Here is a 61,855-nt window from a genome sequence, read left to right as displayed (position 1 = left end):
AGTTATTTATAATAAATAAATATTCTTTTTTTTTTAAATATCCTTATTAATTATGTGCATTTGAATTGCTTATTGATAGTAACTCTTTAAGTTTGCAATCACCATAAATATTACTTGAAGGCAAAATAGACAAATATTGAAGACAAAGTAGATTGGGCTTCAAATTTATAACCAAATGAATCTTAATTGCTTTGTATTAAGACCTGGAGACTGGATGTAGTATTTAATATCTACAAATTAGTTATGTAACTCTTCTATTTAAAATTGAATGAAGTATATTGTGTATATTATGTAGTACTAATTCTTCCGGTTATTAATATAAGAGTTAATTTGACTTTCAATTAAGGCTTAAATATATGACCCAGTTTATTTTATCTCTTATATTTATTCATTTTTCCCAAATAGTCTTTTAATAGTTGTACATGTCAAAAGTTCTATCAAATGATAGTTCTAACTAATACACATGATTAGTAAGGATATTCTAGAGAAGACAACACCTATTTGTTGCAAATAAGTAATTTAACAAACTTACTTAATTTATTAAAATTAGTTAACTAACTTTTATATTTATGATCTAAGGTAGTATCATTTTTCATCTTTCAAGAAATACAATCGGGGAATCTATAAGACAAACATTATGATGAAATTGAGGAAGCTGAACTCAATTAGAATATTACTTCCGATTCTTAATATAATAGTTAGATAACTAATTTGGAGAGATTAAATAAGTTAGTTAAATTTTTATTTGTAACAAATATGTATTGAATTTCTTAAATTACCTTTATCAAATCATGTACTATGAAACTAGATTTGGGTGAAATTATCTTACACTCAATATTCAATAGGGATGTCTTTTAGAACACATAAATTTGAAAAACAAAGTTGATTGGAGCCTTTTATTTAGATTGTCAACTAATTTTTATATTAAAACAAAAAAATAATAAGAAAATAGATGAGTTGAGGGAAAAAATATCACATGGCAACCTGGCAGGGGCCAAGTGCACACGTTTAGTATGTGTTTTTTTTTCAATGTTTTTTTGCTGATAGTTTTTTTTTTTTGGTGAAATGCTGATAGTTTTTTATTTTGTTGTTTGTTGCTTTTTTTTTTTTCATGTTTTAGACGTTTTGGGTCCTCCTTATTTTTTAGTTTATTTAGACTTTACTCAAATTGATCTAATATAAATTACTGGCCTTTTTATATATATTTTTTACTTACGTTAACTAAAATTGTCTTTTTATTAAAAAAATGTATAAGTTTAGCCGTTATTTAAACTAGTAAAATTATTTATCTGACATCAAACTGAAAATAAATAAGAAATTAAAGATCAACACAAATTTACTTCACATTAGCTCCAAACATTGGTGTGGTTAATAAGATATGAAAATCAATATGATGATTCCATTACATATATAAAGAAATAAATTTATCAAATATTAAAGATTGAAAATATCAAAAAATTAAGAATGATCGAAAGAAAACATAGCACACCTCAACCATTTGCTACAGTTAACTTAACTGTGGCGAAGCACGGCAGTTAATTAACATAAATAGGTTCTTTTAAAGGCAGTGATGAAGGATATGAAGAAAGAGTTGGGGTCAGGGAAGAGGCGCATTTTTTATGTGGATTTCATGGTGAGGTTATTTAATTCTGAATTCAAATACCAATGATAGCAATGGAATTAGAAATAACTTGTTCTCTGTTAATGGATTAACAATTTCATGTCATGCAGAACATGATGGCACATGATCCAACCTGAAAAGCCCAAAACTATAAGAAGCTCTTTCTTCCTGAGTTTGTTAGCTACAACTTAAGTGAATATGATTTCATAATTGGTCTTGCTCTTATTAGCCAACACTAGTTTTGTGTTGTCATTTAGCCCAACACATTAGATTTCCACATATTAGACTCCATGAGTGACCATTTTGGAGGTAAGGACAGAATGAAGAAGAAGAAGGTTATCATCAAGGACCCAGTGGAAATTGCTGTGGATGAATGTGTAAGAAAAAAGTCATTGTGTTTACCCTAATTTTTGAACTCGTCAAATCATTCAACTTTCTATGTTGGTCCTGAAACATGGTGAACCACACTTGAATCTTTTTGTAGAGGAAGAGGTTCAATATTATATTCGACTTGGTCAAGCCAGGACTGGTTGGGAAAAAGCTAATGTCTCCAATGATATTTGCAGAAGTTCCTAATAGAATAACCTGTCAGTCTTGTCAATTTCGAATTCTGTGTGATAAATGAACATGTTAGAGGTGTTAACTAACTGTGTTGATATTGTTGTGTCCACAGGAGGGATTGTGGGGTGCACTATATGATGTAGCTGAGAAGATGGGAACCTAGTGTGACCCTTACTTACATAGAGGAAGAAGTTGCTAGCTTTCATCGTGACCTGACATGGTGGTTGGTGAATCATGAAATGAATGAAAAACGTGACGAGGCATTGGATCTTATTCGAAACCACAACCAACCAAGAACAGAAAGTCAAAGAAAAGGCGTCTGTCCTAGATGCTCAATGTTAGGCTCATAATTCACTTGTTCTCTGTTAGATTACTATATGTAATGTGTATTATAGGCTGACCAGATGTGTACTCTGCCATATGAATGAACATGTTCTTATGCTTCACAGAGATTGGTGTCCATAAATTTATGAATGTTGAGATGTAGGAACTTGTAATTTATTCCCCAGTAACATTAATGAGTCTCAGTTAACTATACGAGAACAGATGATGACAACAGTCACATTGGATATGTGCTATTGGTTTCCATTTCTTGTTCAAGTCATTGAATTTTACTTGAATATGTTCAGTTGGTATCCAACTGAAAATGACAACAGGTGATCCAAATATAACAATGATCATGATAAGCATAACCTAATATTCATATATAACATCAGTTTAACATAAACTGTCAATTTAGGCTGATTACATCACTGTCAATTACCAGAACAAATTTAAAAATGACAACAGGTGATCCGAATATAACAACGATAATGATAAGCATAATCTGATACTCATATATAACCTCAGTTTAACATACACTGTTAGCTTAGGCTGATTACATTACTGCCAATGACTAGAACAATTTGAAAATGATAACAGATGATCTGAATATAACAATGATAACCCTAAACATAACCTAATTTTCATATATAACATCAGTTTAACATAAACTGTTAGCTTAGGCTAATTATATCACTGCCAATAACCAGAACAAATTTAAAAATGACAACAAGTGATCCAACTATAACAATGATAACCCTAAACATAACTTGATAAACCTGATATTCATATATAACATCAGTTTAACATAAACTGTCAGCTTATGCTAATTACATCACTGCCAATGACCAGAATAAATTTGAAAATGACAAAAACTAACTTGCCATTAACAAAAGATAATATCTCCATAACAGTAACTTCCTTTCATGTATTTAATGACAAGTGCACATTAAGATACTGGCCACACTTAATGTTCCCTTGTCACTGACATTTTATCACCTTCCTTACAAAAAAATGTCTCCACTTAGCTCTTAACTACAACCCCGATCCTAAACAAGTTGGCAAGGGTGGAGCATACAACTATGTACACCAAAAAATGACATATCCCCATTGTACTCGAAACTTCATGATGGGTTAGAATTTCTGTAATTCCTTCTTATGTGTCCAAGTTGGTGGCATCTTCCACATTGGTATATCCGTTTGTTCTGGAACTGTGATTCATCTCTGTTTACTTTTGGCCTTTCGGGTGGTCGAGATGTAATGAGAGGTAGCAAGAATATTTGCTCACTAACATTTCCTATCCTATAGTAATCATTTTGGGTAAGCATGTCTGTTGTTACCATAGGAATTATACTGCAAGCATAAATCTTTTCTTGTGATAACTTTTTATAACAATTATCAACATAATCATAAACATTGCCATGGACAACCTTAATGGCTGCACAAGCATGGCAACAAGGGATTCCTGTCATTTGCAAGATCTACAACTGCATTGGTGTAGTCTAAGATCAACCCGATGGTCTCCACATGATATTGTGACCTTTACTCTTTCCCCACCATAATTTTCAACATACATATGCTCAAACCCAGCCACCGTATCCATCATCTTACTGTCTATATTTGGATCAATACAATTCTTCCATTTGGTCATAGCCACATAGGAGGCATGCAGCTTTCTTGCTACTTTCTCTCAGTGCTTATGGATCAATTAGGTTATAATATGCTTTCTCTCATTCACCATCCATGCATTAAATGATTCTGCTATATTACTTATAATATTGTCCCATCTTTTACATGGGAACATGCTTTTAGTCCACCTATCTACATCCCTATGACTAATAAGCCAATCAAATAGCCTTGGAGAAAAGGCTCTCATGTCATCCATTGCCGCCTCAAATTTCTCATCCATCCTTACATATGCAATTTTATCTAATAAATATAGTGTATCTTCCTTTGATCTGTCATTTGTCCTTGTTTGCCCCTTATTTATTTTCATGACTTCTAAACTAAAATTGTCCTTGATGTATCTATAACAAAAGGCATGCATTTGACCACTAAAGATTGATGCCACTCCTCCGATGATAGCATTGTGTAGATCTGATACAATCGTAACTTTCACAGAACCCAGGAATTTTTTTATTGTATAGAAAAACCACGTCAAGTCATCTAGTGTTTCTCCCTTGACAATTGCAATTGCAAACAGCAGTAGCTCGTTATCTGCATTATAAGCTGAAGCTGACAATATTGTCCCATTGTATGGTCCGCTTAAGTGAGTTCCATCAACATACAAAATATACCTCGCGCCACCCAAGAAACCCTCAATGCATGACCCATAGGCTATGAAAACATGCTCAAACAGGTTCCTAATATCAGTCCATCCAGTCACAGTTTTTTCATATGTTTCCTTTAGCCTTTCGCATACCCATAGTATGAGCATGTATGATTGTTTAGACCTACCATATATGTCTTCCAATGACTTCTCTTTTGCTCTATAATTCTGTTTATATGTTAGATCAATCCCATACTTTCGTTTCAACTTCTTCCTTATCTCAGAAGTGTGTTTGTCTACATGACCCCGCATCTCATCAATTATTATTGATGAATTCAAACTAGCTCTTCCGCTATGCATCACTTCCAAACTATTTTGGGAAGAAAGAACATGCCAATTCATAAATATTGTTACTTGCAACACATCACAATTCTTCCCCACATTAGGGGGCCTATTTCCTCCATTATTGTCACATTCACCAGCATTTTCTTCACTGAGCCAGCCATAATCATAACACAAACTAATAGGAGACGTATCCAATTCCAGTTCCATTTGCTGTGACATACCCATGAATCTTTCTATTCTGCATTCACAATGACAAGACTCGTTAACAAGAATGACAAGATGAAATTCATAAATGACAACAAATAGTTAGGACAAACTTCCACTTACATTTCTGCATTGTCCCTAGATTGGGGATCCCCCTGTCCTTTTTCAGCCACATACACATGACTACTGTTCCCAGTTATACATTTCAGTATTGTCATGAAGGTCAATTAATATCTTCTCATCGAAAGCCACTGTGTACTTAATATCATAATTTCTTTCATCACCACCAATCTACTCACATATCATTAGTCTCAATTCTTCAAGTGTCAGCTCATTATTAATGCTTCTTAACTTCACACTACCTCCATTATATCTCACTTCACTTTCGCCATTTGTCACAAATTTTCCTCCCACATGAAAATAACAGAACAGCTCATTCTCACAAGATGACCCAGCTTCAAAATTCATTTTGCTTCATTACCTGCACTAATAATAGAAGTCGAATGATTATATGAGTTAATACCATCACCATCAACTTACATGACCAGATTAGGATTTGATACATTCATGCTTACAATTTGCAACAAAACACTTATTTCTTTCCTGTCCACACTAATGCTTCATTTTCTCAAAACCCATCCACTCCATTATTTGAATCCTCCTTTAATATTGTGCCTTTATCTGACACTAATCACTCTGACTATTTGTGACCCCATCAAACCCTTCTCCCTCAGTGTTTTTACTTCCCCATGCATTCACCCTTTGATCATCGTCCTTCCCCACAGGTTCTATATACCCATACCATCTCCCTGCTTCGCTACCCTTTCCACCTCAAAACCAGCCCCACATCGACGACATTGCCATCCAACAGGAACAGGAACATGAACCAGAGCATAAAGGAGACAGAGAAAAGAGAGAGAAGAACAATATAGTCACTGAATACTAACCTCACTTGCTTACTTCGTTCAGCTATTGCTTCACACATTCATGCTGTAACACCATTCTTTCATAATGATCATAATGACTTAAAGTTATGTAATTGCAAGGAAGACACATTCAAATGACATCTACCATGGTAAAAATTTGAAACCTGATTGATAAAAGTTAACTATGGTAAAAAAGATAAAACTAGAGTGATAAAAATCTACCATGGTTAAAGAAAAATGTATACTTAACAAGCAAAAATAAAATTATTTTAAGACTAAGGTTAAAGTATAAATAGAATTTTAAATAGTAAATTAGTAGAGTTACTATGTAAATTGAGTATAACCTTTTTTTTTATAAGAAAAAATGAACACAAAAGAAATATCCTAGGGCCATGGCAAAATTAAATATAAATAGAGGAAACATATGTACCACACATGAGGAATACAACAGAGCCTTTAAGCTCACTCCTCAAGTGCCTTCCCTCATTTTGAACCTTTTCCTAAAAATGTTAAATTAAAGGGGTGAGCACTAACATCTCAGTAACCCAAAGTTTAATTATACACATACAAACCCTTACACAAGTAATTAATATCAGTTATATAAACAACTAATAAAGAACCTTTAATAATCATTTGCAAATGATATAATTAATTTATGACAATCACAAGTATATCCTGTTCATATGCAATGGATGCTTCCTCCCTTATTGCTCCGTCTAACCTTATTCCGCTGGCTAGAGCCATAGGCTTATTCATGGTTTGGCCCACATACTAGACTAGCCAAAGTTACTCCAGTGCTTGGGATATACCCGGCCAAAAGTACAGACCCCAATCCTAGACAATGGCTCCCCTCCTTAAACAACAAACCAGGAGGTGTCACTATCCCACGTTTCTCTTCTACAAACCTGCCCAAGTAAGTATTAAGGAACGGGGCCCTAAAAAGGCCAACCACTTTACGCTAAGTGGAGGCAAACCACATGGTCACAGTATATCTTATATACTAATGTCATAAACTCCTAGTCCAACCGTCAATGCATGTCATGAATATGCAACAAATCCAATACATGCAAGCATGCTTGAAAGAAAAGAAATCATTATAAATTTCCACAACACTAATCACGCATAAAAGAGAATTCAAATAATAGAAAATAATACAATCCTATCCTTTTCCCTTTTCAATCTTATCAATTTATTTGTGTCATTTAAGCATACATGTGTATGTATATATATGTATATATATAATACCATCATTATACATTTAATCACAACAGATAAAGCTTACACATACATGAAATAAACCCCAAGTTACCTGATTTCTTCTACCTCTCCAGCAATCACACAATAAAGTTCTCAAAGAAAGTCTACAAAATCAACATGATAAAATATTAATTTAACTTGAGACAATATATATATATATATATCCTAAACTTATTTTAAAGATATATGAAAGTTACTCTGAGACTTCACAGTTATCCTAGAGGACTCATAATAAATATTAGGGCTGCACAGAAAAGTCTGGAACCCGGTCAACCCGGTCCGACTCGAGGAAACCCGGTCTGACCCGGTCCGAAAAAAGCTGTCCGATCAGGAGACAGGACCAATCGGGTCAGACCAAAATACCGGGTAAGACCGGGTTAAGGACTGATATATCAGACCATGTGGTCTAGCCTGGTCCAAGTAACCCTTTTTTTTTTTAAACATCTATATGGGATATATTAAATTTAAGCCGAGCCCAACCCAACAAGCATCGACTGCCTGACCTTCTGCAGTTCTGCCCTTGCATCCTTTTCCCTTTCACGGCTAATTCAATATGTGCCCTAACCATTCTCTACTTTTCCCTTTCACGGCCTGGGTTCTCAATCATCTCCTCATTTCCTCAATTTGCCGCCCTATCCGTTCTCTGCTTTTCAGTTTTCCCTTTCACGGCTTTTTGTTCGTGATTATTGACTCCTCGCTTCCTGAGTTCGCTGCGCTTCTGCTTCAACTTCAACTCCTCAGCTAGCTTCTTCTCCAAATATTGATTAGCTTGTTGTTCATGGAAGGCTCATTCAAGACTCTGAGTAGCTTCTTATTCTTGACCTCTTCTTTTTTTGCTTGCTTTTAATCTCCTCTCTGTATGTAGTTGTAAAAGAGTGATTCTACGGTTTATTCTGTGCACATCAACCATTCCATTTTGCTTCTATTTGATCAGAAATTGAAGAATGTTTGATCGCTGATGTTGTTTCCATCTTCGCGGGTTTTGATTTGCATATTAAACTATTGATCTTTTTAAGGCTTGATTTGAATCTTATTGGGTTCCATCGTGTCTTTGTTTCGGCGCAAGCATGTGCTCTGCTCACCTAGCTCATGCCAACTCCACATTTGCCGTTATATTAAAGTCATGCCCAAATGCTGTTGGCTTTTATGATCGAGAGCGTCCTAACTTCACCTCTAGTTTTTATTACGCATGGTCCCTCCTTCCCCTTCTCCACTACGTTGCTTCACTTTTAGTGTTGTTGTGTGGCGTTTCTATCAGAGTTTGCTTGCACGATTTTACAATTGCTTGTGTTTGCTTGTTCTGAGAATTGAGTAAATGGCTTACAGTCGCTTGTGTTTGCTTGCACGATTTTACAGTTGCTTTCCTTTTTTTTTTTTGGGTGTTGGGGAATTGGGGAGATGGCTTACAAATAATGAAAATTGAACAAGCAGGAAAATTATGCTGTAAAGATATTTTATAAAATAAAAAAAAGAAAACCAACCTGGACCAGTCCGGTTACCTAGTCGGACCAGTCCAACCCGATCCTGGTCCTGGGCCTAACCGGACTGGACCAGACAGCGGACCAAAATGTCCAACCCGTTGATTTTTCAGACCAGACTTCAGACTGATGGTTAACCCGGTCCAGTCCAGTCTTTGTGCACCCCTAATAAATATTATTAACTTCTTATAATTAATGTTTTGTAAGTATTATTAAAATTTAACATTTTATAATAACTTCTATGAAATCCTTACTTTACATAAAATCCAAAAATTCTCAAGTTTATATTCATAACAAATGTTGAATTTCTTTTATACATACATATAATATTTCTAGAAGAGAGGAGCACGAAAACAAATTGAAGAGCTGCGTTTTTTCCCCCTATCAATAAATGTATGTGCGGACAAAAACATGTTAGGAGGAAGAAGGCAAGGAAAGAGAGGAATCAATGGAACAAAGAAAAATTAAAATAATGAGAAGAAGACATGAGAGAGGTAAGTACACACCTATATATATAACTCTATATATATATATCTATGTATGTTTTGGGGTTGGTGATAATAATAAGACCTACGGGTGAACAGGGAAAAAGAACAAAGAGGAAGAAGAACAAGGGGAATTATGAGGGAAAAAAATGAATTAAAAGGGAAAAGAAAACAAGAGTTGTAGATTTTACCTTGAATGTATGTAGATTTATGAGGATGGGATGCCTAGATAGCAGAAGAAGGAGCAACTACTTTTGAAAGGCCATAACAATGAAGGCTAAATGAGAAATTGAGTAGTAGCTAGGTAACAAATGTGTGAGGGAAAAAAGAATTAGAGTAGGCTAATATATTGTTAAAATTAATAAATTTACCTTTACTTAATTTAATTATATATATATATATATCTTATCTTAATGTTATTATTGATATATCTAACTATATGAAAATCTCCAAGATCATGGGAAGAGAGAGAGATATATATATTTTAAAATTTAAACCAGTTTTTTTTTAATTTAACTTCCCATTAAATTTAATTTCACATACAAGATTTCAAATGTTTTGGATTTCAATGCGTTTCACCTTCTTTTTTTTTTTTTAAATTGTTTTCTATTATTTCTTTATTTTCAATACACATATATAAATTTTTTTTATATTTTTCAATGCACTTATTTATGTGTATATACACCCATACAAGGTAACTGTTTATGATTAATTCCTTCAATTTGATTCACTTCTAAATCTCTTATTTCTTTAATCTTTTATGATAAACTTGAAAAATTGATAATTTAATTCTCTTAGTTCTTCTTTAAATAATCATTATTACTATAAAGTCCAAATAAAATTTGGGATGTTACACATGCTCTCACGTTTATGGTCCCCCTAAACTTTTACCTCCAACTCCCGCCACAACTTTTACAGCTCCACCGAACATGTTGCTTTTATGGGTCATCAAGGGCTTTTTAGTAATTGATCAACATTTGCATAATCTCCTATTAGGCAACGCTTCCCAATTTGTTAATATATTTGCTAAGCTTCTTATTTTAACATTTCACATTTTCAGACTTCTTTATTTGTCATTTTTCCTAGATTTAAGTTTGATGTATAAAGATCTTATTTCAAGTGAAGCCTTCTTAATCATTCATTTTTAGCGTTTGTATTAGGAACCTCAATCTCATAACATAGCTAAATTTCTAGATCAGACACTAGTTTGGAAAAACACCTTGTCAATGTCGCATCACGGTTAGATTCTCTGTCGTATGATAGACAGAACCCTCTAACAGATAGGAAAGATATTACTGGCTCAAGCTTTCACAAGAGAAGAGAAATTTATTAGAATGAACTGATGAGGAAAACTTCAGCTCAAAAAAGAACTGATGAGGAAAAGGCGCAAGTATTTCATAGATAGAATTTTGATCCAAGGTGAGTTTTGAGATCCCCATACTTGCAGGGTTATCTTTATATAGACTCTCGACTAACGTTAGAATTTCTCATGAAATAAAGTTGGCATAAGATTATGACATAACTAAAGCTTGAATCCTTCATCGCATAAAGTTGACATGGACATGACAAAAGCTAAAATCTCTTTATTTTAAACAACTTTACTGAAGTAGTTACGACATAAAAAATAAAGCATGTCATAACAGCATATTGGACTTGAATGGTACAATATCGCCATTTGGACTTAGGTTTTGTTTGGTTGGAGGGGAGGGGAGGGGAGGGGAGGGGAGGGGAGATTTCTTGTTTGGTTCACAAGGGGAAGGGAGGGGAGAGGATTATAAATTGACAAATATGCCCTTATTTTTATATTTAGACTTATTTATTCTTTTATTATAATATTTATATCAAAATTATTATTTCCTAATTTATCAATTTCAAAAAAACCAATTACCTCACTTATATGTGATAAAAAAAATTATAAAATAAAAGTATAATATATATGAGAAAAGTGAATGGGAGAAAAAAAGACAAGACGTTAACTATATAATAATACCCTCCACATATTAGGAAATAAAAAATATATATGATATTAACAGTGTCATTTTATAATTATAATATATATTAATATATATATAATTAATTAATATATTAACATATATGCATATTATATTTTTGTGTGTGTGTATATAACTGAGCGATTGCGAAAGGAAATGCGAAGGTAATCATGCGAAACCAAAAAAATAATAAGAGGGCACCACTGGAATATTCAAAAAATGGCATGGACATATTTGTTCAAATTCTCATAATATTTCTCTCCCCTCCAAAAACCTCCAATTTGGGAGGGGAGGAGGGGGAGGAGAGGGGAGCACAAAAAAACAAATTTTTTTAGCTCCCTCCCCTCCCCTCCTCCCAACCAAACACATCCTCCCATCCCCCTCCCCTCCCCTCCCCTCCCCTCCCCTCAAAAACACCCCAACCAAACAAAGCCTTAAAGATAAGCTCCTGATCATTACAAGAGAGATCTGAATATATCTTTTCGTCTTGTATTTCAGCACACCCAAGCTTGTACTCGCGCTCTTATGCTTCAGTCTCATCTAGTTGAATCTGATGATCTAATGTTTCAAGCTCATATGGTCTTAAGAATCCAAAGGGAAAAGTGATGATACTTCGAAATCTGTCTTGTGCTGTGTATTTGATCATTGTGCCTCATTGAATCCAAGAGTGAGTTGAGCGAGCTCAGCTCAATTATCGGGGATGTCTACTTTTCACATTTTGGGTGTTTCTAAAATGAAATAATAATACTAGAGGTGTTCATAAGTCAAGACGGGCCTAAAACAACCCTGTTCTAATAATTGGGATGAAGTGGCCTTTTCGTCTAGTGTCTTGTTTAATCCCAATGACATCTTGTCCAATTTAAGACAAGACATAACCAAGATGGGATAAAGAAGTCTTGAATAAATTTTAAAAAAAAAAAAAATTTCCAAAACCAAATGTACATCTAGTATAAAAATTCATGATAAAATTTACATTAAAAAATAGATAAAAAATGATCAAAAATCAGAAACAATAGAGAATTAGTGAAGAAAAATATTTCATTTTAAAAGACGAAAAAACATATAAACTCAAAATATCCATAAAAAACATTATATAATCTATACGAGAAAAACTTGTAAACAACATAACTAAAAAAATTATAATATTATAATAATGATAAGTAAAATAAATTTATAAAACTTTAAAAAAAGAGAGGGATAATATACCAGAATAGGATACTCCTATCTTGCATTCTGTCCCGTTCTGAAAGTTTTTGGGACTAAACTATCCCATCTCAAAATGATTGGATTAGGACGGGATATAATTGAACATTCTTATAAAATACTATTCTTAATTTTAATTATAAAATTTAGTTTGCAGTTTAAATTATATTATAAATTACATATATTATTAAAAAGAATAGTAACTAAAGAGGTGTATCTAAGACCTGGAACATCATCATGTGAATAATAGTTGTTAAGATCACATAAAAATAGTTGGAGACCAGGCTTGACATGACATTTTTTATTTTTCTCGTATTTGAGCCAATCTGTTGCGGAGTGCCACACGCAAGATTGATTAGCCGTAGAAAGATGGCCTTGTGGGTTAATGTTGTGGGGCCCATAAAGAAGCAATAAGTAAATCCAACCAATGAAAAGTCCAGTAACTTCATGAAGCAATAACAGCGAAAAAGTAGGAGAAAGTGTTTACGCAGAGAAGGAGGAGTCCAAGTCAAGATCGTCTTCTTATCCATTCTGGTGTTGGATCTCTCCTTTCTGTGCGCTGCGTGCGTCGTCATGCTTCGTCTGTTTCGCTTTCATCACTCCGTGTTTCTCGGTCGCTGCGGAATCTCCAAGAAGGTGCATGACTTTGAAAATTCGGACCATTTCTAAGGGTATTTTTGGTAATTCGAGACCTTGTTGTTCTGTTAATTAAGGGTGTTTATTACCATTGATTCGGTCAACCGTGTTGGTTGTTTCAGCAAGGCTTCAGGATGGCTGCTTCTCTCCCGGGTACGCCGAGCTTTCGTTTTCCTCTTTTGTTCCGTTTATAAAGGGTTAATCGTCTTCATACCTCATTCTAATTTTACCTCTAAAAATTGATTTTATTTTAAATTTGATTTAACTTTGGTCTTTAAAATTTTATCTTATTTTGATTTTAGCCCTTATTTTAGAGGAAAATACATTGTCTTAAGGACTAGAACTATTCATATAATCTAAAACGAAATCAAATTTCAAGAACAAAAATTAATATAATATTAAATTTTAGAGGTCAAAATTAAAATGACATTGGATTTCAAATTATAAATTATGTATGCTCTATTCATGTCTTTATAGTTTTTTTTCCCTCTTTTTTGTGAATAATTACAATTTTTTCAATTATAAATATTAATCTATATACTCATAATTTATTAATTAGGATTTACGTAGACACTAACGAAAGAATAAGTTACCACAAAATATAAAATGAAAATATTTTTTTAAATAAAATCATGGAATGAAACTTATTTATATTAACATTAAAATAAATTATTATACTCATAAGCATCTCTTTGTTTTTTTTTTTATCTAAATCATATGACATATAAATTCGGAAAAAATATAATATGTATGACCTTATAATTTCACTTCATTTTTAAAGGAGTCCTTTTTATTTATTATTTCTTTTGTTAGATTCTTATAATTTTTCTAATTATAATTATTGGTTACTATATTCATAATTTGTTAATTGGAAAGAGAAAAGCATTAATAGTTGATGTAGCTTTTGTTTAACACACGTTTTAATTAATTTTGGCACATGATCAAGCTATTATATTATTCACAAATTAGTTATTTTAATTCTTATATTAAAAATTAAAGCGAGTATATTTTTTCTTTCCAGACATATCAAGGACTTAAAAAGTATTCTTCCGGTTCTAAATATAAGACTTTTTTTATAGTGTAAATTATACTATAAAAGAGGTCTTGTATCGGAGGAATGAGTTATAGCATGAGCACCTGGTGAATAATATGATTTTAAATAATATCTTTTGGAAGTTCGCACTTTTTAAATTCTATACCTTTTGCGGCTTTTTTGGGTGGGAAAGAGCCTATCCTTGTTCCATGAAATTTTATAGTAGTTTCCCTCTTATTTAGAATTCCAACTCCTTTAAGTTATAAAACTCTCCAATTCTTCATTCCCTCTTCAGTCTAAACCTCTCATACATTCACTCTCTTTTATGTTTTTTTTATTTTTGTAGATTCTATGGGAATTGATTCAAAAATGTGTTCCGTGTTCGCCTGATTTCTACCAAAATGTTATCGTAATGAGACATGGTCAACGGATGGATAACTTCGAACCTTTATGGGCCTCCAGGCCCTCCACTGCAACCGACCATGGGACCCACCCTTGTTTCGAGACGGCTGGGTTCGAGCGCTAGAAACGGGTCGGACCCTCAGGAAAACTCTCGGGTTTCCTATCAATCGGGTCTTTGTCTCCCCCTTCCTTCGCTGCGTTCAGACTGCTTCCGAAGTTGTTACTGCTCTCTGTGCTGTCCGTGACGACACCAGTACCCTCTCTAGCCATGCCATGCCCATTGATCCATCCAAAGTCAAGGTTCGATTTTTCCACCTTAAAGGACTGTATTTCATAAATATCATAAATTTGTTTGGAGTAATATTTGATCGAATTTGGGTTTTAATTGCTTTGGGGGGGGGGGAAGGAATTTTGGTTTCAACTCTCGTAATTTCAAATAGCTGGTTTTGACCCATGTGTTTAAAAATGGAGTCAAAGTCAAGACTCATTACAAGTATAGAATTAAACATAAGACTCGAAAATTATGAAACTATAGCAGCAAAACCAAGCTTTAAAATGATAGAGACTGAAACCAAAATTCAATAAACTATAAGTACTAGCAATGATGCCAAGTCAATTTGTTTCATATCAACATTATATTTGGGTCAAACGAAATCTCGAAGGTATAATCGCCCCCCCCCCCAAAAAAAAAAAAAAGGTTTGGTTTCCTAACTTTGAATTACCAAGAAAGATGTCTGTATATTATGGAGACTTGGAGAGTTTTAGCTTAGATTTATGTAGGTAAAAATTGTGATTGATTGTGATGGATCTCACATGCACCAAATTGTGCAGGTATCGGTTGAATATGGACTGTGTGAGATGATGAACAGTACAGGAATCAGACCTGGGGTGGCTCCAAAAGATGGAAATTTTAGTATGGATATATCGAAGTGTGAAGCCTTGCTCCCTGCAGGAACAGTGGATGATAAAGCAGAAAGATTGTATCAAGAGGTACAGAGCAATAGTTATCTCTTTTTTCTGTCGACAATATCAAAGGCAACTATAGCCATAACCGAGATATTCTTAACCTGGCCAGATAACCCGGCATTACATGAGGTTGGTTGGCATTTATTTATTTGATTATTTGAATGCGTAACAAATGTCAGTGTTTTAACTAGCTTGTCTTCTCATGGCCCAACAAAAAAAAAACCTTCTTTTCTGAGTTCTGAGTCTATCTCTGTGTTTTTAATATTTCCAATGTCTACTTGTTATTGAATAACAAATTATGTTTATCACACAGCACACCAATGCTGAAGACTTGTCCAAGTCAAGCATTATCGGCAACTTGTGTTTGGAAGAAGTGTCAGGATCTACGAAGGTGCAATGAAATTGAAGTTGTGGACAAATAATTAAAAGACAATGTTAAAGAAACAACTATTGATATTCTACAGTCAACTTGAACATATATAGTAACGGCGGCTTGTCTTCAATATGTGCCAGCCCTATGGAACCTTTTTCCTTCTTGTCCAATAAATTATACTTTAGAGAAGGAGATTGGGGGGAAGGACCTAGTAAGCAAATTAATTGGAAAATTTTGACTTAGATTTCAAGACATGGAAGAAGTGCAAAATCATGGAAGGTACAATGTAGATTATAGATGATAAATTGTAGATTCTGAACTAGGTCATTTTTTCTCAATTAATTAACTACTACATATGAAAAAATTACATAGAATATTTTATTTCAAAATTTATCTATTTAAATTCATTTTAATAACAACTTTTTTTTCAAAAGTTTATTGCTTTTACACATACTACAAATATAAATAACAATTTATTACCTCGTATTTAAACTTTGTAATTTGTGTAAATTAACGTTTAAGATAACGTAAAATTTTTACTGAGTTGCATGCTAGTCATTTTATAATTTGTGTTAATTGAATTTGCAGTTTTTTTAATATTCCTCTACGTACCTTTTCCACTGTAGATCCTATATCCACCACCAACTTTTTTATTGGGTTCCGCACTCACTCACTTCACCGAAACCTAACATGTTTCCTTTGTTATAAACAATTATGATTAAAAAAAAAAAAAAGAAGCCATTGTATCCCGTGGAACTACAATAGCCAGGCCCACGCAAATTACAAAATGTCCTGAGATGAAATGAGATTATGTATACCAAAAAAAAAAAAGAGATTATGACCATTTTTTATTTTTATTAATAAAAGTTCCTTCTTCTCACCCCATTTTTCCAATTTCTCAATATATTCAAAAAGCATATCAAGAGTCTATGCATGGCCTTCGCAACTTCGCATGATTATCAATTATGTATAATCTGTTAATAGTTTTTGGCCGCCTATGTATAATCTGTTAATAATTATAATAGTTTATATTAATCTATAAAATAATTGGTTAATTAAATTTTCGTAACACTATATAAAAATAATAAAAAGGGAAGTACTAAAATAATCAAATGATATATGAGAAATTTCGGTCAACTTTCCCTCAATAGGCATGTCGGCCACGTAACTCATCTCACACACGTCGTTTTCAGTTTTCTCAAATCAGTGGGTGCCGAGTGCCGACTATACATACATATATATATATATGGGAAAATCCTAAAAAAGGTCTTTGGAATATGGAAAATGCCAGATTGGGCCCTTAAATTTCGAAAATGACAGAATGGGTCATTGACCCAATCTGTCATTTGTGAAATTCAGGCGAATTGACAATTTTGCCCTCATTTATTCATTCACTACAATGATTCAAGGAATCACTATAAGAGTTTAGGTGTTACCTAGATTCGTATAGCGAATAACTATTCACTTTTTCATAGTCAGGTGTCTTGTTATTAACTACAACTAATGTTGTAATCACTAGAACAATGTAAGTATTACCTAGATTTGTGTAAAGAATAACTACTCATTTTTTCATAGTCAAGTATCTTATTATTGTCAGGTACCTTATTATTAACTACAACGAATCTTGTAATCACTAGAACAGTATAAGCGTTACCTAGATTTGTTTAGAGAATAACTACTCACTTTTGCTCAGGGGTAAAAATGTCAATTCGCCTGAATTTCACAAATGACAGATTGGGTCAATGACCCATTCTGTCATTTTCGAAATTTAAGGGTCCAATCTGGGATTTGGTATATTCCAAGGGCTTTTTCTGGGATTTTTCCTATATATATATATATATATATATATGAAATTTTCCAAGACGTGTTTGTATCTTTTAATTGACTTGTTGACTTGAGTAATATAAGAAGCAAGCCGAAGATGCCTTTGTATCAACAACGTACTAGCAGCCCAAAATCGCATCCTAAAGCTTCTTCTTCTCCTCCCTTGTGTTAGTCTCTTATGGTTTTGAAAAGTTTAGATAAGTTAGATGTAACATCCCGAATTTTCTGACTCAGGATGAGTAGAAAAGAGAAAGTTCATTAAAATTATTTAATAGCTCAATCACAATTGGGGAAAATTATGGAATATTGATTTTTCAAGGTTTAGAAATATTTTGGAAAAGTTCATTCCCCAAAAACTGGTTTAGATGATTTTAAAGCTATTTTCATAGAAAAATGGGTTATTTTCTTAGGAAAATTATTTTATGGGTCAAAGAAGCTAATGGATAAGAAAAATCCATTTATGATATTTTGGTTTAATTTCTGGATATATCTTATATTTCAGAAAAATAGGAGAAGGAATAAGATTGGAGGAATAATTATTTAGGAGGGCAAAATGACTCAGCAACCATGTAGTACACGTGCTGCCTTCTTTGTTTGCCACCTGATTCACTCCCTCAATTATCAGCTGGTCATCCACGTGTTCTGTCTCTTTAACCTCCAGACCGATCCTACCCTCCTTTTTCATCTCATTCTGTTCTGCAACGTAGAGGGAGAGAACGAGAGAGAGAACGCAGAAGAAGCTACCAGCGAGAAGGTGATCGGAGGTGATTCTATTGCATGCAAACCGATTAATTGATCAAGGTGAGTCTCTTAAGCACACTTCCATCGTTATTTTCTGCTTTGGGAGGCTGAATATGAAGTTGATGATGGGTTTGAGTTCGGGTTAGAGAGAGGAAGTGGAGAGTTGGGGTATCAAGTTGCAGAAATTGTATCCAAGGACTAGAATGGAGTGTATAGCTGTTATTTTAAGGTCTTCATGTCTTCTGTACGCCTCTGTTATGTGACTCCAAAACTGCGGCTGAGTTTATGAAGCCACGGGTGTCGGGTTTACTGTTAAAAAGCAAGAGAAGTATGTTTTCTTGGATGTATGTTCCTCTCTGTGCCTCTGTCTTGTGTTTCCGAAACAGGTGCTAATAACCCATGAAGACAGTATCCGGTTCTGCATGTTGAAGTTGAATCACCGAATGGTTGCTCTGTTTTGACTTCGCCGAAACAGAGTTTTATGATCACGCATGTGTTTAGTTGTGGTTGTGGGTTGGATATTGCTATTAAAAAATATATATATATTTTTGATTCTGCAATGTGCTGTCCGGAGGGGGGTTTACTCGAAATGTCTTGAGTATATAAATGTTAGTTGATGTTTGGAAGCGAAGGGAACCGTCAATGAAACGGGAATGGTTAAATCCTATTATATTTATATAATATATATTTTGAGTGCTTGGTTCAGTCTTTGTGTACGAATGGAGAAGTTATATGCATATATACAAATACATATGTAATAAAGTATGTTGCTGTGGCGTGATGGGATAAAGTATGTCTGGAGAAGTAGTAAGACTTATTGTTTGAGGTTGTAAATGAGGAATAAAAAAATTAGATTGATCAAAGTGTGTTGCTGTGGCGTGATGGGATAAATTACGTGGGGAATGTCTTTGGATCTGGAACCAAAAAGATTTCCTGATTTGTCATTCTGTGAGGCGTGATATATTGAGAGGGAAGGAGATACTTGTTTTAAGATGAAGATATAATAAGATGGTTAAGGTTGAATAGATTAACGAATGGAACTCTTTTTAGTTGAATAAAAATGTATCTGGGGACTTAAAAATGTTGATTTAAAGTTGAAGGAGAGACTCAAATAATTTGAATTATTTAAGAGGTTAAGAGATTCAAGTGGATGGTATAGTTAGAGAGTGAAATTAAATAGAACTTGAGGTTATAGGTGATTAAATAATTATGAGGATGCTAAAACGGTAATTGTTTGGGTTGAGATAAGGAAGGAAACTCTCCAAAGAGAAAAGTTTAAATAAGAAAAATTGTCCAGGATGACCAACTATTAAGTAAGGGTAGAGATTGAAAGAGATTGGGATTTAAAGAGAGTTATTTAATTTATAAATTATGTTGGATCAAGTATTAACCAACCCTTACTAATATAATAGGTTTTGATATCTGCTCAAGCCCACCAAGAAGCAGAAAGAAAGGAGAACGGTAAGGTTTGATTTGGAGGGAGGCCGTCCAGGTAGTAGTTCTTTCCTCCCTTACACTTGTGTATGATTGCTGCATGTCTGTTTGTGCCATATTGCTATTCAAAAAGCATGAGAACATGTAATCCTTAATTTCTTGCATGGATTATTTAGCCGTGATCACGTGCAGCTGATAGACATGGGGCAGTGATTGCCAATTATTTGCGCTTTACTTATTCAGCTTGTCTAACAGACATGGGGCAGTGATTGCCAATTATATGCGCGGCAGTGATTGCCAATTATTTGCGCATTATTTATTCAGCTTGTCTATCTGTCATTGCGCATAAATGCTTAATTGCATTAGCTTGCAAGGTTTTGTTCCATATGGCTTGTTTTGCATGTTTTATGTTATCTGCACATTTGTTTGATGGAAATTACTACTACGGGGATTCTTCGGAATCTCACCCCCCAATTTATGATGAACAGTGAAGGCTAGTAGCTAGAAGGACAAGGAGGTTATTTAAGAAGAAGATGGGCTAGTTGAAGATCAGAGATACCTGTTATAATTCGGTAAATTTTATAGCAAAATATTTGGACAAGTAACTTTACTTGCTTTATGGAAATATTATCTTGTATCCTCTAGAAGAAAGAGGTGAGCATTGCCAGGTGCACGTATATGCTGTCAACCAAGAGCGTTGCTTTATTTTTAATATAATATTATAAGATTGTATAGTATGAAATTATTTTAGATGATAATAGATTAAGTTGAAAGCAGGGTTGATATTGGATCACTCATCAGTTATCTGAAGCTTTGAAATATTTGATCAACGGATTCTAATGTTAAAGGAAAAAAAAAATTCCCTGTCTTTTCCCAGGACGGAAACCTGGCGTTAGTGATTCACAGACGTTAAAATGATCCTATTAGTATATAAAAGTGAGGTGTTGCATTAGATTTCAAGAACTTATCAGATAAAGGTGCACCAGCAAAATCCTTGACAACAAGATTTGAACTTACAATCTTGTGAATTATAAGCCAAATTCTTACCTATTAGATTGATATTTTTTGGCAGCCTCGCATTAATTTGTCACAACTATCCATTCCTTGATGACAATCATTATTTCAATCGCTCTGCTTTCTTTCGTTTCTCATTTCATCATTCTCACTACTGCACAGCAAAACTTTCTACATCATTTGTGTTTCAATAGTGCTGGTAACTACACAAACACAAGTTCCTACGACACAAACCTTAAAACCCTTCTTTCTAATCTCACTTCCGACCCAAAAATTGATTATGGCTACTACACTTCCTCTGAAGGCCAAAACCCTAATAGGGTCAACGCCCTTGGACTGTGTAGAGCAGATGTTAAGCCAGATTCTTGTCGTAGTTGCCTCAACAATGCCACAATCCTTCTACGAAAGCTATGCCCAAATCAGAAAGAAGGATATGGATTCAATGATGGGTGCATTTTACGATACGCTAATCGTTCCATGTCTGGGATAAACCAAGACCCTAATTATTTATACTACATGTGTAACGGAAATAATGCAACAGACGACAAGTACAGTGAAGTTCTTGATGGTCTAATGCGAAGGCTGAGAAGTAAAGCCGCTGCCGGCGATACTCGTCGTAAGTTTGCCGCTGGTACGGCGGCAGCTTTGTTTCAAACTGTGTATGGTCTTGCTCAGTGCATTCCTGATTTGTCTGAGCAAGATTGCGGCGACTGCTTGGAGAAGGCGATTGCGAGCATTCCCAGGGTTTGTAACAACAAGATTGGTGGGAGGATTATCAAACTGAGTTGCAATGTTAGATATGAGAATTTTCGATTCTATGATGTTGCGGTTGTCGATTCATTATCTTCATCTCCTCCAGCTGCTTCACCATCCAACACGTCTTCCCCACAAGGTACTGTTGATCTTTATATGATAGATACTTCCATGTGTATTTTAAAAATATTCTATTTGATCACCATGCCAATCTATATACTACCTCCGATCCTTAATATAAGACCCTGTTTGACTTTTATTTTGGTCCTAAATATAAAACCCAAATCCACTTTGTCTCTCATATTTATGTTTTTTTTCCAAGATAGTCCTTCTAATAATTGTAGTTCTAACCAATATAGTTTATTAGTAAGGATATTTTAGGAAAGGCAATACCTATTTATTATAAATAACTAACTTAACTTCTTTCCTTAATCTCCTCAAATTAGTCAACTGGGTCTTATAATTAGGACCGGAGGTAGTATGTTCATTTAATGCTAAATAATAACAAAGGGAGAAATCAACCAACAAGTTGGCTAAGATGGTAAGTGCTTCCATAAGAAGAAGAACACAAGTTTGAATACAGGGAAACACACTTATTAGAAGAACTTTAACCTTAACGCTCCCAACAGATATTAGTTTCAAAGTCTAAAATAACTTGAGAATATTTTGAGTTATACAAGGGGGAAAAAAAGACAAAGGGAGAAATCATACACAAGGACAACTTATATATAAGAATTCCAAAATGATCACTGGAAATAGCTTAATTCCTTTCAATTATTTTGGGACTATGCTATAACTTCTTTTTTCTTAAATGACTTAATTGCCTTCTACGAAATTTTTGTGAAATTGGCTATTACTATCTTAGTTGTAGTTGTTATTCGATAAATTAAACTTTTTACTTATTAAACTTGTTGTCATTCCATTTTTTTTCCTTTTTCAAATTTCAAATTAAGGATATTTAAGTAATTTTACTATAAAATTTAATCCAGGACAACTCCTTAGGGACGTTACTGTAAGTAATTAGATATTTTAAGGCCCAGAATTGTTATTTACAGATCTGTGAGATATTTTTGTATCTTTTTCCCAATAGATAAGACTTATAACCCATAGTCCATACATCAGTTTATATATCTTCTAATTAAATAATAAACTGATCATTTTATGAGTTATAAATAGTGTAGTTAATTTTCCCTATCAATTGTGTGAGTATACATATATATGCGACCTCAACTTCAGAGTGAAAAGACAATTATTTATATAAGTTATTACCTAACTATCACATGCTAAATAGCACTCATTTATAAATATATATATATATATATATATATCATATCTAAACTCTTGCCATCAGGCAATTATTATTTATGTTAAATTTGTAAAGTGTGCTCACATGGTAAATAGTACCTCATCCCATGTTGATTAACGTAACACTGTATAGTTTAATACTATGCTTAATTAGGAATCCAATGTTAGTTAATTAACTTGAATAATCAACAAACGTGATTTATTTCCCAAATTCGCATAAGTTTTTTTTTCCCTCTTTCTTTTTATGTCATGGCAGGAACTTCTGCTTCACCTAAAGCTTTGTCTTCCCCAGAAAGTACTTACTCCTCTTTCTAAATTAATAAAGAAATTTCCTTTTTTTTTTTTCAAGGCAAAGAAGCAATTAAAGCAATTACTCTTCCGTCCTCTATATGTATGAGAAATTTATTTAGAAATGACATATATTATAAGAGTAACTAATATCCTGTTTAACATTTTTAGTATTATTTTTTTGTTTTTCCCAAATTAATTATTCGTTAGTCTCACTTTATTGATTATACACATATTACCTTTAATCAATATTAACCTAATTTTTATCTATGTAATTCAGTTATTACTATCTTATACAAAGAAGGAGTATTAAATAGTATGAATTTTGTTTTTGCAATTTTCTCTCTGTATCTTGTCAATAAATATGTTAATTGGCTTCTGATCTTTCTTTTGTTTTTTTTTTTTGGGGGTAAGGAAATGGCAACAGTACATCAAGAACAGTCATAATCGTGGCTGTGTCTATTGGTGCTTTTATCGCGATTCTTGTATTGATTTGCATCTATTTTATGGTTCGGAGATCGAAGAAAACAATTGAAAGTAAGCCAAAATAATGTTTTCTTTGAACATTGTTAATTTTAATGGGGGTTGCTTGGATCAAAACTATGGTTTTAAAAATACTTTTACGTTATACGAAATAAATATGTAAAAAAGTTTATCTCGATTTGTGAAAAAGTACTTTTAAATAGGACTTTTAAAAATCACTTTTTTTTTTATCATGATAATGGATAAAGAAGTTCAGGTACATCTTTTGTTTGACTTTTTTCTTAGCTGATCAACCTGAAGCAAAGGATGATGATGATGAAATTAAACCAATTGAGTCACTGCAATTTAATTTCAACACCATAAGACTCGCCACAGATAACTTCTCTATTGCCAATAAGCTTGGACAAGGAGGGTTTGGATCAGTATATAAGGTAAACAACATTAAATTGTCATGTGTGTGTGAGTGTGCGTGTAGTCTGGTATTGATTAAATAATTGCACGCCCCAACTCTAATAAATAATGCAGGGCAAGCTTCCAAATGGGCAAGACATTGCTGTTAAAAGGTTGTCCATGGATTCCGGCCAAGGAGATTTAGAATTTAAAAATGAAGTGCTTTTGGTGGCTAAACTCCAACATCGCAATTTAGTGAGATTATTGGGCTTCTCCTTGGAAAAGAAAGAAAGGCTATTGGTATATGAGTTTCTTCCCAATAGAAGCCTTGATTACTTATTGTTTGGTAAGTTATAGGGATGTTTTTGTCTTAATTTGATGCATGGTGCTTCTATTCTTTCGTTTATATTGGAGGAAAATCAAAATGCATATTGTAGACGTAGTTTCAATGGATCATAGCCTTAAATAGATATGAAAATATTGCAGATATGAATGAGAGTGTTCATTTGAATTGGGTTATGCGCCACAAAATCATAGGAGGCATTGCTCGTGGCCTTCTTTACCTTCATGAAGATTCAAGATTACGTATTATTCATCGAGATCTCAAAGCAAGTAATATTCTTTTAGATGAAGAGTTAAATCCCAAAATATCAGATTTTGGTATGGCAAGACTATTTGTTGTTGACCAAACTCAAAGCAATACCAGCAGAATTGTTGGAACTTAGTAAGTATATCGCTAGCCTTATTATCAATCAAAAATCACAATACTTATTCACAACTAACACATCTAACTAAGCTCATTATTATCTTGACATTTAGTGGATATATGGCACCAGAATATGCAATGCATGGACAATTCTCCATCAAATCAGATGTTTTCAGTTTTGGCATATTGGTTCTAGAGATTGTAAGTGGCAAAAAGAACAACAGTGTCTTTGATGAAGAGAACGCCCATGATCTATTAAGCTATGTAAGCCCCTTTCCTCTTTTCACTCATGCATACATGTATTTGTCATCTTTCAATACATACACATAAAATTAAGATTGTAGCTAGGGTAGAAGAAAGTCAAAGAGAACACTCAATGAAATTATTAAGCAGGATTTTTCATTTAGTAACCTAACCAAATATTTGATTGTTAATAGAGTTCAAGGCTTAATACAATCCATGTAGCCGACCCCATTTAGTAGGATAAGATTTTGTTGTTGTGGTTGTTCTATGTATCATGACTAGCTCACATGTAATTGTAAAAGTAGCTTGGGATTAATGTTTATCATTGATGATAAACTTTTTGTAGGCATGGAAAAATTGGAGAGACGGGACGGCTTTCAATTTAGCAGATCCTATATTAAACAATGGTTCAAAAAATGAAATAATGAGATGCATCCATATTGGGTTATTATGTGTTCAAGAAAATGTGGCTAATAGGCCAACCATGGCTTCAGTTGTAGTTATGCTGAATAGCTACTCTTCCTCTCTTCCCTTTCCTTCAAAGCCTCCACTTTTAATAAACACCAGAGGTTCATCAGAGATACATTTAAGGGAGTACAGTTCAGAAGCAACAAGATCAAATGAAGGAGGAAATAACTCTATTCAACAATCAGTAAATGAAGCATCAATTACTGAACTATATCCACGTTAGATTTTTGTCTTGCAGTTGAAATTCATAAGCACTAATGGGGGCCTAATACGTGCTTGCCTTGAGCATTATGTGGATATTTGGTAAGTTTTGAATCAAAGTGTAATTTTGCAAAACTATTGGGTAAAAGCTGCAATTATTGAAAATTCCCCTTGTTTTTTTATAGCCGTGGTTTAATTTTAATTAGATGATAATTTCTTAGCCATTGATCCTATTTTTGAATAAATATATTTCTTTATTTTCTTTTTACATTAAAGAGTTTTGATGATTTGGGTCAAGAGAGATTATAAATGTCAAGGCGTATGCACATTATTTGAATTTAAAATAGAGATAATTGCATATTGCCCGCTTAATTAATAAAGTTATGGATAAAGTTTTTAGACTAATTTTTGTTTTATGTTTTTTTTTTTGCCATCTTGGATTAATATTTGTTGGCCTAATAAATATATTTTTATCATGCAAACAAATTAATCAAGTTATTTGGTGATCTAATTCTTAATGTATTATTTATCCAGAGCAAAATGTTAGAATGATATGATTATACAACTTCTATAAATGACTTTACTACTCAACAAACATTTATAAGCTAACAATTTCACTACTCAACAAAATAAGAAAAATGATACTCCTCCGGTCCTTAATATAAGACCCAATTCTTGAGTTGGTTTTGGTCCTAAATATAAGACCCATTTATCATATTTATCAATTTTCTCTAAATTACCCCTATAGATACTCCCTCAACCATAATCAAATAGAAGAGGGAGGGGAGGTATTAAAAAAGATGATTACGGTGTTTTAGGAAAAATGTGTCACTTTTCTTATAATTAATTAACTTACCTAACTTCCTTAATCTAATCAAATTAGTTAAATGGGTCTTACATTAAGGACCAAAGGAGTATAAAAATTTATAAATTATATAATTATTAGGTTCCTCTAACAATTTCACCTAAGGTGGCAGAGTCACTACCCACGATCTTGATTTTTGGAGACAGTTTTTTCGCTTCAATAAAATTTACTAGCAATCTAAATAAATATGGAAATGACAATAAAAAATATTCGACAAAAGCAATAAAAGTTTGTTTCTACTATTTCTTTCCCCACAACAATTTTTCTGATTTTGGATTGACCAAGAACCAAATTTAATATTCCAATACGAAACAATAAGCTAGAATCAATAACTGGAAAACAAAACCAAAATATTAAAAAAAATTATCATTTTTCAATCCCACCAAAATTTTTCCACTTGAGTGCCATTTGACAGAGTATTTTTGCAGAGGAACCAAATTCTTCACTCAGTGCATTAGCAGTAGCATCATTTAAATCCTTCATTCTTGCACGAATCTCTTTACCTTCTTCACCTTCCATCAAACTCTCTATCAATTTTGCAATTTCTTCCCTTTTCACCATGCCATTTTCGTTAACCTGTGGCCTTAATGCCACCTTCAGGCCATTGGTTACTAAAACAGCATTCATTCTCTGCTCTCCAAACAATGGAAAAGCTATCAATGGCACTCCCTTCTGTATGCTCTCAAGAATGGAATTCCAACCATAATGACTCAAAAACCCACCAATTGCTTTGTGGCTAAGTATTTGAATTTGAGGTGCCCATGAAGGAATGACCAAACCTTTGCCTTTGATTCTCTCCAAAAACCCTTCTGGTAAGAAATCTAAAGGATTCCTGTTTTCAAAACCAAGATAAGTGGCACTAGCAATTTTACTTGGGGCTCTCACAACCCATAAGAACTTCTTACTACTTAGTTCCAACCCGAAAGCAAGTTCATTAAGTTGATCTTGAGACACTGTCCCTCCGCTCCCAAATGAAACATATAGAACTGATCTGGCATTTTGATTGTTCAACCATTTTAAACAATCCGATCCGTTAATATCTTGCTCACTACATAACCCACTTTGTAATATGGGTCCTACGGGGTAAATCTTGGGCTTTCCTTTGAACTCTTCTTGTAAGGCTTTAATTGTCTCAGTTTCCAATTCTGAGAAACTATTAACAAGAACTCCATCAGCATGACTGATTCTTCTGCAACGCTCAAGAAATTGCTCGTAAACTATGTTGCTTCGATCTTGAAGAGAGTCTATGAGATCTCTTCCCTGTATTGGCACACAGCCTGGCATCTCTATGGGATCTTGTAGGTCTCTGAACTCCACAGAGATTGTCTTCTCCAACATTGGTGCACGCAAGTAAAGAGATGAAGCCATGGCAGAAAAGGGGCAGTATACATAAGATAATATATTGAGTTCGGAAGCAATTTCTAGTGCTTCCAAGGCAAAAGGATCAGCAACCAAAGCTGAAAGGCCGTCTCTTGAGCTCAAGGATTCCAATTCGTGACGAATATATGGCAGTGAGAGAGTCACTACACGTTGAATTTGGACTGCAATATGAACTGGCTGATCGTTTTGGTGAGCAATAATGTCTTTTTCATGAACTGGTGGGAGAAAAATGGAATGTATATTTGAAGGAAGAGTTTGAAGGTAGGCTATGGAGGAAGAGGAAGGAGACCCAAGTGTGGGAATGATGCAATTAACATGAAAATCTGGGAATAGCTGAACAAGTCGCTTGGAGAACTCAATAATTGGGACAAGATGGGTGAGTCCTGCACTGGGAATAACGGCTATGTGAGTTTTTTTCTCCATGGAACTTAGCTCTCAGCAATTGGCTTTTCTTCTAAGTTATCGATTGTTTTGGTGGGCAACAAAGTTTGTTAATCTATTTAGTATGTGAAAAAACATGCTATGGGGAAAATGAATGGTTCGCCTGCAAATTCTTTGAATCTTCCTGAATTGTCATTCGGTTGCATACGAGTCAAAATGAAAGTTCTTTTCTTTCATATTCTTCTCTCCACTTTCTTCCCTCTCATTCTTCGATCTTAGTTGAAATTGGAGTCATAAATTTCGGCGGCCATCATGTTCATCAAACATAATAATTCATTAATTTACATGGAACTCAAAGTAACGTTTTATGACGGTATAACTCAAAATTCAAATTTCAAAGGTTGCTATTACTTGGATAAACAAGCAAAAGGAAATTAATGTTTGACATGTATGTCACTTATATGCTTGTTTGCATATCGAATGTGTTTTGATATTATACTACTACTTCCTATCTTTGATGTGAAAGCCAGTTAGAATTTGGATTTGATCATAAATATAAAACCTTGCCTACTTTATCTTCCAAATTTATAATTTATTATCTAAAATATCCATATTGATTATACATGTTAAAGGTTTCCTATTTAAGAGTAGTTATAGTTATGCTTTCATAGAATTAATTTTTTTTCTCTATGTCTAAATATATGTTTTAAAAGATAGGGGGTCGATAGGGATTTTCTCAAAAATCCTAGCTTGAACTTTGATCACCATTATATATTTACAATATTTCACAAACTAAATATCATTTTGACATGAACTTATTTCATTTAACGGTGGATTTATCTATTCCAAAACAAATCATTCCTTATGAAAAATTTTCAAATGAAAAGGCTTTAATTATTTGAAATTTAATAGTAAAATAATATGGATTTTACATTACGACATTTTGACACGATTTGATTATATATACGACAAACACATTACAACAAGTTAATATAATTTTTGGCCGATCAAGTTTGCTCTTATTTTGATTTTGATATCTAAAGTTTTAAATCCTAAGTTTTCATCCCTCAAGTTTCTTTTCATTTAAAACATCAGTCTCTATAATTTAATAAAAATTCAGACTATTTTGTCTTTTAAGAGACTAAAACTTATGGTTTGAACCTTAAGGAACTAAATTAAAAGTGAGAACAAACTTGAGAAACCAAATACTCCTCCGGTCTTTAATATAAGACCTATTTAACTAATTTAATTAAATTAAGGAAGTTATATAAGTTAATTAAATATAAGAAATATAACATGTTTTTCCTAAAACACCGTAATCATCTTTCTTAATATCCTTTCTTCCTCTTCTACTTAATTATGGTTAAGGGAATGTCCATAGGGATAATTTAGGAAAAACTGATAAATATGAGAAATAATTCTTATATTTAGTACCAAAACCAACTCAATAATTACGCTATATATTAAGGACCGGAGGAGTATTATATTAACCCTATTACACCAATAATAATAACTTTGGTAATATAAAACTTGTTTTATTGACAAACTAGACACTTATCACGTACAATTCTATCATCAGCAGATCATTTGTCGAATTCCGAGTTGGAACGTTGAATAATGTATGCCCAATTAACTAAATAGAGCAGCTGACTGATAAGAATTGCAAACGGGTCGATTATTGTGTGGAAAACATTGTCTGGTTGTTCCATCTGCTACTAATCAACTATTGGCCTTTAAATAGTCAATTGTGACGCCCACAGCAGTTGCCCGTTTGCGTCCAACAACCGCTAGTGCGGCATAAAGGCTTTTTCACACTAGCTGAATCGAATTTGGGAGTCAACTGCCCCATCTCTGCTGCTCTTTTTATTACCCTTCAATTTTCTTGTACTTTCCAAATATGTTTTTTTGCTTCTTTTTATGATTAAATTCTGCATAAAATGAATGAAATTTTAATATCTTATGGACAAAAAATGTACTATTTTCAATTTTTTATGATTTTTCAAAGAAAAGGTACTCTACAATTTGTTTAGTTTCTTTTTAATTTATATGCAAATTTCTTGAAAAATCATTAAAAAAAATTGAAAACAGCACTATCTTTTACTCATGAGATATGAAAATTTCACTCATTTTATGTAAAAATCTAGTGATAAAAGAAATAAGAGAAGAAAAACATTTGGGAAGTGGGAAAAATTGAGGTGTATTAAAGGTTTCTTGTAAAATATGCTAATAGTCTATAAATGAATCGTTTAAGAATTGGTGCAATAACCTGTGTTAGGAAATTATAATTTTCCTATGAGATCATCGAAAACAGAACACTTTTTTTCCTTTTTGAAAAAATACGTATTAGGCAAAAGAATATACACACACTATACTTGTGGAGAGAGTTCCAATGTGAGAGTAGATTTTGTTCTCTAGCCTCCCATACGCCAATATACACACTCCACGTGACTACAGGGAAAACTAAGAATGTTCAAAGTAGGCCTATCGTGATTCCGACCATATTGGGACAGGTCTCAAAATTTTTTGAAACGGGACAAATCAAAATTAGACCAAAAATAGGATTGAGATGGGATGGGGTAGTAGTATTTTTCTTTTTTTTATCATATTATAATTGTTGGATACTTAAATACTAATTTTCCCCAAATGCAAAACTTTTTGTATTGGAAGATGTATAATTCATGTCGTCATCTTCTTCAAAGCGTAGTCCAGAGAAGCAGCTTAGAAAATTTTAATTTTTTGCTATAATGCAGCTTATTAAGCTGGTGGTAAAGGCAGGAAGAAATATTTTATTCAGACATATGTTTGAAAAGAAGGGTTACTATAAATTTTAATCACTCAAATTTATTTTTATTTTGGTTTTGGTCTCTCAAATTTCAAACCATAGGTTTTGGTACCTCAAAAGGCAAAATGGTCCAAATTTTTATTAGATTATAAAAGCCAATGTTATAAATAAAAATAAACTTGAAGGACCAAAACTTATGGTTTGAAATTTGATGGGCTAAAATCAAAATGAAGACAAATTTAAGGGACAAAAATTTGCATTAACCCAAATAAATTCTAGAATTATTATGCTACTAATTATCATTATTTTTTTTTTGGTACATCAGAAAACAACCTAAAGAAAACTCCTTGGGATTAAAACCCAAACAATCCTTTTTCACTAAAATTCTCATATCACTCGGACAGATATCAAAATAGAAGGAAACAGAGATCCCCTGTTTGGCTAGAGCATCAGCAACTTCATTAGCCTGCCTTCCAATAGAGCACAGCTTGATCTTCCACTTGTACTTCAGCAAACTATGAATCTGCATCAACAAAAGGCTACAGCAGTAGGTGGGATCATTCTCAGCTAGATAATCAGTCAAAGCCTTTGCATCAGATTCAAGTATAACCTTCTTGAATCCAAAATCCCAAGCTAACTTCAAGCCCTTAAATATGGCCCAAGCTTCAGCCTCAAGGACACACTGCATGAACCAATCTGAAAAGAGAAACCAACAATCCAATTCCCACAACGGTCTCTAATAACACCTCCACAACCAGCTTTCTTGGAGGATTTTGAAACAGCACAGTCAACATTTAATTTGAACCATCCTTGAGGTAGAGGAGACCAAGAAACAGAGCAAGCCGTAGACTCCTTCACAGCATGTTTTATTGGTTCAGTCACAACTGTAAAATTCTGCCAGCTATGATTGATCACAGCAGGAGAATCTATAGGATTTACAAAATTAGCATTAAAAGTTGCTTTATTCCTCCAAAGCCAAAGCTTCCATAATGAAAATCCCCGGCCCAAATTCCAATCATCATTCCCATCAAGACCCATGTTTACCTGAAGATTAGGGCATTAATCCACTCTCTCAAAGATGTCGGGAAAAAAAATCTATTCACATATTTATGATCCACAAGAGAGTTCCCCACAGATTTTGCATAGTCACAGTCCCTAAGAACAGGTAAAATGCTTTCCACATCATTGAGGCATTAAGAGCACAAAGTAGAACATTGGACCATCTACTACTCCAAAGATTTGCAGGAAGTCTACCATGAAGGACTCTCCAAATGAACACCCGAACCCTTTCAGCACCTCTCCATTTCCAAATAAGTCTATAAATCGAGCTATAGAGAGTAGTAGGATTCTCCTCGATAAGAAAATAAGCACTCTTTATACCGAATATACCAGCCTTTGAAGCTTTCTAAAACATCCTCCCCAGCAGAATCAAAAGGGGGCATAACACTGGTAAGGCTAGCAAAAACGTTTGACCTGAACCACATGAAGCAACTTTGAAAAATCCCACGTACCATTACCAACCCAATCAGCCACAACGCTATTTTGTTCTTCAGATAGATCCCTTAAGCAAAGAAACAAAAAAGATACTTTTAAAAGGGTCAAGCCCAAAAAATTTAAAACAAAAAAGATCCATTGAACAGCCCACCTGCAAGTAGAGCCGGGAAAACGGGCCGAGCCCGTCGGGCCGGCCCTTTTAGACCCTGAAATTATGACGGTCGGGCTTGATATTTTTCTCTTAAAATGAGAAATAAGCCCTGGAGGGCCGAGGGCTTAAAAGGGCCGACCCTGGAGGGCCGCGGGCCGGCCCTTTTAAGCCCTTTTATAATTTTTTTAATTTTTTAATTTTTTATATAATATTAATGTTATTAATTTCTTACATTGTTAATAATATTTCAAATATTTAGTTATTATTATCATTTTAAAATTAAATTTAGTTTTAGACAATAATTTATCCAATTAAATTTTTAAAAAATGGATTAATTTGGACTTTAATAATGATTTGATTTATATTATATGCGTTGATATTTTTAAACTATATATATATTTGATAATAGAATATTTTTATACTTATATAACTTGTGATTCTATAATTTGAATTAGAAATTCATGAGTTTCAACAACAGTATTTCTCACATTAAAGTAAAATAATAGTTAGATTGCAAAATTTAAAAATAAAATTCTTATAAAGAAGAAAAATTGATATTTTTGTTACGAAAGAAAAGCATACTTATGAAGAAAAATAATTAATTATAGTGATGATGAAGTTTCAAAAGATTAATGATAGTGTTTATTTATTGCACAATTGCATTATAGATAAAACTTTTAGATGTTGTTATCTTGTTAATGAATGTTTTAGATGTTCTTAGATGTTGATGAATATTTATATATGATAATATTTTATATTTGTTACTTAATTTTATTCATATTTATGTCTTTTATTAATAATTTCATTGTTTTATTTTTATATTTTTATAAAAAATATGATAAATATAAAAAATATTATTTTTTCTTAAACGGGCCAAAAGCCCGTGGGCCGGCCCTGGCCCTGTAGTTTAAGGGCCGGGCCTAGCAAATTGGGGTATTTTTAAAATTTCAACCCTGGAGGGCCGGCCCTTTTAAGCCCGCCAGCCCTGAAGGGCTGGCCCTGATTCCCGGCTCTACCTGCAAGGCAAAAAATGTTAAAAAAAACAAAAGAAAAATACAGGACAGGACGGGACATTAGACAGATTTCGTGTCCCATCCTTATTTATCGGGATGGGCTTGTCCCCATCCTGTTTCATGAGCAGCCCTAAGTAAAATTGATCCCACCAAGATTGTAATGAGTGTAAGTTTAAAGGGAGAGCTCTCAATCTGAAAAGACTAATCTATTATAAGAGAGAGTGTATTAAACTTATAAACCCTAGAACACTTATAAGACTCCCTAGCGTAGGACTCATAACAATGCACTCCCCCGAAGGCCGAAGTTCCCGGGTGCTCAACTCTACGGCATTTCACTCTGTTTCCTATTGGTCAAAACCCTCTGCAGGTGGCTCTCTTTGATTGGTTGAGTCTTAATGAAATCACCAATGTGATAAGTATAAGATCGAAAGGAAAGTCTTATCCTAAAAGACTAACATATTAGGAAGGAAAATCTCTTAAACTTATAAACTTCACGATACTTGTGGGACTCATAATAAAGATTTCAAATAAGTAGAGGGGGAAAGTACAAGACTTTTACGTAAAGATTTAAAATAAGAAGAGAGGAAAAGTACAAGACTTTTGCGTCATACATTTTTTTCCACGCTTATTTGCGCTTCAAACTTAGATGGGCTTGGGTTTTAATTTACCAAGGGTGAACTAGGCGTAAACCAACAACTTATGCTACAAAAAGAAAAAAGGGAATTAGTTTATGTCTGTTCACCATTTAAATCAAATTCACACGATTTTAAGGAAAAAGAAAGAGAAGGGAACAAAACAAAATACGGAAAATGATTTATATAACAAAAGCTGTGGTTTTTCCTCGTGCTTGATGCCAACAACACAGCAATCTAAATCAGCAACCATATCCATATACGGTTCAAACCTAGCCACACAACTTCCACAAGCAAAATAGTCACAATAATATCCTTTAGAGCTATAAAATAATTCCAAAGCCATAACATAAACTTCAAGTGAGTGAGAGAAAATGATGAATCCAAAGCTATCTGCAAATATTATCCTCTCATTTTTCCTTATCTTCTTCCATTGTGTTGCGGGTTACAATCTCGCGTGCCCTCCAAACACTTCTTGTTCTTCTTCGTCTTCTTCTTCTGCATCGAAGGCTGCAGAGAAATGCCCCATGGATACACTTAAGTTTGGGGTCTGTGGAAGCTGGTTGGGGTTAGTGACTGAGGTTATTGGGAGCAAACCAAGTGAGAAATGCTGCACTGTTGTGAAGGGCCTTGCAGATCTTGAAGCTGCACTGTGTCTGTGCACAGCCATTAAAGCCAATGTGCTGGGAAATAATCTCAAAGTTCCTGTTGCTCTTAGTTTGGTTGTTAATTCTTGTGGGAAGAAAGTTCCTGACGGATTTGTTTGTGCTTAATTAGAATTAAATGTTCTTGAGTGTATTTAATTGGATTAGATAATTGTAAAATTGTACTGGAGTAGAGAGTTGGTGACGCTTGTTTATATTTCATTTGAATTACTTTAGGGTGTTCCAAACTCTTATTTAGTTACTTTAAAATTTAACTGAACTCAGTTTGGAAAAACAAATTATTTGAAATTGATCTTCCTATATGTTTAGTAGTTTTATGTAGAATTATTGCAAGGCGTAGCAACCTGACTAATATTGTAGTGCCCTTTTTGTATGACACTTTCTTTCCTTCATTACGGAACGAGAGTGTCACTCTTGTTCAGCAATCAAAAATCATGTCTTTTTTTTAAAATTTTTATAAATCAATGGAGTCCTTTAATTACAAAAGTTATAAATAACCAATGAAATGGACGTAACGTATCACTAAACAAAAGTTGCAAAATTGGTAGCATTGTTAATTACTCCTCCGGTCCTTATTATAAGACCCAATTTGACTTTTTATTTGGTCCTAATTATAAGACCCAATCCATTTTGTCTCTTATATTTATGCATTTTTTTCCAAGATAATCCTTCTAATAATGATAGTTTTAGCCAATATACTTAATTAGCAAGGATATTTTAGGAATGACAACACTTATTTATTATAAATAACCAACTTAACTTACTTCATTAATCTCCTCAAATAAATCAATTGGGTCTTATAATTAGGACCGGAGGAGTATTAAATAAGATTTGTTCGTAGTTAATAAAATATAGAAATAGCTAAACAAAAGTTTAAAAGAGAGGCATTGTTATTGTTAATTATTAATAAAATTTGTTAATAGCTAATAAAATATAAGTGAATAGCTAAACAAAAAGTTATAAATGACTTGTAGTCAAAGTGAAGTAGTTAGCATATAGTCATCATATATAATATACATGTGCGCGCGCGCATGTGTATTATTTTGCAATACTTTGATAGTAAATCAAAATCCCATGGTCTTGAGAACTTTCTTTTTTCTTTAAAAAAAAAAAAAAGAAGTATTTTTTCTTGAATTTTAAAATCCCATTTTGAGATTTCACACCTAAGAGGAATTATTGAATTTCAGTGTATCAATTTGGCATTCCATAATTTCAAGGTTTGTTTTTTTCATGTCATTTTTCCTAATAAAAAGTAATAATAATATAAAATTTATAAATATCCACTTAAATGTCTTCTAATTTTGGGTTTTGGACTAAACCATTGGTTTTTCTGTTTTATACATAGACAATCCAGTTCGAGATACTATCGAATACTAAATATGAGTACTAAATAGAAGGGAGCAAAACTGAACCGTAACTGAAAATCGAACCAGAATAAATTCAATTTCAGTTTTGTGATTCGATTATTTCAATTTTTGATTACCTATTCAGTTTTTATTTTTTAACAATTCGGTTTTTAGTGTCTAGTTCAGTTATTAAAAAAATTCGGTTAAAACCAAAAACCGAAACAAATGTATAATATATTTATATTTAATAAATATTATTATAATAAATACATATGGGTGTAAGTGAGCTCTTTAAATATATTTATATTTAATAAATATGGTTATAATAAATATTATTATAATAAATCATATGAAATAATGAAATATAATTAATTAATGGTTGTAATTGTGTTTTATTATATTTTTTAATTTAAAATCATTTTGACATTTATATATTCGGTTAACAGAATAACCAAACCAAAATATTTTGGTTAATTCAGTTTCAATTAATTTGGTTAATAGGTTTCAATTTAGTATTTAAAATTAATTCTATTTGATTATTTAGTTAATTCAATTATCATCCAAAACTAAACTGAAAAATCAAATACTCACTTCTAACGTCATACACTGAACCATTGGTATTTTAAACCTCCCTTTTTAACTGTATCTGAGCCCAAGCTAATCCAAATCAAAGCCAACCCACTACTGTGCAAGAATTGGATTCTCTCCACTATCCTTTCCATCCTCTTCCCCTCCACTATCCTCCTTTTCTCTTCACAACCATTAGATCAAAACTCCAATAATCCAGATTTAATATTTTATAACATTTTATAAAAATAAATATTATGATAAAAAATAAATAAATAAATTTAAACTGTTAAAATCTAATTTGAACAGTTCATAACTACAGGCTGTTATGATAGAGCAAATTTTTTTTCAATTCTTTTATTACAATTGTGAACTGTTCAGATCATATTTTAACAGTTTAAATTTATTTATTTATTTTTTTAATGACATTATTTTTATAAGATGTTAAATCTGGACCATTAGAATTTTGATCCAATGGTTGTGAAGAAAAAAAGAGGATAGTGGAGGGGAAGAGGATAGGAAGGGTAGTGGAGAGAATCCAAGTCCGAAACTGACTAGGATGGTTCTCCTATAGAAAGTTACTGCTCATGACCTACACATTATTAAATATACATAGGAAAATACTTCAGATAAAGTATGATTGTGTATTTATAGTTTTTTCACGTAGGTTATAATCTAAATTGTTAAAATTGTATTTAAAAGGCACAGATTTCTGTGCAAGTATTGAAGTCAGTTCCAGGTGTCCCTATAATGAAAGGAAACAAATATAGTTTATAGGGTAAATATGAGATATAATATTAAAAAATAAAGCAGAAATCAATAAGACAAGCGGAGGCATGGTCCCATTTTTAAATTAATTTTAAGATTAACTCCCTCGACACTGTCAGGAGAGGCGGCTGGTGGAATCAGGATGACGCAAGTTCAAACGCAAGGCTTCCATGAGTCTAGCTGGAGTCAATTGGAATTGGATTCTCTCCGACAGATGGCGGTGTGTAACATGGAATTAGATTCTCTCCACTAAGAATCCCAGTCCGGAGTCAATTGCAGATGGCGGCGCGTAACATGAAATTGGATTCTCTCCACTAAGAATCCAAGTCCGGAGTAAATTGCAGATGGCGGCGCGTAACATGGAATTGGATTCTCTCCACTAAGAATCCAAGTCCGGAGTCAATTGCAGATGGCAGCGCGTAACATGGAATTGGATTCTCTCCCCTAAGAATCTAAGTCCGGAGTCAATTGCAGATGGCGGTGCGTAACAGCACCCAGCGCTTGGTTTAACGTGGGGATGCAACAACATGCACAGCACGGACTTGGATTCTTTCCATTACCCTTCCCATCCTCTTCCCCTCCACTATTCTTCTTTTCTCTTCACAACTATTGGATCAAAATTCTAATGGTCCAGATTTAACATCTTATAAAAATAATGTCATTAAAAAAATAAATAAATAAATTTAAACTGTTAAAATATGATCTGAACAGTTCACAATTGTAATAAAAGAATTGAAAAAAAATTTGCTCCATCATAACAGCCTGTAGTTATAAACTGTTCAAATTAGATTTTAACAGTTTAAATTTATTTATTTATTTTTTATCATAATATTTATTTTTATAAAATGTTATAAAATATTAAATCTGGATTATTGGAGTTTTGATCTAATGGTTGTGAAGAGAAAAGGAGGACAGTGGAGGGGAAGAGGATGAGAAAGATAGTGGAGAGAATCCAATTCCATAATGGAGGGAAAGAGGATGGGAAGGATAGTGAAGAGAATCCAATTCTTTCAGTTTCTTCTCTACAAAAACATATGCAGAGCGTTTAAGCACAAAAGGGAAGGCCTTATTGAGAGCTAATCAACCCATAATGGAGAAAACAACTCAAATCGCCGTCATAGCCAGTCCAGGATTCAGCCATCTTGTTCCGATTCTTGAATTCTCCAAGCGACTTGTTCATCTTCATCCAGATTTTCATGTCACCTGCATCGTTCCAGCCTTCGGATCTCACTCGCCTTCCTCCATAGCCTGCCTTCAATCTCTTCCTTCAAACATCCATTACATTTTACTCCAACCAATTCCCAAAGAGAGAATTTCTCAACCCGATATTCTAGCATTCCAAATCGAAGGCACAGTGACTTTATCACTTCCATATATCCACAACGAACTGAAGTCCATGAAATCCAGAGATGGCCTCGCAGCTTTTGTTGTTGATATTTTTGCCGTAGATTCTCTAGCCTTCGCTTCAGAACTCAACGTCTTCTCTTACATATACCTTCCACAAGCTGCTATGGTGTTTTCACTTTATTATTATTCATTACTTCTGGATGAAACGGTTTCTTCAGAGTTCAGAGACCTTAAGGAACCGGTAGAGATCCCAGGTTGTCTTCCGATTCATGGGAGAGATCTTCCTAGGGTGTTTCAGGATCGGTCCAGCTCACCCTACAAGATGTTTCTAGAACGATCCAGAAAGTTCAGTCTTGCAGATGGAGTTCTCTTCAACAGCTTTGAAGAATTAGAACCAGGGACCATAAGATCTTTAAGAGAAGAAATCCAAGGGAAGAAGAAGAAGCCTCAGGTTTTTCCTGTCGGACCCATTATACAAAGTGGGTCAAGCAACGACACAAACGGATCAGATCGCTTCGATTGTTTAACATGGTTGAACAATCACCCACCTAAATCTGTTCTCTATGTCTCGTTTGGGAGTGGTGGGACCCTGTCTCAAGATCAGATCAATGAACTGGCTCACGGATTGGAACTAAGCGAAACAAGATTCTTATGGGTTCTGAGATCCCCAAGTAAAGTTTCTAGTGCTGCTTATCTTGATACCTCAAATCAGAATCCTCTTGATTTCTTACCAGAAGGGTTTCTGGAGAGAACTAAAGAACGAGGTTTGGTTATTCCTTCATGGGCACCACAGATTCAAATTCTTAGACACGGTTCAGTTGGTGGATTCTTAAGTCACTGTGGTTGGAACTCAACGCTTGAGGGTATTGTTCATGGCGTGCCGTTTATACCGTGGCCACTTTTTGCAGAACAGAGGATGAACGCCGTTTTGCTGACCAATGGATTAAAGGTGGCTGTGTGGCCAAAGGTAAATGTCAATAAGAATGGGATTGTGGAGAAGGAAGAGATTGCAGAAGCCATAAGGAGGTTGATGATGGAAGGAGAAGAAAGCAATGAGATTCGTGCGAGAATCAATGCCTTGAAACTTGAAGCTGTTCGTGCGTTAAAGGAAGATGGACCCTCCACAGTGACTTTATCTGTATTTGCTCACAGTTTGAGAGAGAAATAACTCGAAACGATTTGTCGTTTCATCTGTTCTCTTGGGGGTCAAGCATCGAAACTTGAAGAGTTAGCCTTAATAGCAAGACAATTTTACTCTGTACTCGGACTTTAATTTGAATAAGTCTTGTAATTAATGAATAATCAGAGGTGTGCAAGTGTTTTTCTTTTCTTTTTTTGGCCTTTTCTCTTGTTGGTTTTTTTTTAATGTTTATACAGACGATTTGGAGGATACGCAAGTCAAGCCACTGATGTTTGATTTGGTGCATCGAATCTTGAATGTGGAGGTTCTCTGTCGGCTAGCTTGAAGCTTCTCAGCCAGCTGTCGATGAGTCAGATTCCTGAACAGTGAACACGCGAGTTTTATTTTGAATAACAATGTTGCTACCCTAAAACTAAATTATAATTTTAAAAATAATTTTACAACATATAAAATAAATATTAAAAAAAATTTATCTTAATTTATGTGAAATTTTTTTTATTAAACCAAACACTCTCTTAATATAAAATTAGTTCACTAACCTAAAGAGATTAGAAAAGTTAAATGAGTCAATTTAAAATATTATATTTATCTTTTTGTTTTTAAACTGATATGTTTGACTTATAAATTAATGTATAATATAATAATATATAAAAAAATTTTTAAAAAAATTATCAAACATATATTATAATTAAGTAATTTTTTATTTTTTTATTTTTTAAAATTAATTAACTAGGTTTTATATTATAAACTTGATGTAGTATGTAATAAAGAAAAAAAGTGTGAGCGAAAATGCGAATAATTAATGTAATGAGATTAGCTAATAACTGACGAAGACAAAAAAATTTGAAAAATTAATCTCTTCATTTTTTCCTCATTTGAAATTTATTAGTCTCTAAACTTTTAATTCAGGTGTCTCAATTCTTATAATTTTAAGTTGATTATAACTTAGTTTCTAGACTTCAATTTGATACAACTAAATTCTTACAATTTAACCATTGAAAAAATTAGTCTTTATATTATAAAAAAAATAAAATTATATATTTTATATTAATGTGAAAAAGCCTCTACTTAGATAGATGTATGAAATGGGTAATGAATTGATCTTCATGCATGTTCCCTTGTTAAAGGGCATAGAACTCCGCTTCCTTCTGTTTTGAAAAGAAATAATCAAAGAAAAATCCTTGAATTTATTCCAAACTATTATCCTGTCATCCCTAGACCTTATACTATGCCACCATTGCTTTGCTCTTTCTTCTAATAGAACCTTGGCAACCTCCACCTTCTTAGGCACTACAATTCATTGTACTAAATAGGATCTCTAATCGATCTATCCAAGCCTCTTCTTCTACTGAATTCAAGCTAGCCTTGAAAATTGGAGGGTTAAAGCGGTCTATATACTTCCAAACTATTGTTATAGGAATATCTGGTAATACCTCAGCAACTTCTTCTTCATTCACTATTTCCTGCTCATTTGATTGGCCCCTATTATGTCTAATACTATTACCATCACGATGACCTCCATCTCTTGAGAGATGTCGGCTTCCATGTTCCTTCGGTTATCTTCTATTTTTCTAACTCGCTCATTAATAGAAAAAATAATAGCTTGTACCAACATCAATAGACACCTGGTACTTACCATCTCTCCTCACCTAAGGGCAGAACTTACCATCTCTCCTCACCTAAAGGCAGAACCCCACAAAAAGGAAAGGGAAACACTTAAGAAAAATAGAAAAAGAGAGAAATAGAATGGAAGTTTAAGTGTAATGATTGTATATTGTCATCAAGACTATATGGAATGCACTAGAGATCAAAAAACCTTATGGGGTTCTACTCTTAGGTGGGGAGATATAGTAAGTACCAGGCATACTACTGATACTGGTAAGGAAAGTCACTAGCCACCTTATGGTAATAGCCAAGCTAATCAGACTAATGATGAGATCTTGAGACGATTGCAGGCTGTGATTCTTTCTATTGATGAGAGGGTTAGAAAAATAGACGATAACCAAAGGAACAAAGAAGCTAAGATCTCTCAAGAGAAGAAAGGTCATCATGATGGTGATAATATTGGACATAATAGAGGCCAGTCAAATGAGCACGAAACGATGAATGAAGAAGAAGTTACTAAGGTATTACCCGATATTCCTATAACAACAGTTTGGAAGTATATAGGCTACTTCAACCCTCCAACTTTCAAGGGTAGTCTAAATTTCGTAGAAGTAGAGGCTCGAATGGACTAATTGGAGACCTTGTTTAGTATAGTGAATTATAATTCCCAACAGAAGCTGCAAGTTGCCACAGTTCTATTAGAAGGAAGAGCAAAGTAATAGTGGGATAGTATGAGGCCTTATTTAGATTAGTTTGTTGTAGTCTTCATTGATAATATCCACATATACTTGAAGAACGAGAAAGAGCATTGTAAACACCTTCATATTGTATTACAGATATCAAGAGAGAACAAGTTGTACGCCAAACTGAACAAGTGTGAGTTTTGATTGAAGGAGGTAAAGTTTTTAAGTCATGTAGTACCTGTCCAAGTAAAGTAGAGGCAGTGTTGAAATGGGAAACTCCCAAGTCTATGATTGAAGTGAGAAGCTTTGTGGAATTAACCGAGTATTACCACCTTTTCATTAAAGGCTTTTCTCAGATAGTCATGCTATTAACTAACTTGATAAAGAAGGATAAGCTTTTTGTGTGAATGAAAAGGCGTGAAATTGCATTTTAAGATTTGAAAACAAAGTTGACCACAACACATGTCCTTACTATACCTGAACCATCACAACTATACATAGTGTACATAGATGCATCTTTAAAAGGTTTGGGTTGTGTATTGATACAAGATAACAAGGTGGTAACATATGTATCTAGACAATTGAGAGCTCATGAGAAGAATTACCCCACCCATGATTTGGAACTAGCAGCAATGGTATTTGCCTTAAAGATTTGGAGACACTATCCATATGGTATGCAATTTGAGATTTTTAGTGACTACAAAAGCTCAAAGCACCTGGTATGACAAGAAAGAGTTAAATAATCATCAACCAAGATGGATGGAATTCTTAACGGATTGTGATTTTAAGTTGAAGTACCATCCGAAAAAGGCTAATGTGGTGGCTATGCATTAAGTAAAAAGACAATACATATTTTCTACATGAGTGTGATAGAGTATCACTTGATAGAGGAGCTAACTGAAATACCAATTATGGGTGAGATGACAGAGATGACAACTCTACTCTTTAACATAATAAAAAATCCCAATCTTCATTTATAACCCCAATGCATAATCATAATATAACAATCTTAACTAGTACATATATCTCATAATTCATCACATAACATCAACTCTACTCTTTAAAATGATACAAATATTTAAACAATACAAACCAATAATATTTGAGTTAATATACTTCCCGCTTCACCAATTAAGAAAACCTTACAATCCATATCAATCATATAAAATAAATTAATCATGGTTACATCTACTCTAAGCTTAACCTCATAACTTGAGGAATAAGAGCACAAATTACAGATTCTGAAATATAAGATAATCTACAAATAATGTAGATACAATTTAATATATATATAAATAAATAACTTAAATTACATAGAATTTATTATTATTATTATTATTAATATATATACACAAATATATTTACTATCCAAAAATTCTTACTTCAAATAACATTTTTCCTCCACCCAAATAACTCATTCAAATTATAAACAAATATTGATTTTATTTAATTGTGTAAAATTCTCAATTTATAACTTAAGTTTTCAGCTTCAAAATTTTTTTAATAATATAACCTTAACCTATTTCACATTTTAAACTGATTAAAATTTTAATAATATATTAAATAACCCAAATAAGTTATTTAACTTAAATTTAATGGGTAAAAAAATTCTAAATGTCTTGAATAATATTTTTTTTAACTAAAATATTAGTTTAAAATTCTCAAAACAATCAATGAATAAAATAAACTGATTAAAATTTCCTAATAATGTATCTTTAAATTTTTACGGTCATATATTATCAAAACTCACTACTTACTCTGTATTCAAACTGCAAAATTTTCTCTAAATATTATAATGATAGTACTAATATAAATCTCTAAATATATAAAAAGCATCCATAAAGAAAATTTAATAAAAAGAAGTATTTTTATGTACCTAATTGATCCTTAAAACTTATCATGTACTCTGCAACTCAACTCACTCAATTTCTCTTTTTCTCTTTGTCTCTCACTCTCTTTTTCTCTTCTACCTATCACTTCCCCTCCTCCCATTTATCATTCCTACTCAGCCGTCTCCTTTTCATTTTTTCCACTTCATTTATTAATCACACCCCTCAAATTTTTTTCTTCAATAAATGACCCCTAAAGTCTTCTTCTTCTTAAATGCCTCATCTTTTCCACCAAAGATGGGTTTTTTTTTTTCAAAAATAAAAAATATTATTTTATTTAGGAAAAAAGATACTAAAATACTCTCAAAATTACTAAATGACAAATGAGGGTATCTGAATTTCAAAATGCCAATTTAGACTCCAGGTACTTTTTTGAAATTTTGAAATCTTATAAAATTACACAAATGCCCTTTACTTTTCTTTTTTTTACTTTTTTTTTCTAAATACTGTCACCTCAGCAATCCCAACCGCCGAAGCTTCGACGTCGGCAACCAACCATCGGAGCTCCAGCGGCTGGTCACCGGAGCTCCGGTGACCTATCACTGAAGCTTCGGTGACTACTCTGTCTTATGTATTAACTACTCTTTTTTAACCGTTAACTACGTTTATTTTTAAACTCTATGACATGTTATCAGAACTCCAGTAATCAATCACCAGAACTCTGGTGACTACTCTTTCTTATATATTGACTACTCTTTTTTAGCTATTGATTATATTTACTTTTAAACTCTGATGACTACTCTTGTTAAGTGACTGACTACTCTAGTAATGCAATTTACTACTCTTGTGTAGTCAATAGTTATATAAAAGCAGTCATCAGAACTTTGAAAACAAAAGTAGTCAATAGTTAAAATAGAGTAGTCAATAGCTATATGAAAGTAGTCATCGACAGTAAGGACAATGTTGTCATTTTACAAGATTTGAAAATTCTAAAATGGTACCTAGGGCCTGAATTGGGATTTTAAAATTCAACTACCTTAATTTGTCATTTAGTAATTTTGAGGGTATTTGTTATCTTTTTCCCTTTTATTTAATTAATTTAATTTTTTAACAATTTTTTTAAAAGTATGTTACATAATGAGTTGTTGACAAAAAAAATAGTTGTAACGAATTAAATTTCAGGAGGTTATAACTAAGATAAAATTATTGAGACCGAATTGCATGAGTTAAAATGTACGGATTGAGGAATTAAAAAATTTTTTTCCACCAAAAATTTCATATAGACTATTAGGACTTAATTGGACTTAGATTCTCTTCACTACCTTTCCCATCATCTTTCCCTCCTCTATCTTTCTTTTTCCTTCACAACTATTGGATCAAAATTTTAATAGTTCAGATTTAACATCTTATAAAAATAATGTTATTAAAAAAATTTAAATTTAAACTATTAAAATTTGGTATGAGTAGTTCATAACTGCAATAAAAAAATTAAAAAAATTACTCTATAATTACAGTCTGCAGCTATGAACTAATCAGATCAAATTTTAACTGTTTAAATTTATTTATCTATTTTTAATAATAATATTTATTTTTATAAAAATTAAATATGGGCCCTTGGAGTATTGACCTAATGGTTGTTAAGGCAAAAGGAGGGCAGTGGAGGGGAAGAGGATATGAAATGTTCATACCAAATTTTAACAATTTAAATTTATTTATTTTTTTTAATAATAATATTTTTATAAGATGTTAAATCTGAACCATTAAAATTTTGATCTAATGGTTGTGAAGGAAAAAAAAAAAGATAGTGGAGGGAAAAAGAATGGGAAGGATAGTGGAGAGAATTCAAGTCCAAACCTGTTTAGAATTTCTATAGATAAAACCACTCCATCCCAACCCAACCTAGGAAATATTCTCTTTTATACAAAAGTGGAGGGGTAAAAGAGTCAATTCAAGCTTAGCTTTATTGCTATGTTATTCCTAACCAGGTAAGCATGGGAAAACGACGGTTCGGAATGGAACAAAGCGTGTAAAAGTGAAATGACGATAATAAAGGAGGGGACAGAAATGCCCATTGTTGGCCCGCGCAAATGCTATTATGAACCCATTTAGGAAGTATTTGGATAGATCATAACTTGAAAAATAGCTTTTAGAAAAAAAATTATTTAAAAAATAGATTTTGTTAAAAAATAATTTTGATAAGGTGAGAGTGTTTGAATAGTTATTATCAAAATTACTTTTTTAATGTACAAATTACTAAAAACGGTATAAATTAATATGATAATTATACAAAAAATAGATTTTAATTTATATTTTTATTGAAAATAATAATTTTTTAAGAATATATTTTTCCAACATAATAAATAATATAATAAAAATATAAATAATTAATAATTCATATATGTATATATATTTATAAGATATAAGATTAAATGTATTTTTACAAAAATGATTATTTTACCTTAAAGATTTTAAACATGAAATTTCATAATATTTTTTTAAATTAAATAAACATATGTAAGAGCAATTTATTATTTATATGATTAATTAATAATTAGTTTGTGTATAAAATATAAGATTAAATATATTTTTAAAAAATAATACCCTTACTATATATTTATGAATGTTCCTAATATTTTTTTTTTCTAATGATCATATGATGAAAACATTAAATATAAATAATTTGATTAAATTTAGAGCTGAAGTCATCAATTTATTATATTTTTTTATTAAACATAATATGAAAATATTGGGTAAGTTTTGTAGGGGTTGTAAAGAGAAGAAAGAGACACGTCTTTCAAAACCTGTAATCCGTTGATGTCCCTCCAAAAGTGAGAATTTTTTGCCTCTTGTACAGCTATGGTTTCACAACCTAGAATTATGGTTTCAGGCCAAACTTTAGTTTTCTCAAATGTGCAGTCTTTGGATGATTTTCAGGTTTAAACCATGGTTTGATATTTAAAAGTATTTTTTCTTGTTTTGCCAAACACCCCTTAGAATAGTTTATAAGTGAGTTTTAATTATAATTTATAGAATATGTTAAAAGTGTTTTTAAAAAATAATTTTCTGCATATTGAGACAAACTCTCTTACAGATTTATTTCGTATATCGTAAAATCACTTTTAAAACTATGATTTGATTTTCATCAAAACACCTCCTAAATATGTAAAAGAAATTTTATTTCAACTTACATAAAACATATTTATCATAAATGCTTATAATTGCGAACTCAAACAAGCACTATGTCAATATTACAGTCTATATCTATTTCGTCTATATATAATCAAAATAAATAAAGTAATTACAATGATATATTTCTGTTAATAAAAATATTTACATCAAATTTTTTTATATTTTATTATCTTCTCTAATCACATATTGTCATGTATTTTATTTTTAAAATATTAACACATAACAGTATTTAATTATGAAACCACATAAAAATATATATCACTATGTGGAATTGAAAAACTTGACATAATAAATATAGTAAAATTGATCTAAATATTTTTCCTTTGTTAATAGAGTTTGTTTTGAAGGATTTTTTTTTCCCCCGGTTAACTTTTGAAACTGGGTCAAGAAGCTATCAATTTAACCTTGAGTCAAATTTACGAGCTTGGGGCACATTAATAGTTTGTTCTGTTAATATATAAAAGCAAATAAAATAAACTAAAAACAACATGATAAAAGGGAAAGAAATTACAGGGACTTGATTAAAAGAAGATAAAATTATAAGAGTCTAATAATGAAATTATAGAAACCTAATTAAAAATCACCTCAAACTATAAAGAATTAAATGCTAAAATAAATTAAATTAAAATAAAATATTTTTGCTACTATGTATGAGAAATATTATACCAAGTTTTTCTTTATGTATTATGCATGGCTCATTCAGACGGCTTTTCTACCTATATACTACTATTATATACAATAAACGAAAATGCTCAAATGATACACTTTCAACAATATTATCAAGGTGCTTTATTTAAAACGGTTCAAATTTAGGGCTTACTTGGTATAAGAGGAGAGGATGGAAGGGGAGGAGGTTAGAGGGATTTTGCTCCCTTTTTCTTGTTTGATGAGTTGCTAAAATTTTTAGGAGGCGAGGGAAATTTTTTTAAAGATTTTCTCTATTTCCCCCTTCATAACCCTCCACTCCCAAATTGGCAGATTTGAAAGAAAATGATAGTATTTTAATTTGTGTTGAATAATATCCTTATAATTAATTTTTAATATTTTTATATTACCCTTCTAATCTTACATTATGTGTGTAAAAGAAGGTAATTGTCACACTCTTATCAAATCATATGTCAGATCATAAAAAATTGCTCTCCCTCTCTCTTTCCTCTTCAGTCCAAACAAATATATAACATTGAAATCCCCCTCCTCCTATTGGCGCAAAAAAAAAAAAAAAAAATTCCCTCTATTCCCTTTCCATCTTTTGAACCAAACACATCCTTAAAAACGACTTCAAATTTGTTCACAAATCATTCCTTGAAAGAACGATTTGATTTTGTAATTAAAAAATATGATGTCATATCAGTAATAGGATGAAACTTGTTCCTCTCGTAAACTATTTGTGTAGAAAGATGTGAATAAATATTTTTAGAAGTATGGCATTCAAGTACTTTTTTGTTTATTTTTTATAGCATCTAATTGAAAAAGTCCCAGCCTAGACTGTTTACATATTAAATTTTAATTTAAATCTTTGTTTTGATTAGGTTAGTGTTTGCTAAACCTACTTCATTAATAGGGATCGGAGTTTTTGCGTTAAGTCTCAACATGATGTCAACAAAAGGTTTTTATTCTGGTAAAAAATGAAAAAGGCTTTTATTTCACTAGTAGGAAAAAAACCTTTTTTATGCTGCCTAATGTACACCGTTTATTGTGGCAACGGTGTAAAAAATATGACCAGTAGTATTTTTGTAAATATTTAATTTTTTTTACAATTTTTTCTTTTGTTGATTTTCGAGTAAAAGAATGTAAAATATATAAGATCTATTGAAGATTCATTTTAATCTGGAGAATTCCGGAGCCATCTAATCTAAATATTTCGTGTATATCACAATGTTTTTATTATTTTTGTTTTTGGCCTAAGAAACACCAAATTTTGTAAAAAATATATTATGATATAATTATTTTTGAACTTATTTTTTATATGAGTATTAAAATCGAAACAGATATTTATTTAGAATATAACTTTTTTGTATATATTTCAATCAAATAGAAAAATTTTTATATTATTTATATTTAAATATTTTATATGTAATAGTTTAAATTCTAAAAATGATACTTTCAATTTTAATTTGCGAAATATTCGTCATGTGAAATTGATGAGAAATTGACAGACAAAACTAATGATAAATGACGATGACGGAGGAAAAACTTGCAAAAAATATAAGGGAAAATATATTTGTCAGTTTAACCAAATTTTCAATTGAGTCCTTATAATTTTATTTTTTTATTGAATCCTTGTAGTGAATTTTATTAATTCATCAGTCCTTCTGTTAGTAAAAGTTGCGAATGCCGTTAATGTAAAGTAGCAGAGGGTGATCTAATGCTCGCTCTCTCTCTCTCTCACCTAAGTATGTGGCTCTCTTTAACATCAGTCTCTCTCATCTCCCCACGCTAACCATGATGAGTTCGATGGCACCCAGATTTTCCCAACTCTTAAGCTAAACTGAATGCCATATTTCCCCAGTGTGTGTGTTCTTCGTGATCCCAACCATGGTGTGCTTTGAAGCTTTATAAGCATGAGGACCCAGTCCTCCCATGACTTCAGCGACGCTCGACATCGATATAATGCGCCCATATTGCGTAGGTATCATCACTCTACCGCATGCTTGATTCCAAGAGCTACACCCTTCATGTTCATTCACACGACTCTAACAAACTCATTGGCGTCAAACTTGACAATATTTTGTTCTTTGATTGATTCCCTAACACCTTGACATTATTGAAGATTATATCCAGCTCGTTGTACCAAGAGATTGTGGATTTCACTAAGTTTTCCATGTCTTCTTCTGACAGTGGAAAAAGTGGCTGACGAAAATAATGCCTCTACAAGTAGAGATCCAAACGCGTCTTCAACATTAGCGATCACAACTTTTGCTCCTTCCTTCACGAACAGTCTTACCATTGCTTTCCCTATTCCCCTTGCTCCTCCGATCACTATGGACACTTTTCCTTCCAATCTGTAGAACAATACAAGATTTATGCAGGGAATTTCAGTTCATTCTCTTGGTTCTGTTTCATGATGCTTGAAATAGGGAAAAACAGAGCATGTATGAATAGACAGAAGAATGAAAGGAATACCTTCTAGCTAAAGAGAAGTGTGGTCCTTTGCCATGAGAGAGACGCCCCAACGATTTGGCTCAGGCACTACTTCGGCAAAAATCATGGCTGACCTCTTAAATGGAGCATCTTGGAATTGCGACCTCACAGACGCATAGAAAGAGAGAAAGAGGAGAGAAGATGGTAAGTGCTTGGAAGTTTTGTTTCAATTAAGGAGCGCCAGATTCGATCACGTGAGGTCGCTATATTGCTTCAGCATTAACATAAAGGCAAAATTTTGGACTGCGTAAGTGTTTGGAAGTTGGCATAACAAGTGAGGTTTGGGGAGTGTTAATGAGGGACTTTGTCTTTTTTTATTTAAAAGTTTTTTAACATACTCAGACTGCTAAACTTATAAAGTTTAAACAAACCAGCAAGAGGAAGTCCGTCTTCACTCCTTTTGGGAGTGGTTAGCTTGGAGAGATGAGAGAGACAGATGGTAGAGAAAGCAGCAGAGTTGGGTGTGAGAGAGAGTGCCAGATTAGACTCTATCCCTCTAAATTAACGGCGTTTGCAATCTTAATTAACAGAAGGGGACCGATAAATTTAACAAAATTAACTATAAGGATTCAGTAAAAAGAAATAAAATTATAGGGACCTAATTCAAAATCTAATCAAATTATAAGGACCAGCAAATATATTTTTCCAAAATATAATTCTTTGGTTAATATACAAAAATTAAAAAGCATCTTAATTTCAAAAAATATATAATTTTTAAAAACACTGGAATATGTTCAAAGTCACATAACACTGAAGAGAAATTCAAATTGAAATAAACTAGGCAATTTAATATAACTATACGCAATTCGGCTAATACGTATGTGTGTGTATACGCGATAGTCAAGTTTGACACGTACTCTTAAATAATGAGTCCTCCAACTCTTTCTTCCCTGTCGATGCATAACACTGTCAACGAAACATAATAAAATAATTAATAAAAATACTTAGATTATAATTGAATGATACTACCTCCGGTTCTAATTATAGGATTTTATTTGTCGCATACAAACAAAGTCTTATAAATAAGACCGGAGGTAGTAATATTTTAAAAATAGGATATTTGGTCAAATTTACTTGAAAATTTTGACACAATAAATATAAGAAATTTAATGTAAGTATTATCCATAATTAATTTAGGTCATTCCGGCTAAATTAAACGGTAAGGGTAAGATGTCATGAAGAGTTAAGAATTAAAATTACAATAAAGAAAATAAAGTAGGGCAAATCACAAATAAAGACCCTCGAATTAGCAAAATCACTCAATGGTCACCTGAATATGTCAAATTACCATGAGGGACCCAGTCTCAAATTGTAATTATGAAATCATGGCCAAATTTTCAAAATACCCCTCTTTAATTTTTTTTTTTAAAAAATAAAGTCACTGTCTCACCGGAATCCGGCCACCGGCATCGGAGCTCCGGCGGCCGCTTCCGGCCACTGTCAGCGGCCGGACGCCGGGGTCCGGCCATCGAAGCTCCGGCGCCGACGGTCGCTTCCGGCGGCCTTCCTTTTTTTTTTTGCAACTTTTTTTTTAAATAGTGGGGGAAGTGAGGTTAGGGGGATTTGATCCCCCAACCTAATGCTTCCCAAAATAAGGAATGACCATTGAGCCAACAAATTTTTGCTAACATTATAATGCAAAAAAAAAAATAAGTTAACTCATTTACTCTTGTTCCAGGTGATAACAACAATACATTTGGAAATAACAAGTTCTGATTGTAAAATAACACGTCTGGAATAAAAATTTAACAATATGTTTTTTTATAACAATAAATTTTGTTGCAGGTAATAACAATAATACATTTAAAAATAACAAGTTCTGATTATAAAATAACAAGTTTGGGATTAAAATTTAACAACACGTTTTTTTTATAACAATACACTTTGTTTCAAGTGATAACAACAATACATTTAAAAATAACAAGTTCTGATTATAAGATAATAAGTCTGGGATTAAAATTTAACAACATGTTTTTTATAACAACACACTTTGTTTCAGGTTAAAACAACAATACATTTGGAAATAACAAGTTCTGATTATAAAATAACAAGTCTGGAATTAAAATTCAACAACACCTTTTTTTTTATAACAATTAATTATTTTATACTTTTGGAAAATAAATTATTTATAACTTATAAAAAGTACTTGTAATCTATTTAATTTGCTAAAAAAATAATTTTTATCTCCAATTTATAATCAGAACTTGAAGTATAATTTTTTATAGATTAAAAATACTTTTTTATTGTTTAAATTTATAAATAAAATTTAGGGAAAATGGCAACACACTTTTTTTAATTTTTTTAAAATTTTTTTTAATCTATATATCTATACAACTTATTATAAATCAAACTAATTCTTATAAATTATAAATAGTACAATTTATTGTGGATTAAAAATACTTTTTGACTGCTTAAATTTATAAATGAAATTTATCTCTAATTTATAATTAAAAATAATATTTTATTCTTTAAATATAAAAACTATTTTTAATATTTAAAGAATGAAATAATATAAAATTTATATTATGATTAATAGATTAAAAATGCCTTATTATAAATACTTTATAATTTATAAGAAGTAGTTTGATTTATAATGAGTTGTATAGATATACATATTAAAAAGTATTTTTTAGAGAAATAAATATATTAAAAATATTTTTTATAAGTTATAAATAATTTATTTTTTAAAAGTATAAAATAATTAATTGTTATAAAAAAACGTGTTGTTAAATTTTAATCCCAGACTTATTATCTTATAATCAGAACTTGTTATTTTTAAATGTATTGTTGTTATCACTTGAAACAAAGTGTATTGTTATAAAAAAAAACGTGTTGTTAAATTTTAATCCCAAACTTGTTATTTTTAAATGTATTGTTGTTATTACCTGCAACAAAATTTATTGTTATAAAAAAAACATATTGCTAAATTTTTATTTCAGACGTGTTATTTTACAATCAGAACTTGTTATTTCCAAATGTATTATTGTTATCACCTGGAACAAGAGTAAATGAATTAACTTATATTTTTTTTTGCATCATAATGTTAATAAAAATTTGTTGGCTCAATAGTCATTCCTTATTTTGGGAAGCATTAGGTTGGGGGATTCCAACCTCACTTCCCCCACTATTTTAAAAAAAAAGTTGCAAAAAAAAAAAAACAAAGGAAGGCCGCCGGAAGCGGCCGCCGGCGCTGGAGCTCCGGCAGCCGGACGCCGGGGTTTGGCCGTCGACAGTGGCCAGAAGCGGCTGCCAGAGCTCCGGCGCCGGTGGCCGGATTCCGGTGAGGCAGTGGCTTTCTTTTTTAAAAAAAAAAAAATTAAAGAGGGGTATTTTGGTAATTTGGCAATGATTTCATAATTACAATTTGAGACCGGGTCCTTCATGGTAATTTGGCATATTCAGATGACCATAGAGTGATTTTGCTAATTCGAGGGTCTTTATTTGTGATTTCCCCAATAAAGTAAGCTGAAATTTGAACAAATATCAATATTATTTTAAATAACGTCTCGTAAATCGTAATCATCGATATAGTAATAGAAGTTACACATTGAAGACTATATATTATATTAAAAATATTAATAAGATAAATATTGAAAGAACCAATTCATGAGGTCAAAAAAGAACCAATTCAAAAAAAAAAAAAAAAAACGAACAAACCAAGGATCTTTGTCTTCTGTTTTGAGATTTCTAAAGTTAGTCCTTAATTATAATTAATGCTCTTAAAAGGTTCTCCAAATCATTATCCCAAACTGAATTGAGTTGCAAGATTCATCAGTACACAATACTAGAAAGTAATTGAATGAGATCTGTCTAAAAAGTTTATTTCTGATAAAATATAAATATGTTGTGTGATGATCTATGTAACTAATGTTATTTAGTGGAATAAAATTAGTTGTTGTTGTTGAGGGTTATATTAGTATCAATTTAATGCATTCCTTAGTATATGAGGATGACTTATAAGCGACTTATAATAAGTATTGGATTAATATATCAACTATTAGAAAATATGACATTTAAGCTGATATATATTATTTGATTATTTACATTATACTATTTACTCTAACAAATAGAATAATTATTAAAAAAATATGTATATATTTACACACACATATATATAACTCTATGAGTCTGTATGGTTGGGGGTTATTATTTTTTTTTTAATTTAAAATAAGGTTTATCATGAATTGAGTCTTCTATATTTCATATATTTATCCATTCCGTTCAAATTTTGCTTACCCATCAATATATAATAATATTAACTCTAAGAAAAAAGAGAATAAAATACTCTGAAAATTGCTAAAAAATAAATCAGTGTAGGCAAATTTCATAATATCAATTCAAACCCTTTGTATTATTTTTAAAATTTCAAATCTTACGAAATCACAAAAATGCCCTTAACTATTTTTTTATTTTTAATATTGCCACCTCAACACCCTTAGCTGGTTTTTGGTTTTTGGTACTTCAGCACCGACAACCCTTCGTGTAGTTGGCAGCCAAAGTTCAGATGACATGTCACTAGAACTTCGGTGACCAGTCGTTAGAGCTCTAATGATTACTCTTTCTTATGTATTAATTATTTTTTTTAGCTATTGATTGTATTTGTTTTTATAGCTCTGATGACTACTTTAGTTTAGCTTTTGACTATTCTAGTATTGCGATTCACTATTTTTATTTTTACAAATTTGGTGACTACTCTTGTTTATTTATTAACTATTCTAGTTTTGCTATTGACTACCTTTGTTTCAAAAATTTAAAAAATGCATTAAGTGCTGTTGGAGATGTAATGACTACTTTTTGTTTAGTTATTTATTACTCTTGTACATAGTCAATAGCTATGCAAAGTCATCGGAAATTTGCAAGCAAAAATAATTAATAGTAAAATTAGAGTAGTCAATAACTATATAAAACTAGTCACTGGAGGAATAAACAATATCGTCATTTCACAATATTTTAAAATTTCAAAATAATATAAGGGGCTTGATTTGGGATTTTAAAATTCACCCATCCCAATTTATCTTTTAGTATTTTTAGGGTATTTTAGTATCTTTTTCTGTTTAACTCTATATCACACAATTAAGCTATTTCAAATTTTTTTCAATTTACACGAAAAAATAAAAATAAAACACAACATGAATAGTTTGTTTCATGTGTCATTATACTGACTGAATCATTACGCAAAACATAAAAACCAAAATTAGATCCAAAAGCAAAATAAATCTGACAATCTTATGTCTTAACTAGCTCATGTGTGACACTATTTCAATCATAAATATAAGAGCTAATTTGTAGTGCAAATTGCAATACAAATTAACTCTTATATTTAGGAGGAAATATAAACGTTGATAGCTTCAGCTGCAAGTCTTTCTTAAATTCATGGCAAACGTAGAGAGATTCATTGAGGAGGACCCATCTTCTTTGAGTGCATTGGCAGCAGAATCTTTCAAAACTTTAATTCTTATTCGAATCTCACTACTTTCTTCATCATTTATCAGACTCTTCACAACTTTTGCGATCTCTTCCCTTTCCACCATCCCTTTATTCTCATTAAATTTCGGCCTTAAAGCCACCTTTAAACCATCATTCAGAAAGACAGCATTCATTCTCTGTTCTGCAAAAAGTGGCCAAGTTATGAGCGGAACGCCATGAACAATACTCTCAAGTGTTGAGCTCCAGCCACAGTGACTCAAGAATCCACCAACTGAACTGTGTTTAAGGATTGGAATTTGTGGTGCCCATGAAGGAACAACCAAACCTCGTTCTTTAGTTCTCTCCAGAAACCCTTCTGGTAAGAAATCTAGAGGATTCTGATTTAAGGTATCAAGATAAGCAGCACTAGAAACTTTACTTGGAGCTCTAAGAACCCATAAGAATCTTGTTTCACTTAGTTCCAATCCGTGAGCCAGTTCATTGGTCTGATCTTGAGATAGTGTCCCGCCACTCCCAAATGAAACATAAAGAACAGATTTATGTGGTTGATTGTTCAACCATGTTAAACAAACTGAGTGATCCGACCCATTTGCCTCGTTGCTTGACCCACTTTGTATAATGGGTCCAACTAGATAAATCTGAGGCTTCTTCTCCTTCCCTTGGATTTCTTCATGTAGGGCTCTAACTGTATCTGGTTCCAATTCTTGGAAGCTGTTGAGTAGAACTCCATCAGCAAGACGGAGTTTTCTGGCACGTTCAAGAAATTGCTTGTAGCCTAAACTGGATCGATCCTGAAATGGAGCAGGGAGATCTTTGCCAGGAATTGGAACACAACCTGGGAACTTTATGGGTTCCTTTAGGTCTCTGAACTCTGAAGAAACTGTCTCATCCAAAGTTAACGAATAATAATAGAGCGACAATATCATAGCAGCGTGAGGGAGGTAAATGTAAGAGAAGATGTTGAGTTCTGAAGCAAAGTCTAGAACTTCGAAGGCAAAACCATCAACAACCAAAGCTGCAAGGCCATTTCTGGATTTCATGGACTTCAATTCGTTGAGAATATATGGAAGTGACAGAGTCACAGTGAGTTGAACTTGGACTCCTGGAATAACACCTTGAGGTAGTTTTTCTTTGGGTATTGGTGGGAGAAGAATGGAGTTTATATTTGAAGGAAGAGTTTGAAGGTAGGCTATGGAGGAACTTGGGGGAGATTCAAGTGCAGGAATGATGCAGGTGACCTGAAAATCTGGATGAAGATGAACTAGTCGCCTGAAGAATTCAAGAAGGGGAACAAGATGGCTGAATCCAGGACTGGCTACGACGGCGATTTGAGTTGCTTTCTCCATTATTGATACTTTGCCGAAGTGGATTAATGATGTATAGATCTTCTTTCCCAAAACGATTTGTATATATAGAGAATCATGCAAGTAGGTGGGATTCTGATAAATTTGAGTCAAATTAAACACCTTCAGGTTAGCTAAGAGAAGATGGAATCATATTAGGATTATTCTTTTCATATTGCAACATTTGCAGGCACGCATTTGACAATCATAACAGAGAAAGAAAAAGGCTTATTTGATTTTGCTGATAGGGCTGTCGTTGAAAATAACCAGCATTTGATTTTTCAAAATTTTATGTTGACACTTAAGCACAAAAAGGCATGTATTGACACCCAACCTAAGATATTCTCAGTCTTTCTTTAGGCTAAGGTGTAAATTTATCCCGAAAGTTTAATATCGTAGCAATATTAATAATGACAATTAATATTTTTAATGATAGAGGGCAAGATTAAACTTTCAGAGCAAATTTCTCTAAAAAAATTCTAAATTCCTAGAGCTGCTAAGTAAAAACTTTTGAAGCAAATTTGCACCTTAGCTCTTAGAATGAAAGAAAATCAGTAGCCTAATCTGCATACTTTTCTATTTTCAAACAACATGCGGTTAAAGGAGGCTAATTTTTTACAAGTCAAAATGACGTATTAGGATCGCATCAAATTAATTTGAAATTCTATGTGCTTCATCAATGTTGGCAATATTATTTTCCATATTCTCCTGGCATTTTTATGTTGTGACAAAGGAAAACACACACAGGTCAACACGTGTTAATCTTCATAGAAGATGTCATAATCTCGAGCTTGATTTCATGAGAACGTAGAGAATATATTGTCTTTAATTTGGAAGAAATTTACTTCTAATTGGGCTCTATAATTAATACTTAATTTGACCAATTACTGCTAAATAGGGGTGTTCAATCAACACATTCGTGTTTTGCATATGTATTAATTAATTTGACTTTTACAATTATAATAAAGAATTTTAAGAATTCAATGTTTTAAATTTATTTAAAATTTTAATTATTCTTTTCATATTGCAACATTTGTGGGCATGTGACATTCATCTGAAATAAACAAGAATATAATGGCTTGAACGTGCCTTTCTCTAGCACTTCAACCTTTCAAATTTTTTATTGTTTCTTTTGATAATTAGGTCATACATAAAATAAATGATGTTTTGATATCTTATAGGCATAAAATGGTGCACTTTCAAATTTTTATGATTTTCTTTCAAAAGAAAAAAGTAAACCAAAACTACATAATTTTAGGATATTTTTCTTTTAAAAATCATAAAAAAATTCAAAACCGCACCATTTCGTCTTCATGATAAAATATTAAAATATCACTCATCTTATATAAAATCTAATGATAAAAAAATTTTAAAAAAAATTTAGAAGGTTGGGTTATTATAAACAACGTTAGAAGAAGCACATTAATTAGAGCCTCAAACCAAGAATATAATAGGATCAAGAAAGAATATGAAAGAAAAAAGCTGATTTGATTTTACTGATAGAACTGTCGTTGGAAATAAACAGTATTTGCTTTTTCAAAATTTTATGTTGACTCTTAAGCACAAAAAGGCATATAAACCCAACCCAAAATATGTTATTCTCTATCTTTCTTTCTTAATTTTCTTCTTCTACTTACCAAAACCCTTGGAATGAGAGAAAACCAGTACGCCAATCTGCATACTTTTTCTATTTTCAAACAACTTAACGTTCAAGGTGGCTAATTTTCTAGAAGTAAAATGACGTATCAGTGATGGGAAACTTTAAAATTCTATGTGTTCATTAATGTGGGCAATGTTCCCGGCATTTTTATGCTGTGACAAAGGAAAATACACTCACATATCAACGATTGTTCATCTTGGTGGAAGGAGCCATGACCTCTTAAATATAGGATCTCGAGTTTGAACTCACAGGAATATAGAAAATGTCTTTAGAAAAAAAAAAATACTTCTAACTAGGCTTGACACAATTAATAGTTAGATTTAACCAGGTACTACTAAATAGCGATGGAAAAAAATGAGAAGAGGAAAAGTAGAATTTTATGGAATTTATTATAATTTTATGGATTATATGGAAGCCAATATATTCCATCAATTTTGATGGAATTAATTTCTATGTAGAAGCCAATTCCATGCTTCCTTAAGCCTACCAATTAACATGCTTAAACATGGAATTTAATTAATTTCATTTCCGTGAAATCATTTCTAGCGTATCCAACGAGGGGGAATATAATCACTAGAAAGTCCTGAAAATAAGTCACTATAATTATGTTGTTATTACTTGTATTAAAACTTGTCATAGCATGTTGTACTGTTTTTGTTTATCTGTTGTGAGACTTTTTAGTAATTATATTCTTTTCTTTTAGGATTTCATAATCATTTTTTTAGAGTTAAAGTGTATCCAGCACCTTGAAATATTTTTTTAAGCATATCTAGCATCCTGAAATATTTTGTAGTGCATCTAACACCCCGAAATATTTTTTAAGTGCATCCAGTATTCTGAAGTATTTTTTTCATCTTGATACTAGATGCACCCAAAAATATTTTTGGGTGCTGGATATACTTTTAAAAAAATACTTTAAAGTACTGAATGCATCAAAAAATAATTCACAGTGGTAAACGTACCTAAAATAATATTTCAAGCTGTTAGATATATCACAAAATATTTTAGGATAGTGATTATAGCTGAAAAAATATTTCAAGATAGTCGGCGCATCTTAGCTTTTTTTTCTATTATCTATAAGTAGCTTGATTACTGGTTTTTGGTAAACCTCGAATGATTTGAATGGGAGTTGTTCCTTGGGTTCAACTCAGTTGGTGGATTCTGTCTAATATCTATTGGGTAAGTGACGATGGTTTGGTGGTAAGGGCCGATTATTGCCGGGTCATGGCTTGGGCCTTTGGCAATTGATTGGATGAAATTAAACTCGGCCTTTTTAAGAATTCCAGTGAAATTAAATTATTTAGAAGTAAAGGACTACTCGTTTGGCCCTAGTGCACAAGGAAAAAAAATTATTTTTAATCCTATTTATAAAATACTGAGAGAAATTTTTATATAGATGTGTAATTTTATTTTTTATTTATTATTATCTTGATTTTGTTTGTATAAGGTATAATATAATACCTCCGGTCCTTAATATAAGATATTATTTGACTTTTATTTTGGTTCTAAATATAAGACCTCCAATCTACTTTGTCTTTTATATTTATGTATTTTTTTTAAAATAGTCCTTTCAACAATAGTAGTTATAGCCAATACACTTGATTAGCAAGGATATTTTAGGAAAGACAATACATATTTATTATAAATAACTAACTTAACTTTTTTCCTTAATCTCATCAAATTAATCAATTAGCTCTTATAATTAGGATTGAAGGTAGTATATTAAATAAGGATAAAATTAAAAATTTGTTGAATTTTAACTAAGAGTTAATAAAATTTAAGATTTTACTTGCCTTAAATATATTAAAAATGACATATAAATATATCAAATGAATATATTTATTATTCCAGTATAATGTCCTAGAAGTTCAATTTTGAGAACAAGAGAATATTCCCTCCTTTCTGTTTAAAATATAAACTAAACTTTTTTAAAAGGGTTGGTTTTTTTTTATATAAAATAACATTTACTTTTATCCAATCATTTAATAAGTTTTTTTTTAATTTTACCCTCATATATTCTCTTTTCTTTTTAATTCATTTATTATATCTTTTACTTATTCTCTTCGTTAATAAGAGTATATTAAAAAAATGCTTTATACATTTATTGTTTTAAATTAATTTTAATTAGTGTCTTGATAAACATAATGAAGAAAATTTAGCTTATATTTTAAATCAGTAATTTTTAGGAGAGGGAGGTGGGTTTCACGTGATGTTCATAGGGAAGAGTGTCAAATCGAGCCCCACTACGCAATTGTCATATTTTAAGCAGGAGCCAAGTTGGCACGCACTTGCGAGCTCAATGCACAATTGATCCCATTTTCCTTTTTAACTCTCCTTACCAATCACATATATTAAGCAATTTTTTTTATTAGAAGGATAATTTTTTACATAAATAATTTAAAATATTTAAAGAACATACATTTTTTAATAAATAATAAGTTTAACTAGCTAATTTTCTTAATTGGGATAAGTAATTAAATACCTTGAAAGCATCCACGAATGAGTACTAGCACATGAAATTTTTT

At 32.1% G+C, this 61,855-nt stretch overlaps 6 protein-coding genes and 1 long non-coding RNA gene across 9 annotated transcripts; 5 read left to right on the top strand and 2 right to left on the bottom strand.

Annotated features, from left to right (window-relative positions):
- Positions 1–13,181: 13,181 nt before the first annotated feature.
- Positions 13,182–14,707, top strand: LOC114732696 (uncharacterized). The gene is made up of 3 exons (XR_003739020.1): positions 13,182–13,297; positions 13,420–13,450; positions 14,677–14,707. It is a non-coding gene; the product is annotated as an uncharacterized LOC114732696 (long non-coding RNA).
- Positions 14,708–14,732: 25 nt separating this feature from the next.
- LOC114732764 (uncharacterized) lies at positions 14,733–16,098 on the top strand. Its single transcript, XM_028920102.1, has 3 exons — positions 14,733–15,032; positions 15,564–15,827; positions 16,012–16,098. Exons 1-3 carry the CDS (start codon positions 14,781–14,783, stop codon positions 16,096–16,098), a joined length of 603 nt encoding a protein of 200 aa, XP_028775935.1. The 5' UTR covers positions 14,733–14,780.
- Positions 16,099–21,029: 4,931 nt separating this feature from the next.
- On the top strand, positions 21,030–26,105 carry LOC114732657 (cysteine-rich receptor-like protein kinase 10). 3 transcript variants are annotated; one of them, XM_028919985.1, is made up of 7 exons: positions 21,030–21,976; positions 23,845–23,967; positions 24,199–24,344; positions 24,439–24,649; positions 24,790–25,027; positions 25,123–25,273; positions 25,599–26,105. In XM_028919985.1, the coding sequence occupies exons 1-7, from the start codon at positions 21,178–21,180 to the stop codon at positions 25,941–25,943; spliced, it is 2,013 nt and encodes a 670-aa protein (XP_028775818.1). In that variant the 5' UTR covers positions 21,030–21,177; the 3' UTR covers positions 25,944–26,105. The 3 variants fall into 3 exon arrangements, with proteins under 3 accessions (XP_028775818.1, XP_028775827.1, XP_028775834.1); XM_028920001.1 differs by lacking the exon at positions 21,030–21,976 and adding an exon at positions 23,175–23,437; XM_028919994.1 differs by lacking the exon at positions 23,845–23,967.
- A 934-nt stretch (positions 26,106–27,039) lies between these two features.
- On the bottom strand, positions 27,040–28,605 carry LOC114732671 (hydroquinone glucosyltransferase-like). Its single transcript, XM_028920013.1, has one exon. It carries the CDS (start codon positions 28,587–28,589, stop codon positions 27,153–27,155), a length of 1,437 nt encoding a protein of 478 aa, XP_028775846.1. The 5' UTR covers positions 28,590–28,605; the 3' UTR covers positions 27,040–27,152.
- A 6,388-nt stretch (positions 28,606–34,993) lies between these two features.
- On the top strand, positions 34,994–35,392 carry LOC114732745 (putative lipid-binding protein At4g00165). Its single transcript, XM_028920080.1, has one exon. It carries the CDS (start codon positions 34,994–34,996, stop codon positions 35,390–35,392), a length of 399 nt encoding a protein of 132 aa, XP_028775913.1.
- A 3,621-nt stretch (positions 35,393–39,013) lies between these two features.
- Positions 39,014–40,621, top strand: LOC114732680 (hydroquinone glucosyltransferase-like). The gene has a single exon (XM_028920019.1). It carries the CDS (start codon positions 39,056–39,058, stop codon positions 40,478–40,480), a length of 1,425 nt encoding a protein of 474 aa, XP_028775852.1. The 5' UTR covers positions 39,014–39,055; the 3' UTR covers positions 40,481–40,621.
- Positions 40,622–56,248: 15,627 nt separating this feature from the next.
- Positions 56,249–57,673, bottom strand: LOC114732737 (hydroquinone glucosyltransferase-like). Its single transcript, XM_028920074.1, has one exon. It carries the CDS (start codon positions 57,671–57,673, stop codon positions 56,249–56,251), a length of 1,425 nt encoding a protein of 474 aa, XP_028775907.1.
- Between the last annotated feature and the right edge of the window lie 4,182 nt (positions 57,674–61,855).

This window comes from Neltuma alba, unplaced genomic scaffold (genome assembly GCF_004799145.2).
Source record: "Neltuma alba isolate B1F8T4 unplaced genomic scaffold, ASM479914v2 tig00002569_pilon, whole genome shotgun sequence".
Lineage (NCBI taxonomy): Eukaryota > Viridiplantae > Streptophyta > Magnoliopsida > Fabales > Fabaceae > Neltuma > Neltuma alba.
The sequence above is the reverse complement of the archived record's forward strand: the minus strand, read 5'-3'. Positions and strand labels throughout refer to the sequence as shown.

Excerpts from the sequence above, each read along its gene's own strand:
- LOC114732764 (XM_028920102.1), top strand. The coding sequence starts at position 14,781 with ATGGGCCTCCAGGCCCTCCACTGCAACCGACCATGGGACCCACCCTTG. Across the intron at positions 15,033-15,563 it reads TTGATCCATCCAAAGTCAAG|GTATCGGTTGAATATGGACT; the intron begins GTTCGATTTTTC and ends CAAATTGTGCAG. Across the intron at positions 15,828-16,011 it reads ATAACCCGGCATTACATGAG|CACACCAATGCTGAAGACTT; the intron begins GTTGGTTGGCAT and ends TTTATCACACAG.
- LOC114732657 (XM_028919985.1), top strand. The coding sequence starts at position 21,178 with ATGACAATCATTATTTCAATCGCTCTGCTTTCTTTCGTTTCTCATTTC. Across the intron at positions 24,345-24,438 it reads GGTTTGGATCAGTATATAAG|GGCAAGCTTCCAAATGGGCA; the intron begins GTAAACAACATT and ends TAAATAATGCAG. Across the intron at positions 24,650-24,789 it reads CCTTGATTACTTATTGTTTG|ATATGAATGAGAGTGTTCAT; the intron begins GTAAGTTATAGG and ends AAAATATTGCAG.
- LOC114732671 (XM_028920013.1), bottom strand. The coding sequence starts at position 28,589 with ATGGAGAAAAAAACTCACATAGCCGTTATTCCCAGTGCAGGACTCACC.
- LOC114732745 (XM_028920080.1), top strand. The coding sequence starts at position 34,994 with ATGATGAATCCAAAGCTATCTGCAAATATTATCCTCTCATTTTTCCTT.
- LOC114732680 (XM_028920019.1), top strand. The coding sequence starts at position 39,056 with ATGGAGAAAACAACTCAAATCGCCGTCATAGCCAGTCCAGGATTCAGC.
- LOC114732737 (XM_028920074.1), bottom strand. The coding sequence starts at position 57,673 with ATGGAGAAAGCAACTCAAATCGCCGTCGTAGCCAGTCCTGGATTCAGC.